This window comes from Heptranchias perlo, chromosome 35, assembly GCF_035084215.1.
Source record: "Heptranchias perlo isolate sHepPer1 chromosome 35, sHepPer1.hap1, whole genome shotgun sequence".
Lineage (NCBI taxonomy): Eukaryota > Metazoa > Chordata > Chondrichthyes > Hexanchiformes > Hexanchidae > Heptranchias > Heptranchias perlo.
The window spans coordinates 29,557,407-29,629,268 of record NC_090359.1 but is presented as its reverse complement, the minus strand read 5'-3'; the positions used below and the strand labels follow the sequence as shown (position 1 = coordinate 29,629,268).

Sequence of the window (71,862 nt, the reverse complement as noted above, 5' to 3'; positions counted from 1 at the left end):
CTGCCAAAGCAATCTCATGTCCCCTTTTGCCCTCCATTATCCATGCTAATATGTAACCCCCTACACCATGAGCTCTTATTTTGTGTAGTAGCCTTTGATGTGGCACCTTGTCAAAAGCCTTCTGGAAATCCAAGTACACCACATCCTCAGGATCCCCTTTATCCACGTTGCTTGTCACTTCCTCAAAGAACTCTAATAAATTAGTGAAACACAATTTCCCTTTCACAAAGCCGTGTTGACTCTGCCTGATTGCATTGAGATTTTCTAAGTGCCCTGCTATAAACTCCTTAATGATAGATTCTGTCATTTTCCCTATGACAGATGTTAAGCTAACTGGCCTGAGGTTTCCTGCTTTCTGTCTCCCTCCTTTCTTGAATAGAGGAGTTACATTCACTATTTTCCAATCTGATGGGACCCTTCCAGAATCTAGGGAATTTTGGAAAATTAATACAATGCATCTACTATTAGTGCAGCCACTTCTTTTAAGACCCTAGGATGAAGTCTGTCAGGACCTGGGGACTTGTCAGCTTTTAGTTCTAATATGTTTTTCAGAACCCTTTCCCTGGTGATTGTAAATGTTTTAAGTTCCTCCCTCACTGTCACCTCTTGATTCACAATTATTTCTGGCATGTTTATTTGTATCCTCTACAGTGAAGACGGACGCAAAATATCTGTTCAATTCATCCGCCATTTCCTTATTCTCTATTATTAATTCCCCAGACACTCTCTCTAGAGGACCAACGCTCACTTTACTTACTCTTTTCCTTTTTAAATACCTGTAGAAACTCTTACCATCTGTTTTTGTATTTCTAGCTAGCTTTCTGTCCTACTCCAATGTCCCCATCATTATCATGCTGTACAGATACCCCGCACAGAGAGATTTACTGTACAGATACCGCGCACAGTAAGAATTACTGTACGGATATTCCACAGAGAGAGACTCACTGTACAGAGAATCCGCACAGAGGGACTCACTGTACAGACTCCGCACAGAGAGACTCACTGTGCAGAGACTCCGCACGGAGAGACTCACTGTACAGAGACCCCGCACAGAGAGACTCACTGTACAGACTCCGCACAGAGAGACTCAATGTACAGAGACTCCGCACAGAGAGACTCACTGTACAGACTCCGCACAGAGAGACTCACTGTACAGAGACTCCGCACAGAGAGACTCACTGTACAGAGACCCCGCACAGAGAGACTCACTGTACAGAGACCCCGCACAGAGAGACTCACTGTACAGAGACCCCGCACAGAGAGACTCACTGTACAGAGACCCCGCACAGAGAGACTCACTGTACAGAGACTCCGCACAGAGAGACTCACTGTACAGAGACCCCGCACAGAGAGACTCACTGTACAGACACCCCACACAGAGAGACTCACTGTACAGAGACCCCGCACAGAGAGACTCACTGTACAGAGACCCCGCACAGAGAGACTCACTGTACAGAGACCCCGCACAGAGAGACTCACTGTACAGAGACCCCGCACAGAGAGACTTACTGTACAGAGACCCCGCACAGAGAGATTTATTCTACAGCGTTGGGGCCGAAAGCATCTAGAACTGAACCTTAGTGAAATGAGCAAAGAACATTACAGAGTCAGACCGACCTCATAAATAACACAATTATGTTATCTGACATCCCGAGTTGCGGCCGTTTCAAACGGTCGCGTGTAAGACACCAGTTGTCACCTTGCTGTCACTTTCAGCTTCGGAACCACTCAGCGGGTCAGTGACCAGGATCCGTAAACCGACTATCCCGTGGGCTGGTTTTAAGCATCACAGACCCAATATTAAAAGTTTCTCGAACAGTTTCGTCATTGCTGCATTAGAGAGAATGTTCTTAATCAGAACGGGCAGGATAGATTTTATACACAAGTACATCACTTTACCTGTCTGTATTTAATTATTTCAGGTATTGCTCAATCCTGACTGTTATTGATCTAAACCAATAGAACTTTCCTCTTTAAATCTGTGAATGAAAACTTCTCATCCATGTTCACGTTGTAGCCGGGCAAACCATCTCTCCTGTTAAATACTGCGTCTTGATATAAAACCAATTTCACCCAGGCTACCGAGATAGATAGATAATAGAAAGATACATAGATAGATAGATAATAGAAAGATACATAGATAGATAATAGATAGATAGATAGATAGATAGATAGATAATAGATAGATAGATAATAGATAGATAGATAATAGATAGATAGATAGATAGATAGATCTGAGCTATACACAGAGCCTGTGAGAAGCTCCCTTTTAACTTTAAACTCTTTGATCTGCCGACACCTCCCACACACCATTAAACAAGAGCTGAGAAAGGAAAGTGAGGCAGAGGGGGGAATATTAATGTTTAAAGGTTTCCCATCCTGACACCTCCGTCTGGAAGTGTGCTGGGAACGAGGGATCAGTTACTGGGGGATTTCAAACCTTGTATAATGGTCGATTTAATTAAATCACCGATGGACACTATTGTATCATCATTATACTGCAAGAGAATAGCTCATTTTTATGATACATTCCTAACGGCATATTTCATGCTGCGAGGGAAACAAAAATGTTTCAAAATCATCCATAAATCGCATTGGTTAATCATTTCCCAGAAATCACTTTGAAAGTTAACTTCCAGTGAACTGATTAACCTATGGACTGACCGCCCTCCCGCTAAAATGTGTTTCTTTTACAGAATTGCACCGTTTACTGTTACTGTAACATTAACCATTAAATCGCCAAGCTGTAAGGTGTGGAGAGTGTTCAATGATTACACATCATGCGCTCAGACCCAGTTTAATGTAATTCGGGTTATTCTGGTAATGGTGATGGTGGCGAGACGGAGCCGGGGACTCGTCCACTCACGAACGTAATTGTGTTATTTATGAGGTCGGTCTGACTCTGTAATGTTCTTTGCTCATTTCACTAAGGTTCAGTTGTAGCTGATTTCTCCTCTAACGCTGTATAATAAATCTCTCTGTGCGGGGTCTCCGTACAGCAAGTCTCTCTGTGCGGGGTCTCTGTACAGTGAGTCTCTCTGTGCGGGGTCTCTGTACAGTGAGTCTCTCTGTGCGGGGTCTCTGTACAGTGAGTCTCTCTGTGCGGGGTCTCCGTACAGTGAGTCTCTCTGTGTGGGGTCTATGTACAGTGAGTCTCTCAGTGCGGGGTCTCTGTACAGTGAGTCTCTCTGTGCGGGGTCTCTGTACAGTGAGTCTCTCTGTGCGGGGTCTCTGTACAGTGAGTCTCTCTGTGCGGGGTCTCCGTACAGTGAGTCTCTCTGTGTGGGGTCTATGTACAGTGAGTCTCTCAGTGCGGGGTCTCTGTACAGTGAGTCTCTCTGTGTGGGGTCTCTGTACAGTGAGTCTCTCTGTGCGGGGTCTCTGTACAGTGAGTCTCTCTGTGCGGGGTCTCCGTACAGTGAGTCTCTCTGTGCGGGGTCTCTGTACAGTGAGTCTCTCTGTGTGGGGTCTATGTACAGTGAGTCTCTCAGTGCGGGGTCTCTGTACAGTGAGTCTCTCAGTGCGGGGTCTCTGTACAGTGAGTCTCTCTGTGTGGGGTCTCTGTACAGTGAGTCTCTCTGTGTTGGATCTCTGTACAGTGAGTCTCTCTGTGTGGGATCTCTGTACAGTGAGTCTCTCTGTGGGAGGTCTCTGTACAGTAAGTCTCTCAGTGCGGGGTATCTGTCCCGAGACGATAAGATGATAATATCTGAACAAACTGTGTGAAACACCAGATGAGGAGGTGCTCAGAAGATAAACACCAGCCCTTTTGTTCTGACATCCCGAGTTGCGGCCGTTTCAAACGGTCGCGTGTAAGACACCAGTTGTCACCTTGCTGTCACTTTCAGCTTCGGAACCACTCAGCGGGTCAGTGACCAGGATCCGTAAACCGACTATCCCGTGGGCTGGTTTTAAGCATCACAGACCCAATATTAAAAGTTTCTCGAACAGTTTCGTCATTGCTGCATTAGAGAGAATGTTCTTAATCAGAACGGGCAGGATAGATTTTATACACAAGTACATCACTTTACCTGTCTGTATTTAATTATTTCAGGTATTGCTCAATCCTGACTGTTATTGATCTAAACCAATAGAACTTTCCTCTTTAAATCTGTGAATGAAAACTTCTCATCCATGTTCACGTTGTAGCCGGGCAAACCATCTCTCCTGTTAAATACTGCGTCTTGATATAAAACCAATTTCACCCAGGCTGCCGAGATAGATAGATAATAGAAAGATACATAGATAGATAGATAATAGAAAGATACATAGATAGATAATAGATAGATAGATAGATAGATAATAGATAGATAGATATTGGATAGATAGATAATAGATAGATAGATAGATAGATAGATAGATAGATCTGAGCTATACACAGAGCCTGTGAGAAGCTCCCTTTTAACTTTAAACTCTTTGATCTGCCGACACCTCCCACACACCATTAAACAAGAGCTGAGAAAGGAAAGTGAGGCAGAGGGGGGAATATTAATGTTTAAAGGTTTCCCATCCTGACACCTCCGTCTGGAAGTGTGCTGGGAACGAGGGATCAGTTACTGGGGGATTTCAAACCTTGTATAATGGTCGATTTAATTAAATCACCGATGGACACTATTGTATCATCATTATACTGTAAGAGAATAGCTCATTTTTATGTTACATTTGTTGACACATTCCTAACGGCATATTTCATGCTGCGAGGTAAAAAATCTTATTAAAATCATCCATAAATCGCATTAATCATTTCCCAGAAATCACTTTCTAAATTAACTTCCGGTGAACTGATTAACCTATGGACTGACCGCCCTCCCGCTAAAATGTGTTTCTTTTACAGAATTGCACCGTTTACTGTTACTGTAACATTAACCATTAAATCGCCAAACTGTAAGGTGTGGAGAGTGTTCAATGATTGCACATCATGCGCTCAGACCCAGTTTAATGTAATTCGGGTTATTCATAGAATCATAGAATCATAGAAGTTACAACGTGGAAACAGGCCCTTCGGCCCAACATGTCCATGTCGCCCAGTTTATACCACTAAGCTAGTCCCAATTGCCTGCACTTGGCCCATATCCCTCTGCACCCATCTTACCCATGTAACTGTCCAAATGCTTTTTAAAAGACAAAATTGTACCCGCCTCTACTACTGCCTCTGGCAGCTCGTTCCAGACACTCACCACCCTTTGAGTGAAAAAATTGCCCCTCTGGATACTTTTGTATCTCTCCCCTCTCACCTTAAATCTATGCCCCCTCGTTATAGACTCCCCTACCTTTGGGAAAAGATTTTGACTATCGACCTTATCTATGCCCCTCATTATTTTATAGACTTCTATAAGATCACCCCTTAACCTCCTACTCTCCAGGGAAAAAAGTCCCAGTCTGTCTAACCTCTCCCTATAAGTCAAACCATCAAGTCCCGGTAGCATCCTAGTAAATCTTTTCTGCACTCTTTCTAGTTTAATAATATCCTTTCTATAATAGGGTGACCAGAACTGTACACAGTATTCCAAGTGTGGCCTCACCAATGCCCTGTACAACTTCAACATGACATCCCAACTCCTGCATTCAATGTTCTGACCAATGAAACCAAGCATGCCGAATGCCTTCTTCACCACCCTATCCACCTGTGACTCCACTTTCAAGGAGCTATGAACCTAGCTCTCTTTGTTCTATAACTCTCTTTGTTCTATAACTCTCCCCAACGCCCTACCATTAACGGAGTAGGTCCTGGCCCGATTCGATCTACCAAAATGCATCACCTCACATTTATCTAAATTAAACTCCATCTGCCATTCATCGGCCCACTGGCCCAATTTATCAAGATCCCGTTGCAATCCTAGATAACCTTCTTCACTGTCCACAATGCCACCAATCTTGGTGTCATCTGCAAACTTACTAACCATGCCTCCTAATTTCTCATCCAAATCATTAATATAAATAACAAATAACAGCGGACCCAGCACCGATCCCTGAGGCACACCGCTGGACACAGGCCTCCAGTTTGAAAAACAACCCTCTACAACCACCCTCTGTCTTCTGTCGTCAAGCCAATTTTGTATCCAATTGGCTACCTCACCTTGGATCCCATGAGATTTAACCTTATGTAACAACCTACCATGCGGTACCTTGTCAAAGGCTTTGCTGAAGTCCATGTAGACCACGTCTACTGCACAGCCCTCATCTATCTTCTTGGTTACCCCTTCAAAAAACTCAATCAAATTCGTGAGACATGATTTTCCTCTCACAAAACCATGCTGACCGTTCCTAATTAGTCCCTGCCTCTCCAAATGCCTGTAGATCCTGTCCCTCAGAATACCCTCTAACAACTTACCCACTACAGATGTCAGGCTCACCGGTCTGTAGTTCCCAGGCTTTTCCCTGCCGCCCTTCTTAAACAAAGGCACAACATTTGCTACCCTCCAATCTTCAGGCACCTCACCTGTAGCTGTCGATGATTCAAATATCTCTGCTAGGGGACCCGCAATTTCCTCCCTAACCTCCCATAACGTCCTGGGATACATTTCATCAGGTCCCGGAGATTTATCTACCTTGATGCGCGTTAAGACTTCCAGCACCTCCCTCTCTGTAATATGTACACTCCTCAAGACATCACTATTTATTTCCCCAAGTTCCCTAACATCCATGCCTTTCTCAACCGTAAATACCGATGTGAAATATTCATTCAGGATCTCACCCATCTCTTGTGGTTCCGCACATAGATGACCTTGTTGATCCTTAAGAGGCCCTACTCTCTCCCGAGTTACTCTTTTGCCCTTTATGTATTTGTAGAAGCTCTTTGGATTCTCCTTTGCCTTATCTGCCAAAGCAATCTCATGTCCCCTTTTTGCCCTCCTGATTTCTCTCTTAACTCTACTCTGGCAATCTCTATACTCTTCAAGGGATCCACTTGATCCCAGCTGCCTATGCATGTCATATGCCTCCTTCTTCTTTTTGACGAGGGCCTCAATCTCCCGAGTCATCCAAGGTTCCCTACTTCTACCAGCCTTGCCCTTCACTTTATAAGGAATGTGCTTACCCTGAACCCTGGTTAACACACTTTTGAAAGCCTCCCACTTACCAGACGTCCCTTTGCCTGCCAACAGACTCTCCCAATCAACTTCTGAAAGTTCCTGTCTAATACCATCAAAATTGGCCTTTCCCCAATTTAGAATTTTAACTTTTGGGCCAGACCTATCCTTCTCCATAGCTATCTTAAAACTAATGGAATTATGATCACTTGTCCCAAAGTGATCCCTCACTAACACTTCTGTCACCTGCCCTTCCTTATTTCCCAAGAGGAGGTCAAGTTTTGTCCCCTCTCTAGTCGGGCCATCCACATACTGAATGAGAAATTCCTCCTGAATACACTCAACAAATTTCTCTCCATCCAAGCCCCTAATGCTATGGCTGTCCCAGTCAATGTTGGGAAAGTTAAAGTCCCCTACTATTACCACCCTATTTTTCTTGCAGCTGTCTGTAATCTCCTTACATATTTGCTCCTCAATTTCCCGTTGACTATTTGGGGGTCTGTAGTACAATCCTATCAAAGTGATCTCTCCCTTCTGATTCTTCAGTTCTACCCATATAGACTCAGTGGGCGAACCCTCGGATATATCCCCTCTCACTACTGCCGTGATGTTCTCCCTAATCAAGAACGCAACTCCCCCTCCTCTCTTACCTCCTGCTCTATCTTTCCTATAGCATCTGTACCCTGGAACATTGAGCTGCCAGTCCTGCCCCTTCCTTAGCCATGTTTCAGTAATAGCTATAACATCCCAGTCCCATGTACCCATCCATGCCCTGAGTTCATCTGCCTTGCCCATCAGATTTCTTGCATTGAAATAAATGCAGTTTAACCTAGACTTCCTTTGGTCTTTGCCCTGCTTTCTCAGACCATCTGTCCGGTCATGTTCTGTACACTCTCCCTTACTGCCTTTTGTTTCTGTCACCACTTTATTTCCCACTGACTTCCTGCATCGGTTCCCATCCCCCTGCCGTATTAGTTTAAACCCTCCCCAACAGCACTAGCAAACACTTACCATTCTGGTAATGGTGATGGTGGCGAGACGGAGCCGGGGACTCGTCCACTCACGAACGTAATTGTGTTATTTATGAGGTCGGTCTGACTCTGTAATGTTCTTTGCTCATTTCACTGAGGTTCAGTTGTAGCTGATTTCTCCTCTAACGCTGTTTAATAAATCTCTCTGTGCGGGGTCTCCGTACAGTGAGTCTCTCTGTGCGGGGTCTCTGTACAGTGAGTCTCTCTGTGCGGGGTCTCCGTACAGTGAGTCTCTCTGTGCGGAGTCTCCGTACAGTGAGTCTCTCTGTGCGGGGTCTCTGTACAGTGAGTCTCTCTGTGCGGAGTCTCTGTACAGTGAGTCTCTCTGTGCGGGGTCTCTGTACAGTGAGTCTCTCTGTGCGGGGTCTCCGTACAGTGAGTCTCTCTGTGCGGGGTCTCTGTACAGTGAGTCTCTCTGTGCGGGGTCTCTGTACAGTGAGTCTCTCTGTGCGGGGTCTCTGTACAGTGAGTCTCTCTGTGCGGGGTCTCTGTACAGCGAGTCTCTCTGTGCGGGGTCTCTGTACAGTGAGTCTCTCTGTGCGGAGTCTCTGTACAGTGAGTCTCTCTGTGCGGGGTCTCTGTACAGTGAGTCTCTGTGCGAGGTCTCTGTACAGTGAGTCTCTCTGTGCGGTGTCTCTGTACAGTGAGTCTCTGTGCGAGGTCCCTGTACAGTAAGTCTCTCCGTGCGGGGTCTCTGTACAGTGAGTCTCTCTGTGCGGGGTCTATGTACAGTGAGTCTCTCTGTGTGGGGTCTCCGTACAGTAAATCTCTCTGTGCGGGGTCTCTGTACAGTAAGTCTCTCTGTGTGGGATCTATGTACAGTGAGTCTCTCAGTGCGGGGTCTCTGTACAGTGAGTCTCGCTGTGTGGGGTCTATGTACAGTGAGTCTCTCAGTGCGGGGTCTCTGTACAGTGAGTCTCTCAGTGTGGGGTCTCTGTACAGTGAGTCTCTCTGTGCGGGGTCTCTGTACAGTGAGTCTCTCTGTGCGGGGTCTCCGTACAGTGAGTCTCTCTGTGCGGGGTCTCTGTATAGTGAGTCTCTCTGTGTGGGGTCTATGTACAGTGAGTCTCTCTGTGTGGGGTCTCTGTACAGTGAGTCTCTCTGTGCGGGGTCTCTGTACAGTGTGTCTCACTGTGCGGTGTCTCTGTACAGTGAGTCTCTCTGTGGGAGGTCTCTGTACAGTGAGTCTCTCTGTGTGGGGTCTCTGTACAGTGAGTCTCTCTGTGTTGGATCTCTGTACAGTGAGTCTCTCTGTGTGGGATCTCTGTACAGTGAGTCTCTCTGTGGGAGGTCTCTGTACAGTAAGTCTCTCAGTGCGGGGTATCTGTCCCGAGACGATAAGATGATAATATCTGAACAAACTGTGTGAAACACCAGATGAGGAGGTGCTCAGAAGATAAACACCAGCCCTTTTGTTCTGACATCCCGAGTTGCGGCCGTTTCAAACGGTCGCGTGTAAGACACCAGTTGTCACCTTGCTGTCACTTTCAGCTTCGGAACCACTCAGCGGGTCAGTGACCAGGATCCGTAAACCGACTATCCCGTGGGCTGGTTTTAAGCATCACAGACCCAATATTAAAAGTTTCTCGAACAGTTTCGTCATTGCTGCATTAGAGAGAATGTTCTTAATCAGAACGGGCAGGATAGATTTTATACACAAGTACATCACTTTACCTGTCTGTATTTAATTATTTCAGGTATTGCTCAATCCTGACTGTTATTGATCTAAACCAATAGAACTTTCCTCTTTAAATCTGTGAATGAAAACTTCTCATCCATGTTCACGTTGTAGCCGGGCAAACCATCTCTCCTGTTAAATACTGCGTCTTGATATAAAACCAATTTCACCCAGGCTGCCGAGATAGATAGATAATAGAAAGATACATAGATAGATAGATAATAGAAAGATACATAGATAGATAATAGATAGATAGATAGATAGATAATAGATAGATAGATATTGGATAGATAGATAATAGATAGATAGATAGATAGATAGATAGATAGATCTGAGCTATACACAGAGCCTGTGAGAAGCTCCCTTTTAACTTTAAACTCTTTGATCTGCCGACACCTCCCACACACCATTAAACAAGAGCTGAGAAAGGAAAGTGAGGCAGAGGGGGGAATATTAATGTTTAAAGGTTTCCCATCCTGACACCTCCGTCTGGAAGTGTGCTGGGAACGAGGGATCAGTTACTGGGGGATTTCAAACCTTGTATAATGGTCGATTTAATTAAATCACCGATGGACACTATTGTATCATCATTATACTGTAAGAGAATAGCTCATTTTTATGTTACATTTGTTGACACATTCCTAACGGCATATTTCATGCTGCGAGGTAAAAAATCTTATTAAAATCATCCATAAATCGCATTAATCATTTCCCAGAAATCACTTTCTAAATTAACTTCCGGTGAACTGATTAACCTATGGACTGACCGCCCTCCCGCTAAAATGTGTTTCTTTTACAGAATTGCACCGTTTACTGTTACTGTAACATTAACCATTAAATCGCCAAGCTGTAAGGTGTGGAGAGTGTTCAATGATTACACATCATGCGCTCAGACCCAGTTTAATGTAATTCGGGTTATTCTGGTAATGGTGATGGTGGCGAGACGGAGTCGGGGACTCGTCCACTCACGAACGTAATTGTGTTATTTATGAGGTCGGTCTGACTCTGTAATGTTCTTTGCTCATTTCACTAAGGTTCAGTTGTAGCTGATTTCTCCTCTAACGCTGTAGAATAAATCTCTCTGTGCGGGGTCTCCGTACAGCAAGTCTCTCTGTGCGGGGTCTCTGTACAGTGAGTCTCTCAGTGCGGGGTCTCTGTACAGTGAGTCTCTCAGTGCGGGGTCTCTGTACAGTGAGTCTCTCAGTGCGGGGTCTCCGTACAGTGAGTCTCTCTGTGCGGGGTCTCTGTACAGTGAGTCTCTCTGTGCGGGGTCTCTGTACAGTGAGTCTCTCAGTGCGGGGTCTCTGTACAGTGAGTCTCTCAGTGCGGGGTCTCTGTACAGTGAGTCTCTCTGTGCGGGGTCTCTGTACAGTGAGTCTCTCAGTGCGGGGTCTCTGTACAGTGAGTCTCTCTGTGCGGGGTCTCTGTACAGTGAGTCTCTCTGTGTGGGGTCTATGTACAGTGAGTCTCTCTGTGCGGGGTCTCTGTACAGTGAGTCTCTCTGTGCGGGGTCTCTGTACAGTGAGTCTCTCTGTGCGGGGTCTCCGTACAGTGAGTCTCTCTGTGCGGGGTCTCTGTATAGTGAGTCTCTCTGTGCGGGGTCTCCGTACAGTGAGTCTCTCTGTGCGGGGTCTCTGTACAGTGAGTCTCTCTGTGCGGGGTCTCTGTACAGTGAGTCTCTCAGTGCGGGGTCTCTGTACAGTGAGTCTCTCTGTGCGGGGTCTCTGTCCCGGGATGATCGGATAATAATATCTGAACAAACTGTGTGAAACACCAGATGAAGAGAATACTTAGCAGATCAACACTAGCCATATCGATGGATAGATAGATAGATAGATAGATAGATAATAGATAGATAGATAGACCTGAGCTATACACAGAGCCTGTGAGAAGCTCCCTTTTAACTTTAAACTCTTTGATCTGCCGACACCTCCCACACACCATTAAACAAGAGCTGAGAAAGGAAAGTGAGGCAGAGGGGGGAATATTAATGTTTAAAGGTTTCCCATCCTGACACCTCCGTCTGGAAGTGTGCTGGGAACGAGGGATCAGTTACTGGGGGATTTCAAACCTTGTATAATGGTCGAATTAATTAAATCACCGGTGGACATTATGGAGTAGTTAGATATTCTGTAAAATAATAGGGTCGTTTCACGTGTACAATTACAGCCTTTAATTAGTGGTTATTTCATATTTGTGTAGAAAATAATATTTGGAATTTAAAACGGGAAATTAAAAATCTTTCTTCAGCGGTAATAATGTTTTAAATTCATTTACTTATTAAAATATAACCGATGTTTTATAAAATCCAAATATATCTAAAATTCCTTCGTAAATGCAACACTCTGGGATCGGAAAGTGGCTGAAATTCATAATCCTTTTAAAAAGTCTGAATTTGAAAGCAGAGCGGGTTTGGTGCAGTCCCCGCAGTTTGAAGTTAGGTGTGAGGTACTTTGTGTCTTCACAACTCAGCGGGAGCTCAGTGGGGGCTGAGAGCAAATGTGAAGAGAAAAGGGAAAACACCTTTACAGGGAAGATCATCAAACGCAGCCCCAAACCAACCGCGCCGCTCACGTGTCTCTCGGTTTCCCTATAAATAAGTCGGTCCGCCTTGTCATTTTATTTTTAACCCTGGCGACCACTGAACTCCGCTCTGGGACCACTGACCTCGGTTCTGGGACCACGGAACTCCGCTCTGGGACCACTGACCTCGGTTCTGGGACCACGGAACTCCGCTCTGGGACCATTGCCCAGCGATGAAGATGGCGGCAGAATCGTCTGATTTAAAAGAGGTTAAAAAGGTAAAGTGATTTGACATTAGATCAGCAGGCGGACTTATTGGAGCTAAACTTTTCTCAAGACTGGTGTGTTGCCTGAAGCAATTATTTTTATCTTTAATAAATATATACATTAAGGCGGAGCCAGTTACGCACTGATGCTGATGCTCTATCTAATTTAGTCAGAAAGGTATTTTGGGAGAGCAGTGAAGTGGGGAATTTCTGTCCGGTGTTTGTCCGCTTTGTTTCTGTCGGATTAAAAGTGTGAAATTGGCTCCGTCCTCCCCGGGACACTCAGTATAAAGTGTGCGCTTTATTTCTGAGTGACGCAAAGAACCTTCTTTCATTCATTCTCCGCAGTTACTTAAACCTTTGGTGGAAAAACGGAGACGAGATCGAATGAACCGGAGTTTAGATCAACTCAAATCCTTCCTGTTGGAACATACCCAGAGCGAGGTGAGAGAAACTTTTCCCGGACAGCTCCCGATTTCAACCCCGCTTTCTGTTCCGGAATAATACCATTGTTTGTTATATATTTACTTTTCAATGTGGCACTGTGCTGAAATTGTTCAGTGTGTGGTAATTTCTTGCAAATGGCTCCAGTCGCGCTTTCATTATTATTCACTTTTGACCAGGTTTCGTCTTTTTTTTACCGCTGTATTTCTGTTCTGTTTAGAGTTTCCGGAATGGTAAAATGGAGAAAGCCGAAATCTTAGAAATGACCGTCCAGTATCTGAAAAACGCGGCGCTTGCAAATGGGCAGGGTGGGTATCAGCGATCTGTGCTCCGAGCTGCAAGGATTATCCTATCCTGTGTCCCTAGAAGTTTTTATTAATGCTGTTGCGGCGTTCTGATTTGCTGCATTGTTAATTTCCGGCCGAGGTCCGGATTTCGGTTTCCTCAGGGTGATGGTCACATTCCGTAAAGAGGATTATTTAAAGTTAATGTGAAGATTGATTGTCGATAACTGTTACACCTGAACCCTGAACCCTTGTAATTCTATTTGCCTTTATTCTGTCAGTTTCTATTTTCATTAATTTCTATCATTTGCAACAAAGCTGGAAAATCAGGATATTTTAACTTTTAGAAAAAGCCCAACCTCATATCTCACGGGGAGAAACGGGGAAACTTTAAACGCGAGTTTATGGTTAGAGTTCGAGATTGATTCTTTACCACTCCCATTCCTTTGAGTGTAAAAGGAATCGATTACCGGTTAGTCAGTTGCATTGGTCTAAAGTAGAATAATGATATTAAGAAGGAACCGTCCATAATTGTTAGTGTATTTCCCTTTCCAAAAACGTAAAAAATGTACATTTTGAGTATGTGTACAGTAAACTCCTCAGTTCTGACCATTATGGGGTGTTCATGCAGGAATACCATAGAATTTTAAACCATTGCTGTAAAGTGCGGGTTGCGTATATCACTGACCACTAATGTTTAAACAGAACATGAGGGCACAGAAGTCACGCGGCAAAACTACGAAGCTGGTTTTAAGGAGTGCCTCCTGCAGGTGAATAGCTTCGTAAGAAGCTGCGCCAGGTTCAACGCGCAGACAAAGAGCAGCCTGATGGAGCGGCTGGCTGTCTTCGTGGACGAATCAACTGATGAGAACCACGGCCGCAGACTCCCGGAAAGTTCGACCTCCACCGCCCCCAACCTGCCGCCTCTCAGACCGGGACAGCGGGGATCCGAGTGCCGGGAGAGCGCAGTCCCTTCGGCCGCTAACGCCATGAGGCCGATGGCAGTTGTGCCCGCGGTCACCAGTCACCCTGCCACACACAAGGTATCGAATGTCCTCGCCGCCCGGCCGCCTCCCTCGTACCAGACACGGAATCACTTCAACGTTTTAGTGAAAACTCACGAACTTGACGGCCCCGGATCTGCACATTTTCGGGATTTCCCTCAGAAAGTAATTGTGTCACCAAAACCCGTCTTTGCACAGCAGGGTTCCGCCACAGTGACTGTTTCACACAATGTGTGGAGGCCCTGGCCATAGGTCTGGCGGAGGGATGAAACTGTACATATTGAATTATTCTATTTGTCTCTTAATCTTCAAGTTGTAAAATCCCCACGATCCCGCCCTGTATCTATAACAAAGGCTATCTATTCTATTTTAAGATTATAGATTTTTGATCAGTTTTAATTTCCTTAATATTTCATACGTCGCGTGTTTCACTTATTTGCAAATTTTGGAATAGAGATTTTAAACAGGATCTTTATTTGCGTAATTCCATGTTTTAATTAATGCAACTTAATAAATTTTAAGATTCTACAAATCTGATTGTAACGTGTTTCATAAAACTTTACTGGTCACACGCAGACACACTCATAAAATTGCAGGGCTACAGGGTTAGGGCAGGGGAGAAGGACTAGCTGGATTGCTCGTGCATAGAGCCGGCATGGACTCGATGGGCCGAATGGCCTCCTTCCGTGCTGTAACCTTTCTATGATTCTACACGCTCAGACGAACTCACACGCACACACAGGCTCACACTCACACCTGCATAGAGTCACATAGACTCACACTCACACATACTCGCACACGCGGACTCAGACAGACAAACATTCACACACAGTGTGACTTTGTGACTTTATATCAGTCATAGAATCATAGAATGAAACAGCACAGCAGGAGGCCATTCGACCCACCGTGCCTGTGCCGGCTCTTTGAAAGAGCTTCCAATTAGTCCTACTCCCCCACTCTTTCCCTGCATCCCTGCAAAATTTTCCCCTTCCAGGTAATGCATTCCAGATCATAACAATTCGCTACACAAGAAAATTTCTCCTTCTCTCCTCCCTGGTTCTTTGCCAGTTACCTTAAATCTGTGTCCTCTCGCTCCCGACCCTCCTGCCACTCGAAACAGCTCCTTATTTACTCTATCAAACCCCATCATAATTAATCTCCCCTTAACCTTCTCTGCTCTAAGGAGAACAATCCCAGCTTCTCCAGTCTCTCCACATAACTGAAGTCCCTCATCCCTGGGACCATTCCAGTAAATCTCCTCCGCACCCTCTCCAAGGCCTTGACATCTTTCCCGAAGTGTGGTGCCCAGAATTGGACACAATACTCCAGCTGAGGCCTAACCAGTGACCAGTCTGTTCTGCCCACAACATATTGGGGAAAAAATTAAATCAATGTAGGCTGTGGACAAGCTGGGTACAGTCCTGCGCTGTGAGTCTATCCGTGCAGGAAGAGCGATCCCCGTGTAGCGAAGGTGCAAGCGTGACGCGGTGCCCATTTCAAAGTATCTTGTGAATGTGGCGGTGTCATTTGTTGAGCTTTCCCATTCTGTAGATAAAAGATAGAAGGGCCCCTTAGAGCAGAGGTTCGATGTACATCACGATAATAAATTCATCAAAGGAGGTCCGAGAGGTTGAGGAGCGTGTGATGTTTAAATCAGCTTTTTACAGCTGCGCGTGTGACATAAAGTTTTTTTTGCACGAACAGCACATTAATGAGAGTTGGGAATGGAGAAGAAGGACACTAAATCCATAAAACTTCTAATTTCTCACGGTATCGTAAAGTGACCTTGTGAATCCCGATTTCCCCACCGTAAAAATGGTAATAGTTTTATTAACAAACTGATTGGACTGATGAAACATGGAAACTGCCAGCGAGTGAGTCACAAGCTGAAACTTGTGTTCTGGGAATAAAGCAACACGTTTGATGAACGGAAACCAATCGCCATGTTAACATAAGAACATAAGAAATAGGAGCAGGAGTCGGCCAATCGGCCCCTCGAGCCTGCTCCGCCATTCAATAAGATCATGGCTGATCTGATCCTAACCTCAAATCTAAATTCATGTCCAATTTCCTGCCCGCTCACCGTAACCCCTAATTCCCTTTACTTCTAGGAAACTGTCGATTTCTGTTTTAAATTTATTTAATGATGTAGCTTCCACAGCTTCCTGGGGCAGCAAATTCCACAGACCTACTACCCTCTGGGTGAAGAAGTTTCTCCTCATCTCAGTTTTGAAAGAGCAGCCCCTTATTCTAAGATTATGCCCCCTAGTTCTAGTTTCACCCATCCTTGGGAACATCCTTACCGCACCCACCCGATCAAGCCCCTTCACAATCTTGTATGTTTCAATAAGATCGCCTCTCATTCTTCTGAACTCCAATGAGTAGAGTCCCAATCTACTCAACCTCTCCTCATATGCCCGCCCCCTCATCCCCGGGATTAACCGAGTGAACCTTCTTTGTACTGCCTCGAGAGCAAGTATGTCTTTTCTTAAGTATGGAGACCAAAACTGTATGCAGTATTCCAGGTGCGGTCTCACCAATACCTTATATAACTGCAGCAATACCTCCCTGATTTTATATTCTATCCCCCGAGCAATAAAAGCCAACATTCCGTTGGCCTTCTTGATCACCTGCTGCACCTGCATACTAACTTTTTGATCTTCTTGCACTAGGACCCCAAGATCCCTTTGTACTGCAGTACTTTCCAGTTTCTCGCCTTTAAGATAATAACTTGCTCTCTGATTTTTCCTGCCAAAGTGCATAACCTCACATTTTCCAATATTGTATTGCATCTGCCAAATCTCCGCCCACTCACCCAGCCTGTCTATATCCCCCTGTAGGTTTTTTATGTCCTCCTCACTCTCCACTTTCCCTCCCATCTTTGTATCATCTGCAAACTTTGATACGTTACACTCGGTCCCCTCCTCCAAATCGTTAATATAGATTGTAAAGAGTTGGGGACCCAGCACCGACCCCTGCAGAACACCACTGGCCAGTTCGAGAATGAACCATTTATCCCAACTCTCTGCTTCCTGTTAGATAACCAATCCTCCACCCATGCCAGAATATTACCCCCAATCCAGTGATTCTTTATCTTGAGCAATAATCTTTTATGTGGCACCTTGTCGAATGCCTTCTGGAAGTCTAAATACACTATGTCCACTGATTCCCCTTTATCCACCCTGTACGTTATGTCCTCAAAGAACTCAAGCAAATTTGTCAGACATGACTTCCCCTTCGTAAAGCCACGCTGACTTTGTCCTATTAAATTATGTTTAAAGGGCTCTTCTCTCTAGAAAAGTGAAGACTGAGGGGTGACCTGATAGAGGTCTTTAAGATAATGAAAGGGTTTGATAGGGTAAATGTAGAGAAAATGTTTCCACTTGTGGGGAGACCAGAACTAGAGATCATCAAAATAAGATAGTCACTAATAAATCCAATAGGGAATTCAGGAGAAACTTCTTTACCCAGAGAGTGGTGAGAATGTGGAACTCGCTACCACAAGGGATGGTTGAGGCAAATAACATACATGTATTTAAGGGGAAGCTGGATAAACACACGAGGGAGAAAGGAATAAAGGCTAAACTGATAGGGGGTGATGAAGTAGGGAGGGAGGAGGCTCGCATGGAACATAAACGCCAGCATAGACCAGTTGGGCTGAATGGCCTGTTTCTGTGCTGTAGACTCGATGTGAGAGTCTCCAGAGATTGGACCGAATGGCAAAGCAGCAAATACGAATTCACTGACAAATCCACGCAAGTAGAGTTTGACTTTGCCCTTTATGGAGGCCAATTTCTTTCTCCGTGGAGATACACGCCACTTATTGAAGTCGATAATACCAAACGCTTCCGTTTATATTGAGACTTTAAAGTAGGAAATGTCCCAAGGCGCTTCATGGACACCTAAAGATAAACGAGTGCCCAGATAAAGAAGTGTTAGGAGACTAAAAGCTTAGTGCAAGTGGTGAGTTTTAAGGGGGTCTTAAAGGAGCACTGGGAATTAGAGTTGAAAGTTCTTCACTTTGGTAGGAAGAATAGAAAAACAGAATAATTTTAAATGGTGAGAAACTATTAAATGTTGGTGTTCAGAGGGATTTGGGTGTCCATGTTCATGAAACACAGAAAGTTAACATGCAGGTACAGCAAGCAATTAGGAAGGCAAATGGTATGTTGGCCTTTATTGCAAGGGGGTTGGAGTACAAGAATAAGGAAGTCTTGCTGCAATTGTACAGGGCTTTGGTGAGGCCACACCTGGAGTATTGTGTACCGTTTTGGTCTCTGTCCCTAAGGAAAGATATACTTGCCATAGAGGCGTTGCAATGAAGGTTCACTAGATTAATTCCTGGGATGAGAGGATTGTCCTATGAGGAGAGGTTGAGTAGAATGGGCCGATACTCTCTGGGGTTTAAAAGAATGAGAGGTGATCGCATTGAAACATATAAGATTCTGAGAGGGCTTGACAGGGTAGATGCTGAGAAACTGTTTCCCCTGGCTGGAGAGTCTAGAACTAGGGGGCATAGTCTCAGGATAAGGGGTCGGCCATTTAGGACTGAGATGAAGAGAAATTTCTTCACTCAGAGGGTTGTGAATCTTTGGAATTCTTACCCCAGAGGGCTGTGGATGCTCAGTCATTGAGTATATTTAAGGCCAAAATCGATAGATTTTTGGAATCCTGGGGAATCAAGGGATATGGGGATCGGGCAGGAAAGTGGAGTTGAGGTCGAAGATCAGCCATGATCTTATTGAATGGCGGAGCAGGATCGAGGCCATATTGTTTACTCCTGCTCCTATTTCTTTTGTTCTTATGAAAGGGTTTACGGAGGGAATTCCAGAGCACGGGGCACAGGCAGCTAAGGGCATGGTGGTCAATAGTGGGGCAAAAGGAAGGGGATACAAAATGTTCCAGTGAGAAGGATAGTAACAGACTTCAGGAGGACATAGACAGACTGGTGAAATGGGCAGACACATGGCAGAAGAAATTTAATGCAGAGAAGTGTGATGTGATACATTTTGGTAGGAAGAATGAGGAGAGGCAATATACATTAAATGATACATTTTTAAAGGGGTTGCAGGAACAGAGAGACCTGGGGGTGTACGTACAGAAGCCTTTGAAAATGGCAGGACAACAACAATAACAACAATAACAATAACAGCTTGCATTTATATAGCACCTTTAACGTAGTAAAACATCCCAACAGGAGCGATTATCAAACAAAATTTGACACCGAGCCATACAAGGAGATATTAGGACAGGTGACCAAAAGCTTGGTCAAAGATGTAAGGTTAAAGGAGCGTATTAAAGGAGGAGAGAGGTGGAGAGGTGGAGAGGTTTAGGGAGGGAATTCCAGAGCTTACGGCCCAGGCAACTGAAGGCACGGCCACCAATGGTGGAGCGATTAAAATCAGGGATGCGCAAGAGGCCAGAATTGAAGGAGCACAGAGATCTCGGAGGGTTTTCGGGCTGGAGGAGGTTACAGAGGTAGGGAAGGGCGAGGCCATGGAGAGACTTGAAAACAAGGATGAGAATTTTAAAATTGAGGCATCCCTGGACCGGGACCCAGGCTGCTAATGAGGCTGTTATAAAAGCATATGGGATCCTTACCTTTATAAATAAAGGCATGCAATACAAAAGAAAGGAAGTTATGCTAAACCTTTAAAAATCACTGGTTGGGCCTCAGCTGGAGTATTGTGTCCAATGCTGGGCAGCACACTCTAGGAAGGATGTCAAGGCCTTGGGGAGGGTGCAGAGGAGATTTACCAGAATGGTACCAAAGAAACTTCAGTTATGTGGAGAGACTGGAGAAACTGAGATTGTTCTCCTTAGAGCAGAGAAGGTTAAGGGGAGATTCGATAGAAGTGTTCAAAATTATGAGGGGTTTTGATAGAGTAAATAAGGAGAAATTGTTTCCACTGACAGCCTGCACTGCCTGAAGGGATAGTGGAAACAGATTAAATAGTGATTTTCAAAAGGGGATTGAATAAATTGAAAAGGAGAAATGCGCAAGGCTATGGGGAAAGAGCAGGGAAGTGTGACTAATTGGATAGCTGTTTCAAAGAGTCAGCACAAACATGATGGGCCGAATAGCCTCCTTCTGTACTGTATAATTCTATGATTCTAGAGGAAGGGAAAATTGTGGGGCTGAAGGAAGTTCCAAAGATAGGCAGGGGTGAGGTCATGGAGGGTTTCAAACACAAAGATGAGACGTTTACATTTGAGATGTTGGGGGAGTCAATATAGATCAGCAAGGGCTGGATGATGGGCGAGCAGGAGGGCACGGGATAGGATACAGGTGGCCTAATTTTGGATGAGCTGAAGTTTATGGCGGGTGGATGATTAGAGGCTAGCTAGACGGGGGTTGGAGTAATGGAGTCAAGAGGTGAGAAAGGCACGGATGATTGTTTCAGCAACAGATAGGAGGTGAGAGGAGATGTCGAGATGGAAGTAAAGCAAAGGAATTGCGCATATGTGACACCTTTTACGACCAAGTAGGCCAGTTTTGTAATGGAGAAGATATGGAGAGAAGCACAGCTCGGAATAGAACAGGACACCCCGTTACTAACAGAGCCCAGAGCGTTTAGGCGCAGATTGGCAAGAGCCAAGGTTTAGGACCTCCACGAATGCAGGAGGTACTGCCCGAGTTCAACCAACTGTTTTTCGTAAATATGTCCATCCTTGCTGTTTACATTTCGCAAGATAATTACAGATGAAGAAAGTTAATCGGCTCATCAACTACCAGAAAATACTCAAAAAAATTTCATCTGCAGCGTCAATTTTTTTCTTAAACGATTCCAGGATTTTCGCATGTACTAATTTGTGGGGAATCGATTCCTTACAGTGATCATTCTTTTCGTGAAAATGAATTTCCGAATAGTCTTAAATTCGTCCTTTCCGAGTTTGATCCTCTGTTCCCTTTCCCCACTCGAGGCCTTGTCTTTCTCCCTAATCATTCTGAATACCGATGTACAAAGTCATGAATTATTATTAGGAGCTGGATCATCAGCGTCAGTGCAATTTCTTGAAGTCTCAAACAGTCACCAACGTAAAATTGTGCTCGTCATACAATGCCCCCAGTTGCACCCTGCCTTTTACTCATTGTCAGGATGTCAGCTCCATGGCAGAAATCAGCACACCTCGATCGGAGATTAAACGCATTCATAAATTTTTAAAGAATATTTTAAAGAAAAAAATTCAATCTAAAATTTATATATAAATTTACATATTTAATTTATCTTTGCTGGACTAAAATGAACAGAAACAACATTATCAAGTTGAGAGGTTATCTGAAAGGGTAGATAACTGGGTTTTGGTTGCGATCCAAAAGGAATCAGGGATTCCGTCTAAGGTTGTTGCACTCAGTAATTGTGTTAATTTTAATATTTAGATATTGTAGTTTAGGAAATTGAATATTTAAAAAGCACTCAAAAATTACAGACACCTAAGACACCCGACGAGGATGGGATTCGAACCCACGCGTGCAGAGCACAATGGATTAGCAGTCCATCGCCTTAACCACTCGGCCACCTCGTCTCCAAATTATTCCTCTCAATGAAACTATATGTATCTAATCAGTTCCGCGGATTGCTACAATGATAGTTTATTTTTGGTCAATTAATATGTCTGACATGCAATTTTTAGATGTTATTAAGTCATTAAGTCACTAGAGGTCCTCTGAGCAACTAAGACTTATAAGACGTATAATCTGCCTAAAATATTGTTCAAATTATTTAATAATCACAGTGTGATTCAATTCGCAAATTGTCTCATAATCTTGAGCTCGTATCGTTGACTTTTCTAATATTTTCACTAAAGTTTGTGGGTAGGTGCGCATGTGGAATGTAAATGTAAACGCCTTGGGAGGTTTTAGTATGTTAAAGGCGCTGTATAAATGCAAGTTGTTAGATGTAGGAGGAGTGGGAGGGTCGGTCACTTCGCTAGGAACTTTACTGAAATTATTTTTGGATCTTTATTGCTTGGCGAATATGAAACGAGTAACAGAATGTATCAATGAAAAAAATCACTTTGGAAAAAAAATCATTACATCATAGAAATACATTGAATTTTACAGCACGAAAACAGGCCATTCGGCCCAACCGGTCTATGCTGGTGTTTATGCACTTCATTAAACACCTTTTGAAAGTCCATATACACAATATTAACTGCAATACCTTCATCAGCCCTCCAAGTTATTTCATCATAAAACTCAATCAAGTTTGTCATACACAATTTGCCTTTAACAAATCAGTGTTGGCTGGCACATTTATCCCATTGAAGAAAAAAGATAAAAGTGAGCAATTTTCATTGAAACTTAGAAAGAGAGTCAATGGGGCCGCTTTAAAGGGGTACTAATAACAACCGTCTGTGGGTGAGCTCAACACCACCAACCTTTACGGTTAAACAACCAAACGCACTAACCGATTGCGCCACAGAGACCCCCGAATAGAGCACCACGGGAACCCATAAAGTAATAATAACTGAGTAAAGCTGATGGTTTTAGCATAAATTGGGATCATAGAATCTAACAGCACAGATGGAAGCCATTCGGCCCATCGTGCCGGCTCTTTCAACGAAATATCCGAATAGTCCCATTCATATTTTGATAAATATAATTCAGAACTGAAGCGGATCACAAGCTGAATAATATGAACGTCCCGCTTAGAATTGTGTCGGTAGCGTGGCCGAGCGGTCTAAGGCGCTGGATTTAGGCTCCAGTCTCTTCGGAGGCGTGGGTTCGAATCCCACCGCTGCCAATGGGATGTTTTCTGTAGAAAGATATTTAAAAGTCCAACCTGTTTTAATATAAAAGTATTAGTTGTATCGCTTTTTAAAGAAATATTATAATATTTTAAATTCTGAGCATATCTGAAATTAGTTAGCAAAAACGCTTTCTAAGGTGTAAGAGTTACATCTTTACAACGTTCAATTCCGATCTACGCGGAGTAGCTGACGTCAGGCTGGAGTGTTACAATGAACCTTAGCGTCCCGGGGGTGGACCAGCGTTCTTGCTCCTGATGATTATCCAATTACATCTGCTGGAAAGTGAGCACTTGTGGACTCTGCGTGAGTATACGATCTGACTGTACTCCCCCCATGGTAGAACAGCCCACCAACATTCACTGCCTAAAAAAAATGGCGCTTTGGTGACGGATACTGGAGGGCAGCCAACAAAAAATGAATCAAACCCAGCAGGAATCGTCACTTTCAGGACACGAGGAGAGAAATTTGTTTTCTTTCAAGTGAAAAGTGACAACAGCACGACATGATATGGTTACTGTGGCTCAAGAGAGTGAGAAAACTTTTTAATCAAGGCGCTGACACATGCTCCATAGAGAAGCCGACTTTTTAATGAAACAATCAGGATACAGTTAAACACACTGGTACCTATCAGAGGGATTGAAATTAAAGTAAAGAGGGACATAGAATTTAGATTTTCAAAGTTCAGGGTTGGGTTCCTTTGAGTTAACAATGAAATTGGGACAACTGAGGGCTAGGGAAAAATAATACTTAGCAAGAATATGCACAAGATAGATAATGGTAAAAGAAGAGCTGGGGAATCTTTTAAGTCCATGATTTCTTGATAATATATTACACTGTAGTTTTCTGTACAATGTATTATGATTTTCTTTGTCTGTATCATGATGTGTAATATTAACCAAATGAAACTTAGACTAGAAGAGCAAATGGCACGAGATAGGTATGTGATGCTAACAAGATGAGAATCTTAGATAAGGCTATGCGGGGTAACCAGGGGCTATTGGAGATTGAGACTGAGAAGTAGCAAAGGAATCGATTTTCTTGGATTACTTCTGTAGTTTAAAAACCCTAACATTAAAAGATTGGGCTAAATGGCCTGTTTCTATGCTGTAGACTTAATGTAACTTAATGTTGTAGAGAAGGACGATGTAGACATAGAAATACGGCAGGGGGACTGTGATATACTCGAACATATTAACATCGAGCGGGAGGAGGTATTGGCGGTTTTAGCAGGCCTAAAAATGGATAAATCCCCAGGCCCGGACAAAATGTATCCCAGGCTACTGTGTGAGGCAAAGGAGGAGATTGCGGGGGCTCTGACACATATATTCAGAACCTCTCTGGCCACAGGGGATGTGCCAGAGGACTGGAGAACCGCTAATGTAATACCATTATTCAAGAAGGGGAGTAGGGAAAAACCGGGGAACTACAGGCCAGTGAGCCTAACATCAGTGGTAGGAAAATTATTGGAAAAAATTCTGAAGGACAAAATTAGTCTCCATTTGGAGAAGCAAGGATTAATCAGGGATAGTCAACATGGCTTTGTCAAGGGAAGATCATGTCTGACTAATTTGATTGAATTTTTTGAGGGGGTGACTAGGCGTGTGGATGAGGGTAACGCAGTGGATGTGGTATACATGGATTTCAGTAAGGCCTTTGATAAAGTCCCCCACAGGAGACTGGTCAAGAAGGTATGAGCCCATGGAATCCAGGGTGCCTTGGCACTTTGGATACAAAACTGGCTTAGTGGCAGAAGGCAGAGGGTGATGGTCGAAGGTTGTTTTTGTGACTGGAAGCCTGTGGCCAGTGGGGTACCACAGGGATCGGTGCTGGGTCCCTTGCTGTTTGTGGTCTACATTAATGACTTGGATATGAATGTAAAAGGTATGATCAGTAAGTTCGCTGATGATACAAAAATTGGTAGGGTGGTAAATAGCGAGGAGGATAGCCTCAGTCTGCAGGACAATATAGATGGGTTGGTCAGATGGGCGGAACAGTGGCAAATGGAATTTAACCCGGAAAAGTGCGAGGTGATGCACTTTGGAGGGACTAACAAGGCAAGGGAATACACAATGAATGGGAGGACCCTAGGCAAGACAGAGGGTCAGAGGGATCTTGGTGTGCAAGTTCACAGATCCCTGAAGGCGGCGGAACAGGTAGATAAGGTGGTAAAGAAGGCATATGGGATACTTGCCTTTATTAGCCGAGGCATAGAATATAAGAGCAAGGAGGTTATGATGGAGCTGTATAAAACACTGGTTAGGCCACAGCTGGAGTACTGTGTGCAGTTCTGGTTGCCACACTACAGGAAGGATGTGATCGCTTTGGAGAGGGTGCAGAGGAGCAAAGGGATTTCTGTGTCCTTGTACACAAATCTCTAAAAGCCAGTGCACAGGTACAAAAAGTAATCAAAAACGCTAATGGAATGTTGGCCTTTATCTCAACGAGGTTGGAATTCAAAAGTGAGAAAGCTACACTTCAGTAGTATAGATTTCATCTGGAGACTGCGTTCGGTTTTGGGCAACGAACCTCAGGAAGGATCTATTGGCCCTGGAAAGGGTGCAGGGCAGATTCACCAGAATGATACCAGGGTTTAAAGGGTTAAATTAAGACATACAGGGTTACATTAAACTTGGCTTAAGTTTAGAAGATTGAGAGATGAACTAATTGAGGTGTTTAAAGTGATATGGAGATTTGATCGGGGAGATGTGGAGAAACTATTTCCTCTGGTGGAGGAATCCAGAACAAGATGGCACAATCTGGAATGCGCTGCCTGAAAGGTTGGTGGAAGCAGATTCAATAGTAAATTTCAAAAAGGAATTGGATAAATACTCCAAAGTGAAAACTTTGCAGGGCTATAGGGAAAGACCAGGGGGAGTGGGACTAATTGGATAGCTCTTTCAAAGAGCCGGCACATGCACGATGGGCCGAATGTGTATATTAGCATTTCGGGGTTGTGGTGCTTGCAGGAGAGATCCTCCATCACAACACTATGTTGACAGGGTGGTCAGCACCTTTTATTGACTTTCTTTCTTGGGCCTGCTCAGGAGCTACAGGAATCATCTCCACTTCACTGGTTTTTAATGCTCCCATTTCTACCTGTGTCAGTTATCTTGATGTTAGTGATTGAAGCAGAGACCATGTCAACATTTAATAGGTTAGAACATAAGAAATAGGAGCAGGAGTAGGCCAATCGGCCCCTCGAGCCTGCTCCGCCATTCAATAAGATCATGGCTGACCTGATCCTAACCTCAAATCTAAATTCATGTCCAATTTCCTGCCCGCTCCCCGTAACCCCTAATTCCCTTTACTTCTAGGAAACTGTCGATTTCTGTTTTAAATTTATTTAATGATGTAGCTTCCACAGCTTCCTGGGGCAGCAAATTCCACAGACCTACTACCCTCTGGGTGAAGAAGTTTCTCCTCATCTCAGTTTTGAAAGAGCAGCCCCTTATTCTAAGATTATGCCCCCTAGTTCTAGTTTCACCCATCCTTGGGAACATCCTTACCGCATCCACCCAATCAAGCCCCTTCACAATCTTATATGTTTCAATAAGATCGCCTCTCATTCTTCTGAACTCCAATGAGTAGAGTCCCAATCTACTCAACCTCTCCTCATATGTCCACCCCCTCATCCCCGGGATTAACCGAGTGAACCTTCTTTGTACTGCCTCGAGAGCAAGTACAAAACTGACAGGTGGGTGACGGAAAAGGGGGATAAAGGGACATGGGACCTGGGCAGAGACATGGGATTAGGACACTGTTGGTGTGGAGAATAAACATCAACATGGACTGGTTCGGCCGAATGGCCTGTTTCTGTGTTGTAATCTCTATGTCAGCATTTTAGTGCATCACAAGACAAATACTTAGGTTCGGTGGCCATGAGAAAGCTGATTATAATTAATGAGAATTGCAGGAAAGAGAAGTTAGAAAGATATTTTTAAAGCACAAGATAAATCATTACTCGCATAAGCATTGGTGCTATAACTAGAGTTAAGGTTAGGGTTAGGCCCCAGCTGGAATATTGTGGCCAATTCTAGGAACCACACTTTAGGAAGGATTTCAAGGCTTTGGAGACGGTGCAGAAGAGATTTACTGGAATGTTACCAGGGATGAAAGATTTAAGTTACGTGGAGAGACTGGAGAAGCTGGGATTGTTCTCCTTAGAGCAGAGAGGTTAAGGGAAGATTTGATAGAGGTGTTCAAAATCATGAAGGGTGTAGGTAGAGTTAATAAGGAGCTTGATGGCCGGCGCGGACACGATGGGCCGAAGGGCCTCTATCCGTGCTGTATAACTCTATGACTCTATGACTCTAAACTGTTTCCAGTGGCAGAAGGGTCAGTAACCAGGGGACACAGATTTAAGGTAATTAGCAAAAGAATCGGAGGCGACATGAGGAAACAAAAATTTACGCAGGGAGTTATTATGATCTGGAATGCGCTGCCTAAAAGGGCGGTGGAAGCAGATTCAATAATAACTTTCAAAAGGGAATTGGATAAATACTTGAAGGAGAAAAAATTGCTGGGTTGTGGGGAAAGAGTAGGGGGAGTGGGATTAATTGGATAGCCCTTTCAAAGAACCAGCACAGATATGGTGGGCCGACTGGCCTCCTTCTGTGCTGTATCATTCTATGATCCTATGATGATAACTTAAAATATAAGGCATAGAATGATGCAGCACAGACGGAGGCCGTTCGGCCCATCGTGCCTGTGACATGGCATTATTTTAGAAATAGATAGTGAGCAGAGTTTAGCGTTAGCCGTCAATAAAGAATACTGTCCGAAAGATCCAAATCTTTTAAATACAGTCACATCCCCGCATAACGCCCATAAGACCAACATTCAAGGCCATTATTATTTTCTCTATTGTAGTGATACTGCCGTGTTCTCCTTCTCGAACCTATCCTCACTTCGTCTTACGCTGTTCCTCTCCCTGGATCATCACTGTGCCCAGACCAAAGCTCAATAGGCCCCTGCTCTCCTCTCCCTCCTGCAGCCTACAAACTTAAAAAAAATCTAGCTAGATCGTCTAACCATTTTCTCTTGGTTTATCTGACATTGTGCCTCCACTTCGGTTTCTCAATTTGGAACATTCAAAGTGAGAAGAAGAAAACCCTGAGAGAGGAGCCCAGATCATTCTGCACGGGTGATGATTTAATGCCGCAGTTTTGGGATGTGACTGCACCGTGTTCTGAATGTTGCTGCTATTTTTGACTCTATCCCCTTCCTCCTATTAAACCTTGATGCCCTCTGTTTAAACGGAAGTGCCGTCAAAGCTTAAATCTTACAAAAAACTGGTTTAATTTGCTCTCTAATCTTTTAAAACTCTTACATGGTTGGGGGAATGGGGTCTAAATCGGTTGTAAGCGGTTTCAATTTATAACTAATCTCCTTTCCCTCTTTCTAAAAGAGGTCTTGACGGGGACCGGGATCAGGGAACCCCTTGAAGCAGCTCATGATTGTAAAATGAAAAGCTCATCGTGCCCTTGTGACAAGTGATTAATGCCTGCCAGAAAATGTGCAGCAACAAATCTCATTACTTGGCTATTCATCGGGATCCAAAGTGTTTAATGTCAGACCCAGAGCAAGTCTCACCCACGCGCCTTCCCGTTGCTATGGGTACCTCATGATGGGTACGTGAGTGACATGGATAGTAACAGGGGGCGGGAAATGAACTATAAAAAGATGTGAAATAAAGATGGGAGATCAAGAAAATCAATGATGGGAGAGAAAAGAGGAGATTTCAAGAAAAGGGAAAGACGGGAAAAGAGAAAATGGAAAAATATGAGGATAAAAGTTAAAAACACGGGGAAGACAGACAGAAAGCAAGAGACGAAAAGACACAGAGGAAGAAATACAATGTGGTAGACAAAATCACAGACAAACAAACAAGACAGTCAGAGAGAGGGAGAGAGAAGCAGAAAAAGAGAACGAAGCAGAGAGGGAGAAGCAGAAAGAGAGAGAGGCGGAGAGAGAGAGAAGCGGAGAGAGGCAGAAGCAGAGAGAGGCAGAGAGAGTGAGAGAGAAGCAGAGAGAAGCAGAGAGAGAGATAAGCAGAGAAAGAGAAACAGGGAGAGCGAGACAGAGAGCAAGGGAGAAGCAGAGAAAGAGGCAGAGAGAGATAGAAGCAGAGCAAGAGATGGAGAGAGAGGCAGAGAGAAGCAGGGAGAGAGGTGGAGAGAGAGAGTAGCAGAGAGAGAGAACATAAGAAATAGGAGCAGGAGTAGGTCATTCGGTCCCTCGAGCCTGTGCTGGCTCGTTGAAAGAGCTATCCAATTAGTCCCATTCCCCTGCCCTTTCCCCATAGGCCTGCAAATTTTTCCTTTTCAAACATTTATCCAATTCCCATTTTGAAAGTTATTATTGAATCTGCTTCCACCGCCCTTTCAGGCAGTGAATTGCAGATCAGAACAACTCGCTGCCTAAAAGAAATTCTCATCTCCCCTCTGGCTCTTTTGCCAATTCCCTTAAATCTGTGTCCTCTGGTTACCGACCCTCCTGCCACTGGAAACAGTTTCTCATTATTTACTCTCTCAAAACCCTCATAATTTTGAAATTCATGTGCATTTCGATTATATTTTAAATTGGGATTTTAGAATCAGTATAATTATGATCAAACCAGTTTAACTTTTGCCCAGAGACTGGGTGGGGAGAGGATTGGAACACAAACAAGCATCAAAATAGATCTGGAATCATTTAAACAGGAACATTTAAACGAACGAAGCAATTTCGGATCTGACGAAAGCAGATTCGGGTATTTTTTAAACTTAATTTGATCGATATTAAGGATCTAAAAGTCTTCGATCTACGTATTATTTTAAACTTGGAAAATTCACACTTTAAAGTAACATATTTGCGCAAGTTGTAATATATTCTTTTGAAAAATAAAAGCTCTTGTTTAAACTGAAATGCTTCTCTGAACAGCTGAGGTCAAATCGGTTGTAAACTGAGATTAAACGCTTTCAATTAAAATCTAATCCCTTTGAAATAAGAGGTTTCCGATGGGCCCTGGCGGCCAGAGACGAGAAAAGTGAGCTCCGCTGCTCCTTTTGTGAGAACTCGGGAAAGCAATAAAGTTAAAGGAACATTCTTAATCCGATTCTGGGTATTTGCCGACTCATCCGTTGCGGTTAATCCCTGACTAAAGGCAAAGTCTCGGACTCCGCCTTAGCCCCAACACAGAACCCCGTGTTAGGCTTTGTAACCAGGATACAGGCACTATCGAGGGTGGGGGGTGGTAGCGAGACCCTCTCTGGGTCCAATAGGACAGATTTATAATGTTTGGATTTAATTAAATCGAAAAGCAAAACGTGTGTGTGCATCCTGGACAAGAATAATAAAATTATGATTTGAACTTGTTTTGGTTTTTCTTTGGGATTTTTGCACATAAACACACCCTAACCCCCCTCCCCTTATAAAAGGGGGGCCTAACATCACAAAATTAAAAAAAACCGCGTGTGTGCGAGAAAGTGAGGAGCAGGCAGCGAAGGGCGAGAGGCTGACCCACAGGCTCACAGGATTCGCGGCACCCGAGCTCACTCGGCCCGGTGGGCCAGTATCGCTTTCAGAAGAAACACTCGGCTCAGTGACGATGCATAGTCCTTTCCCCATAACTCAGAGAGAGGGAGTGTGTGAGAGAGAGGGGGGGGTAGACAGGGAGAGAGAGTGGGAAATAGACTGAGAGTGGGAGTCAGAGAGAGGGAGTGTGTGAGAGAGAGACACACACACTCAGGGAGATAGACAGTGAGAGAGAGACACACTCAGGGAGATAGACAGGGAGAGAGAGTGGGAAATAGACTGAGAGTGGGAGTCAGATAGAGGGGGAGACAGTGAGAGAGAGAGGGAGATAGACAGTGAGAGAGAGGAGGAGATAGACAGTGAGAGAGAGGAGGAGATAGACTGAGAGTGGGAGTCAGATAGAGGGGGAGATAGACAGGGAGGGAGAGGGGGAGATAGACAGTGAGAGAGAGGGGGAGATAGACAGGGAGAGAGAGTGGGAAATAGACTGAGAGTGGGAGTCAGAGAGAGGGAGTGTGTGAGAGAGAGACACACACACACTCAGGGAGATAGACAGTGAGAGAGAGACACACTCAGGGAGATAGACAGGGAGAGAGAGTGGGAAATAGACTGAGAGTGGGAGTCAGAGAGAGGGAGTGTGTGAGAGAGAGACACACACACACTCAGGGAGATAGACAGTGAGAGAGAGACACACTCAGGGAGATAGACAGGGAGAGAGAGTGGGAAATAGACTGAGAGTGGGAGTCAGATAGAGGGGGAGACAGTGATAGAGAGAGACACACTCAGGGAGATAGACAGTGAGAGAGAGGGGGAGATAGACAGTGAGAGAGAGGAGGAGATAGACTGAGAGTGGGAGTCAGATAGAGGGGGAGATAGACAGGGAGGGAGAGGGGGAGATAGACAGTGAGAGAGAGGGGGAGATAGACAGGGAGGGAGAGGGGGAGATAGACAGTGAGAGAGAGGGGGAGATAGACTGAGAGTGGGAGTCAGAGAGAGGGGGAGACAGGGAGAGAGAGAGAGACACACACACTCAGGGAGATAGACAGTGAGAGAGAGGGGGAGATAGACAGTCAGAGAGAGGGGGAGATAGACAGTGGGAGAGAGGGGGAGATAGACTGAGAGTGGGAGTCAGAGAGAGGGGGAGACAGGGAGAGAGAGAGACACACACACACTCAGGGAGATAGACAGTCAGAGAGAGGGGGAGATAGACAGTCAGAGAGAGGGGGAGATAGACAGTGGGAGAGAGGGGGAGATAGACAGTCAGAGAGAGGGGGAGATAGACAGTGAGAGAGAGGGGGAGATAGACAGTGAGAGAGAGGGGGAGTCAGAGAGAGGGGGAGACAGTGTGAGAGAGAAGGAGACACACTCAGGGAGATAGACAGTGAGAGAGTGCGAGATAGACAGTCAGAGAGAGGGGGAGACAGACAGTGAGAGAGTGCGAGATAGACAGTCAGAGAGAGGGGGAGATAGACAGTGAGAGAGAGGGGGAGATAGACAGTGAGAGAGAGGGGGAGTCAGAGAGAGGGGGAGACAGTGTGTGAGAGAGGGAGACACACTCAGGGAGATAGACAGTGAGAGAGTGCGAGATAGACAGTCAGAGAGAGGGGGAGACAGACAGTGAGAGAGTGCGAGATAGACAGTCAGAGAGAGGGGGAGATAGACAGTGAGATGGAGGGGGAGATAGACAGTGAGAGAGAGGGGGAGTCAGAGAGAGGGGGAGACAGTGAGAGAGAGAGAGACACACACTCAGGGAGATAGACAGTGAGAGAGAGGGGGAGATAGACAGTGAGAGAGAGGGGGAGTCAGAGAGAGGGGGAGACAGTGAGAGAGAGACACACACACACTCAGGGAGATAGACAGTCAGAGAGAGGGGGAGATAGACAGGGAGAGAGAGGGGGAGATAGACAGGGAGAGAGAGGGGGCGATAGACAGTGAGAGAGAGTGGGAAATAGACTGAGAGTCGGAGTCAGATAGAGGGGGAGACAGTGAGAGAGAGACACACACTCAGGGAGATAGACAGTCAGAGAGAGGGGGAGATAGACTGTCAGAGAGAGGGGGAGATAGACAGTGAGAGAGAGGCAGAGATAGACAGTGAGAGAGGGGGAGATAGACAGTGAGAGAGGGGGAGATAGACAGTCAGAGAGAGGGGGAGATAGACAGTGAGAGAGAGGGGGAGATAGACAGTGAGAGAGAGTGGGAAATAGACTGAGAGTGGGAGTCAGAGAGAGGGGGAGACAGTGAGAGAGACACACACACACACACACTCAGGGAGATAGACAATGAGAGAGAGGGGGAGATAGACAGTCAGAGAGAGGGGGAGATAGACAGGGAGAGAGAGGGGGAGATAGACTGAGAGTGGGAGTCAGATAGAGGGGGAGACAGTGAGAGAGAGACACACACACACTCAGGGAGATAGACAGTCAGAGAGAGTGCGAGATAGACAGTGAGAGAGAGGGGAGATAGACAGTGACGGAGAGGGGGAGATAGACAGTGAGAGAGAGTGGGAAATAGACTGAGAGTGGGAGTCAGAGAGAGGGGGAGACAGTGAGAGAGAGAGGGAGCGGGAGACAGTGAGAGAGCGAGGGAGGGGCGGAGAGATACAGAGAGGGAGTGGGAGATAGTTAGTGAGAGAAAGTGTGTGGGAGAGAGAAGGGGAGACAACGAGAGAGGTTGGGAGAGAGATAGATAGAGAGAGGCAGTGAGAGATGGAGATAGAGAGTGGGAGATAGACTGAGAGAGTGGGAGATGGACAGAGAGAGAAAGTGTGTGGGAGAGAGAAGGGGAGACAATGAGAGAGGGTGGGAGAGAGACAGACAAGCAGAGAGAGAGAGTGGGGGTGATAGACAATGAGAGAGAGGGGAGAAACATTGAAAGAGTGGGAAAGCGAAAGGGGAGACGGTGAGAGAGAGGCAGTGAGAGAGATGAAAAGAGACAGACAGTGATAATGACAGAGATTTATCTTCAAAAAGAGAAAAGCAAACATTTGTTATATTTACAGAAAGACAAATCAGTCACATTAATTCCGATTGGTTTTAACATTTATAAGTGAATTCCGATGCTCCTTTTGTGAGAAGCGCAGACGCAATGTGGTGTTTTGACTCATTTTAACGTCAACGTAAAATCGTGGAGGGATTTTATTTTTTCTTAATGTTTCTGGGAAAATGTTAAATATAACTTTTTAATAGAGGCTGACGGAAAATAGCTTTTCAATTGATTTCCGCCCTAATGGATATTAAACGCCAGACACGTCCAGTGAGTAACCGTGAACCAAATGTGAGCTCATTTCACTCTTTTTCACCTAACTGAAGCGTTATTATCGAGCACATGGACAGAGTGCGGGTGATATCGTAACTTCGGCGGAAACCGTGCAGGAACGGCGTTTCGCCAATGTCCCACTGCAGTTACGACGGGAGAAGGAAGAATCGCCGCGGAAATTCCAGGCGATCATGTTCCCACTGGGATCAGAACATTTTCCCAATGACATGTTTCCGTCGGCCAAAACCGCACTTTTTCCATCATTTGTGGCGACGGGACCGACATAGTTTCTCACATCTCCTGCCGCGGGGTTGTCATAAAATCGGAACTAGGATTATTCTTAACTCTGTAAAGACACAACTTTTACAAACTGTGGGGATGTGAATGCGGTTAACCCGCGAGTCCTTCATTTACATCAACCGCCAGTCTGGTCACATTTTGCACCTAAACAGATTGTGAATTTTCTCTCGATCGTTCGCCTTCATTCAGGCGGAAAAGGTACGGAGACCCCGGGAAAAAAGTAGTTTGTTCCGTTTTCCCGAAGTTTCCTCTGCTCTTCCGCCGAAGTTGCGCTATTCGATCTGGCGAATCCCCCCCCCCCCCCCAATACTATCACTGTGGGTAAAACGTCACCTGTTCATTTGTAAGGAATCTTACAACACCAGGTTATAGTCCAACAGTTTTATTTGAAAATCACAAGCTTTCGGAGATTATCTCCTTCACTCACTCACCTGATGAAGGAGGAAAGCTTCGAAAGCTTGTGATTTTAAATAAAATCGTTGGACTATAACTTGTTGTTGTAAAATTGTTTACAATTGTCCACCCCAGTCCATCACCGGCATCTCCACTATAATATTTGGGCAGCGAGACCATTGGCTGGTATGGTGGCCATCCTGTTGCTATTGGTTACCTTCCTCGAATGGTAAAGTGGTCTTTGGTATTTCAGTTCCGAGTTGAAGCTGCGCTGAGTCTCTGGTATCAGAAGGCGGGATTTCTAACTCAACCACTGCTAATAACGCGGAATACCAGCGCTGGTTCAGCATCTAATCATTCCCAAGTATCGCAGAAAAATCCAACTACTGCAGGAGGGCTCGGATCAACGCAAGTCTGGTGCAACTTAAGGCGATACTACTGGACCAGTCTAAACAAGAGGCAAGAAAATAATTGTATCGGGCAAATATCCTCGTACTCCCAAATCTGATTTAATGTCAGTGACTTCATTAAATAATATTCTCCCTGATTACAACAAAACGCTGTGGATCCATTGAAATACTTTGAGCGGCATTGGGTCAATAACAGGGGATGCGATGGCGGACAATCCCTCATCCTGATTCTTCACTCCACTCTCATTATAGATTGCTGAGGTATTTTTAAATATTATTATATTGACATTGATCTGGTTCCCAGCCTTGAACAGATTTCCCACAGAATCTGTTTGGTTTCCTGCAGAAACTGACCTTGCCCCAGATATCTCGCACGGCTACCTATAGGTGGTGACATCACAAGTAGGAGCCAGTTCCGCTTTAAACCACTGAAATAAATAAATAATGATTTCTCTAATGACTGCAAAGTACCTCCAATGTTAACACCACCTCACGCCTTTCCCCCGTTTTCAACATCCCTTCCTGCTCAATCTACAGGGTTTTAAAACCAGAACTTCTGATGTAGCGCGGTTTCCTTAATATTCTTTTCAACACTGATCGTGTGTTCCTCTCTGGGCGTCAGTCCTTCGCTGGATATCTCAATATGAAAAGGGTCAGAACTGCGCACAGTTAAGAACATAGGAACAGGAGAAGGACATTTAGCCCCTCGAGCCTGTTCCGCCATTCAATGAGCTCATGGCTGATCTGTGCCCTACCTCCATAAACCCGCCTTAGCCCCATATCCCTTAATACCTTTGGTTAACAAAAATCTATCAATCTCAGATTTAAAGTTAACAATTGAGCTAGCATGAAGTGCCATTTGCGGAAGAGAGTTCCAAACTTCTCCCACCCTTTGTCGAAGTGTTTCCTAACTTCACTCCTGAAAGTCCTGGCTCTAATTTTTAGGCTATGACCCCTAGTCCTAGACTCTCCAACCAGCAGAAATAGTTTCTCTCTATCCACCCTAGCCGTTCCCCTTAATATCTCAAAAACTACGATCAAATCACCCTTTAATCTTCTAAATTCCAGGAAATACAACCCTAGTTTGTGAAATCTCTCCTTGTAATTTAACCCTTGGAGTCCAGGTATCATTCTGGTAAAGCTACGCTGCACTCCCTCCAAGGCCAGTATATCCTTCCTAAGGTGCGGTGCCCAGAACTGAACACAGTACTCGTGGTGTGGTCCAACCAGGGCTTTGTATAGTTGCAGTTGGAAATATCTGCACCTGATCTCCGGGAACCAAATTTGCACACGGTTACTGTGACCAAATTTTTATAGCATGAATTGTTATCATTTTTCATTTTTCCACCAGAACGCAAAATATTCTTGAATGGAGAAAGCGGACATCCTCAAAATGACAGTAAAATATCTTCAGCGAACCCAACTGTTTTAATATTGTAAGTTGTGTGCAGTAAAGTGAAAGTGTTTCCCCTTAACTTGAGGCAGCTTCCAGGCATTTTCATCTTGTTCAAAATCGCTAAACCGGCACTGCTCTTCCTCTCCCCATCTATTCAATTCAATACTAGACATGCCCATGACTGTTAGTGATTCTCAGGAGCTAAATTTCAGCAAGGGTTCTCCCACTCGTTTGCCGTTACTTCGATAGAAGTTTGGTGGAAATCCCCTCTGTTGGGGCCGCTCTATGTTCTGTGTACAGAAATGACTTGGGAATTGACAAACAATTTGGAAATGTGTTGATAACATCAAATTGCGGTTATGTAAGATTGTGGCAAGGATTGTGAAAGATTACAGGAGAACATAGATATGGGATGGGCTGATGTGGTTTCAATGTAGAACAATATACAGGAGTACATTTTAAAGGAAGAATAGCAGAAGGAAATATAACATAAGTGGTGAGATTTTAAATGGAATTGAGCAAAGGGTCCTTGGTTTGCAGACACACAACTCATTAAAAGTGGCAGTGCAGTGAGATAAGGCCAGAATAATCCTTGGGGGCATAGGATACAAAAACAAGGAGGTGATGTTGAACTTGTACAGAAGCTTAGATAGGCCATAGCTGGAGTATTGTGTGCAGTTGTGGGCATCCTATTACAGGAAGGATATTAAAGTGATGGGATGGGATAGTGTACATTCACTGGGATGTTACCAAAAGTGAGGGGTTACTGTTATAAGCAGACTTCAGAAATAGTTTTTTTTCTAAACCTGAGAAGATTAAGGGATGACCTGATAGAGGTGTTCAAAATAATAAAGGGTTAACAAGGTAAATAATGACAGATTGTTTTCACTGGTTGGCGAGATTCAAATGAAAGGGAATTAATCAAATCATTAAAAAGAATTACAAGGTGTTTAGGGAAACACTTTATGCAGTGGTTGGTTAGACTGTGGGTTTCTGAAGTGGGTCCATAAATTATTTTTTAAAAAATTAGATGGCTGCTTGAAAGAGGAACGTTAGAGAATGAAAAACGAGGAGGAGAGTGGGACTAGAGTGTTTGGCTGATAGAGGGAAACACTAGCACAGATTCGATGGACCAAATGGCCTCTTACTGTGCTGTAACATTCTATCATTTGACAGTCTGCTGAATCACGCCATATTCCAACTGGAAGATATCTGCACCTTTCCTGGGGCCTCTCGATTACCTCTTGTTACTATTTTATGCTTTAAGCCCTGCATGAGGCAGGCTGGGAGCTAATATTCTGCAGGGGAATCTTCTCTCACAATATTGGCACCATTTATAATCCAACATTCCTATTTGTGACTTAACGGGAGAGGAACTACATGATGAGTCGAAGAGGGGATTTGGTATAATACTTCAGTTCCCAGTCTGCTTTCAACCGCAGGTTTTAATGTACAAGCGATGGTCATTGGACGAGGCTAAGGTGTTGGGTGGTGCCCTGGGACGAGGCTAAGGTGTTGGGTGGTGCCCTGGGACGAGGCTAAGGTGTTGGGTGGTGGCCTGGGACGAGGCTAAGGTGTTGGGTGGTGGCCTGGGACGAGGCTAAGGTGTTGAGTGGTGGCCTGGGACGAGGCTAAGGTGTTGGGTGGTGGCCTGGGACGAGGCTAAGGTGTTGGATGGTGCCTTGGGGCGAGGCTAAAGTACTGGGTGGTGGCCTGGGACTAGGCTATAAAAATTTGGTCACAGTAACCGTGTGCAAATAACGGTATACGTATTTGGCTCCTGGAGATCAGGTGCTGATATTTCCAACTACAACTATACAAAGCCCTGGTTTGACCACACCTCGAGTACTGTGTTCAGTTCTGGGCACTGCACCTTAGGGAGGATATACTCCCTTGGAGGGAGTGCCCTGGGACGAGACTAAGGTACTGGGTGGTGCCCTGGGACTAGATTAAGGTACTGGGTGGTGCCCTGGGACTAGATTAAGGTACTGGGTGGTGCCCTGGGACTAACACATGGGGCTCAATTTTCAAATGGTGGCAGGATGGCAGCCAGGGGTGGGGTGGAGTGGGGGGTCAATGGGTGCGCGGCAAACCCGGATAATAAAATCTTACCTTTCCCCATGTAATCGCGAGGTAATTGATGTCCATTGTTTCCGGGTTTTGCGCCTGGGAACCGCAACACGAGGGGAGGGAGAAAGAAAGAAAGAAAGGGAGAGAGACGTCATCTGGGGCTGGAAAGGGGGGGAGGGGTGTCACAAAGATTGGAGGGGGGGACAAAAATGGGGGGGAACATCAGACATCATCGGGGTGGGGGAGACGTCGGAGAGGGACACATCGGGGGGTGAGACATCCGATGTCAGGTCAGGGGGGCGCAGGTGAGATCGTTTGAAAGGTGGTTTATTTATTTTTTAACTTTGTGAAATGTTATTTTATTTAATTTATTTAGTTTATTTTTGCCTGATCCAGCCCTGGTTTCACCAGGCCTGAATTGGAAGCCGTGGGAAAGCCGCCCAGGTAAGTTGAAAATCATTTTAACTACCTAATATGTAAGAAATAAAATATCTTAAGTACCTCAAGGAGGTACATTTGCTTCTTTAAATATCATCCTGCCAGCTTTAATTGCCGGCGGGATTTCTGGATTCCAGAACCCTGCGTACGGACAGATGTGTTTGTGTGAGACGTGGAAGTGGGCAGGTTGGAGCCAGGTTCCTTACCCGTTCCGGATTTTACCGATTTTCGCTGGCCCGGCCCCCAATGCACCCGGACTTTCATTTGAAAACCGAGCCCGTTGTCTCTGGACCTGGACTTGAATCTAGGGCTGGAAAGTGGATGGAAGGCTCCTCTCTATTAGCGCTGAGGCTTCCACGGGAAATGAATCTAAGGAAGCATCAGCCCAGCTCCCGGAGGATGTAAATCTTTGGCTCTTATCATGGAATAATAGACATTTATGGCACAGAATAAGGCCATTTGGCCCATCGTGTCTGTGCCAGCCAAGAAAGAGCTACCTTCCCTAATCCCACTTTCCAGCTCTTGGTCCATAGCCCTGTAGATTAGGTCATTTCAGGTGCTCATCCAAGTACTTTTTAAATGAGTTGAGGGTTTCTGCCTCTACCACCCTTTCAGGCAGCGAGTTCCAGACCCCCACCACCCTCTGGGTGAAAAAAAATCTCCTCAGCTCCCCTCTAATCCTTCTACCAATTACCTTAAATCTATGCCCCCTGATCACTGACCCCCCTGCTAAGGAAAATAGGTCCTCCCTATCCACTCGATCTGGGCCCCTCATAGTTTTATACACCTCAATTAAATCACCCCTCAGTCTCCTCTGTTCCAAAGAAAGCAACCCCAGCCTATCCAATCTTTCCTCATAGCTTAAAATTCTCCAGTCCTGGCAACATCCTCGTAAATCTCCTCTGTATCCGCTCTAGTGCAATCACATCTTTCCTGTAATGTGGTGACCAGAACATTTCGCAGTAGTCTAGCTGTGGCCTAACTAGTGTTTTATACAGTTCCAGCATAACCTCCCTGCTCTTATATTCTACGCCTCGGCTAATAAAAGAAAGTATCTCATATGCCTTTTTAACCACCTTATCTACCTGTCCTGCTACTTTCAGGGATCTGTGGACATGCACTCGAAGGTCCCTCTGTTCCTCTACACCTCTCAGTATCCTCCTATTTATTGTGTACTCCCTTGCCTTGTTTGCCCTCCCCAAATGCATTACCTCACACTTTGCCAGATTGAATTCCATTTGCCACTTTTCTGCCCACCTGACCAGTCCATTGATATCTTCCTGCAGTCTACAGCTTTCCTCCTCTCTATCAACCACACGGACAATTTTAGTATCATCTGCAAACTTCTTAATCATACCCCCTACATTTAAGTCCAAATCATTGATATATATACTCCAAAAAGCAAGGGACCGAGTACTGAGCTCTGCGGGACCCCACTGGAAACAGCCACCCAGTCATAAAAACACACGTCAACCATTACCTTTGCTTCCTGCCACTGAGCCAATTTCGGATCCAATTTGCCTCTTTTCCTTGGATCCCATGGGCTTTTACTTTTCTGACCAGTCTGCCACGTGGGACCTTGTCAAAAGCCTTGCTAAAATCCATGTAGACTACATCAAACGAGCTACCCTCAACGACCCTCCTTGTTGTCTCCTCAAAAAATTCAATCAAGTTAGTCAGACACGACCTTCCCTTAACAAATCAATGCTGACTGTCTTTGATTAATCCGTGCCTTTCTAAATGACTATTAATACTGTCCCTCAGAATTTTTTCCAATAATTTGCCCACCACCGAGGTTAGGCTGACTGGCCTGTATTACTTGGTCTATCTCTTTCTCCCTTTTTAAATAATGATACAATGTTAGCAATCCTCCATTCCTCCAATGCTTTGGCACCATGGCTGTATCCAGGGAGGATTGGAAAATGTTGGTCAGAGCCTCCGCTATTTCCTCCCTTGCTTCTTTTAACAGCCTGGGATACATTTCATCCGGACCTGGGGATTTATCTACTTTCAAAGATGCTAAACCCCTTAATACTTCCTCCTTCACTGTTTATCCCATCCAATATTTCACATTCATCCTTAACCACAATCTCTGCATCGCCCCCCTCCTTTTGTGAAGACCGAGGCAAAGTATTCATTAAGAACCAGACCCACATCTTTCACCTCCACACATAGGTTACTTCTTTGGTCTCTAATAGGCCCTACTCTTTCCTTAGTTATCATCGTGCTCTTTATGTATTTATAAAACATTTTTGAGTTTTCTTGATTTTACATTGCCAGTATTTTTTCATGCCCTCTCTTTGCTTTCCTAACCTCTTTTTGTAATTTCACCCCTGCACTTTCTATACTCCTCTCGGCTTTCTGCAGTATGGAGCTCTTGGCACGTGACATAAGCTTCCCTTTTTTGCCTTATCCTACCCTGTATGCTCCTTGACATCTGGGGGCTCTAGATTTGACAGTCCCACCCTTTTTCTTTGTGGGAACATATTTGCTCTGAACCCTCACTGTCTCCTCATTGAATGCCTCCCACTGCTCTGACACTGATTTGCCTTCAATTAGCTGCTTCCAGTCCATTTTTGCAAATCACATCGCAACTTAGTAAAATTGGCCTTTCTCCAGTTGAGAACTATTACTCCTTGTCTATCTTTGTCCTTTTCCATAACTATGCTAAATCTAACTGAATTATGATCACTATCACCAAACTGCTCTTTCACTGATACTCCTCCCACCTGCCCAGCTTCATTCCCTAAAACCAAATCCAGAACTGCCCCCTCTCTTGTTGGGCTCGCTGCTTACTGGCTAAAAAAGTTCTCCTGAATGCATTTTAAGAATTCTGCTCCCTCTATACCCTTTACACTGATTTTATCCCAGTTAATATTCGGGTAGTTGAAATCCCCGACTATTACTGCTCTATTGTTTTTGCACTTCTCAGAAATTTGCCTCCATATTTGCTCCTCTATCTCCCTCTGACTGGGGGTCTATAGAACATTCCCAGCAATGTGATTGCCCCTTTTTTGTTCCCATATGGCCTCATTTGATGAGCCTTCTAACATATCATCCCTCCTCACAGCTGTAATTGTTTCTTTAACCAATATTGACACCCCCTCCTTTTTTTTATCACCCTCTCTATCTCGTCTGAAAACTCTGTAACCAGGAATGTTGAGCTGCCATTCCTGCCCCTCTTTAAGCCATGTTTCTGTAATAGTTATGATATCAATACTTCCACATGTCTGTCTGTGCCCTCAGCTCATCTGCCTTATTCATTTATACTCCTTGCATTGAGGTATATATCATTAAGCACTGCCAAACTCCTTTGTTTCCTCTGTCTTCCAAACTCGCTTACTAATTCTCTGCCTTCCATTTCCTTCTGAATCTGCACTCATGTTCCCATCCCCCTGCCAAGCTATTTTAAACCCTTCCCAGAAGCACTAGCTAAACTCCCCGTGAGGATATTGGTCCCGGCCCTGTTGAGGTGCAACCCGTCCGGCCTGTGCAGGTCCCACCTCCCCTGGAACCGGTCCTAATGCCCCAGGAATCTAAATCCCTCCCTCCTTCAACATCTCTCCAGCCACACATTCATCTGCTCTATCCTCCTAGTCCTATAGGATATAGTCCTATATCCGGAGATTACTACCTTTTGAGGTCCTGCTTCTTTATCTCTTTCCTAGCTCCCTTAAAATCTGCCTGCAGGACCTCATCACCCTTTCTACCCATGTCATTGGTACCGTTTTGGGGATCACAACCTCTGGCTGTTCACCCTCCCCCCTCAGAATATTCTGCAGCCACTCAGTGACATCCTTGACCCTGGCACCAGGGAGGCATTCTGGAATCATGCCTCTGATCGTCACACTAACTGACACCGAAGTTGGCAACTTCACTCAGAAGGGTCACTCGGAAAGGCCACAAAGATTGGTTGTGGCAAATAAAAATGCCCCACTCATGCATTAGAGTTTCTGCATTTGAGGTTTACATAGAATTACATAGAATGTGCAGCACAGAAACAGGCCATTCGGCCCAACTGGTCTATGCCAGTGTTTATGCTCCACATAGTAGGAAGAACGAGGCTAGGCGATATAAACTAGAGGGTACAACTCTAAAAGCGGTAGAGGAACAAAGAGATCTGGGGGTATATGTGCACAAATCATTGAAAGTGGCAGGGCAGGTTGCGAAAGTGGTTAAAAAAGCATACGGGATCCTGGGCTTTATAAAAGGCATAGAGTACAAAAGCAAGGAAGTCATGATGAACCTTTATAAAACACTGGTTCGACCACAACTGGAGTGTTGTGTCCAGTTCTGGGCACCGCAATTCAGGAAAGATGTGAAGGCCTTAGAAAGGGTGCAGAAGAGATTTACTAGAATGATTCCAGGGATGAGGGACTTTAGTTACCTGGATAGACTGGAGAAGCTGGGGTTGTTATCCTTGGAACAGAGATGGTTGCGAGGAGATTTGATGGAGGTATTCAAAATCATGAGGGGAGTAGACAGAGAGAAACTGTTCCCATTGGCAGAAGGGTCAAGGACTAGAGGACACAGATTTAAGGTGATTGGCAAAAGAACCAAAGGTGACATGAGGAAAAACTTTTTTACACAGTGAATGGTTAGGATCTGGAATGCACTGCCTGAGGGGGTGGTGGAGGCAGATTCAATCATGACCTTCAAAAGGGAACTGGATAAGTACTTGAAAGGAAAAAAACTTGCAGGGCTACAGGGAAGGTGGGGTGGTGAGTAGGACTAGCTGGATTGCTCTTGCATAGAGCCGGCGTGGACTCGAAGGGCTGAATGGCCTCCTTCCGTGCTGTAACCTTTCTATGATTCTATGAGCCTCCTCCCTCCCTACTTCATCTCACCCTATCAGCATATCCTCTATTCCTTTCTCCCTCATCTGTTAATCTCGCTTCCCCTTTAATGCATCTATGCTATAAGACTTATTATAGCAGCAGCAGTATACAGTGTAGAGGGAGCTTTACTCCATATCTAACCCGTGCTGTACCTGCCCTGGGAGTGTTTGACGGGACAGTGTAGAGGGAGCTTTACTCTGTATCTAACCCTGTACCTGCCCTGGGAGTGTTTGACGGGACAGTGCACAGGGAGCTTTACTCTGTATCTAACCCATGCTGTACCTGCCCTGCGAGTGTTTGATGGGACAGTGTAGTGGGAGCTTTACTCTGTATCTAACCCGTGCTGTACCTGCCCTGGGAGTGTTTGATGGGACAGTGTAGAGGGAGCTTTACTCTGTATCTAACCCGTGCTGTACCTGCCCTGCGAGTGTTTGATGGGACAGTGTATCATAGAATCATAGAAGTTACAACATGGAAACAGGCCCTTCGGCCCAACATGTCCATGTCGCCCAGTTTATACCACTAAGCTAGTCCCAATTGCCTGCACTTGGCCCATATCCCTCTATACCCATCTTACCCATGTAACTGTCCAAATGCTTTTTAAAAGACAAAATTGTACCCGCCTCTACTACTGCCTCTGGCAGCTCGTTCCAGACACTCACCACCCTTTGAGTGAAAAAATTGCCCCTCTGGACCCTTTTGTATCTCTCCCCTCTCACCTTAAATCTATGCCCCCTCGTTATAGACTCCCCTACCTTTGGGAAAAGATTTTGAATATCGACCTTATCTATGCCCCTCATTATTTTATAGACTTCGATAAGATCACCCCTTAACCTCCTGCTCTCCAGGGAAAAAAGTCCCAGTCTGTCTAACCTCTCCCTGTAAGTCAAACCATCAAGTCCCGGTAGCATCCTAGTAAATCTTTTCTGCACTCTTTCTAGTTTAATAATATCCTTTCTATAATAGGGTGACCAGAACTGTACACAGTAGTGGGAGCTTTACTCTGTATCTAACCCGTGCTGTACCTGCCCTGGGAGTGTTTGATGGGACAGTGTAGAGGGAGCTTTACTCTGTATCTAACCCGTGCTGTACCTGCCCTCTGACAGCGTGATATTGACACTGGGTAATCCTGTGGTCGGGAAGTATTTCTTCAACACTGATATCCCTCAATTTGATGAGCTGCAAGATTTTTTAAATCTCTCTTTTATAATATTAAATATATTCGTGAAGCAACAGAAGTGGGACTCTTATCTCTTTCGTTAGTTTCGTGCAAATTGTGACTCTTGTAGGCCATTACGATTTGTCTTGTTTAAATCCCCAGGACCTGATAGTTTTCACACCAGGATTTTAAAGGAATTAGGTGAGGACAATGCTGATGCTTTAGTCATAATTTTCCAAAGTGCTCTTGATTCAGGAATTGTCCCTTTTTAGATTGGAAAATTGCAAATGTAACTCCATTATTTAAGAAAGGTGAGAGAGAAACCAGGATATTATAAACCTGTTAGTTGTGGGGAAGTTATTGGAATCTATAATTATGGACAGTGTGACTGAGCACTTAGAGAAATTTGAGCTGATTGGAGAGAGCCAACATGGACTTGTAAAGGGTAGGTCATGTCTAACAAACCTAATAGAATTTTTTGAGGAAGTAACTAAACTGGGGAATGTCAATGGATGTTTATATGGACTTCCCGAAGGCATTTGATAAGGTTCCACATAAGAGACTGTTAGCTAAAATTAAAGCTTATTGAATTGAAGGCAAATTATTGACCTGGTTAGGAGATTGGTTAGGTGGCAGAAATCAGAGAGTGGGGATAATGGGTATGTACTCGAATTGGAAGGAAGTGACTAGTGGTGTTCCACAAGGATCTGTGCTGGGGCCTCAACTATTCATCATATTTATTAATGACTTAGATAACACAATAGAGAGCCATATATCCAAGCTTGCCAATGACACAAAGATTGTTGGCGTAGTAAGTAGTGTAGACAGGAGCATAAAATGACAAAGAGACATTAATAGATTAGAGTGGGCAAACTGTGGCAGATGGATTTTGACACAGATAAATGTGAGGTCATCCGTTTTGGACCAAAAAAGGATCAATCCGAGTATTTTTTAAATGGTGAAAAGCTAGGAACAGTGGTGGTCCAAAAAGATTTAGTGGTCCATATACACAAATCACTAAAATGTAGTAGTCAGGCACAAAAAATAATCTAAAAAGATAATAGAATGTTAGCCTTTATAACTGGAGAGTTAGAATATCATAGTATCATAGTAGGTGCAGCACAGGAGGAGGCCATTCAGCCCATCATGCCTGTGCTGGCTCTTTCAAAGAGTTATCCAATTAGTCCTACTCCCCTGCTCTTTCCCCATAGCCCTGTAATTTTTTTCCCTTCAAGTATTTATCTAATTCACTTTTGAAAGTTACTATTGAATCTGCTTCCACCGCCCTTTCAGGCAGCGCATTCCAGATCAGAACAACTCAATGTGTAAGAAAAAATGTTTCCTCATGTCGCCTCTGGCTCTTTTGCCGATCACCTTAAATCTGTGTCCTGTGGTTACTACCACTGGAAACAGTTTCTGATTTTGAACACCTCGATCAACTCTCCCCTTAACCTTCTCTGTTCTAAGGTGAACAAACCCAGCTTCTCCAATTTTTCAACATAACTGAAGTCCCTCATCCCTGGTAAATCTCCTCTGCACCCTCTCTACGGCCTTGACATCCTTCCTAAAGTGTGGTGCCCAGAATTGAACACAATACTCCAGCTGAGGCCTAACCAGTGTTTTATAAAGATTCAACATAACATTCTTGCTTTTGTGCTGTATGCATTCTCAACTTGTCCTGCCACCTTCAAAGATTTGTGTATGTGCACCCCCAGATCTCTCTGTTCCTGCACCCCCTTTAAAATTGTACCATTTAGTTTATATTGTCTCTCCTCATTCTTCCTACCAAAATGAATCACTTCACATTTCTCTGTTAAATTCCATCCCCCATGTGTCTGCCCATTTCACCAGTCTGTCTCTGTCCTCCTGAAGTCTGTTACTATCCTCCACATTGTTTACTACATTTCTGAGTTTCGTGTCATCTGCAAACTTTGAAATTATACCCTCTATACCCAAGTCCAGGTCATTAATATATATCAAAGAGCAGTGGTCCTAATACTGACCCCTGGGCAACACCACTGTAAACTTCCCTCCAGTCTGAAAAACAACCGTTCACCACTACTCTCTGCTTTCTGTTCTTTAGCTAATTTTCTATCCACGCTGCCACTGACCCTTTAATCCCATGGGCTTTAATTTTGCTAACAAGTCTATTATGTGACACTTTATCAAATGCCTTTTGAAAGTCCATATACACAACATCAACCACACTACCCTCATCAACCCTCTCCGTTACTTCATCAAAGAACTCAATCAAGTTCGTCAAACACAATTTTCCTTTAATAAATCCATGCTGACATTCATTTATTAGCCTATACTTTTACAAGTGCCAATTAATATTGTCCCAGATTATTGTCTCTAGAAGTTTCCCCACCATCAACAGTAGGCTGACTGGCCTGTAATTGCTGGGTTTATCCCTCTCCCCTTTTTGAACAGGGATGTAACATTTTCAATCCTCCAGTCTTCCGGCACCGTCCCCATATCTAAGGAGGATTGGAAGATTGTGGCCAGAGCCTCCGCAATTTCCACCCTTACTTCCCTCAGTAACCTAGAATGCATCCCATCTGGACCGGGTGACTTTTCTACTTTGAGTACTGACAATCTTTTAAGTACCTCCTCTTTAACTATTTTTATCCTCTCCAATATCGCTGCTACCTCCTCCTTTACCGTTACAATGACAGCATCCTCTTCTCTAGTGAAGACCGATGTGAAATATTCATTTAGTGCCTCAGCCATGGCCTCTGCCTCCTCAAGAAGATCTCCTTTTTTGTCTCTAATCGTTCTCACCCTTCCATGGACTACCCTTTTACTATTTATATGTTTATAAAATACATCTGGGTTCCCTTTTATGTTAGCCGCTAATTTATTCTCATACTCTCTCTTTGCCCTACTTATTCCCTTTTTTTAGATCTCCACTGTACTTTCTGTATTCAGCCTGATTCTCTACTATATTATGAACCTTACATTCATCATAAGCCTCCTTTATCTGTTTCATTTTAATCTCTATATCTTTACTCATCCAGGGAGCTCCAGTTTTGGATGCCCTTCCTTTCTCCCTTGTGGGAATGTGTCTACTCTGCACCCAAACCATTTCCTCCTTGAAGGCCTCCCATTGTTCGATTACTGTTTTGCCTGCCAATTTTTGATTCCAATCCACCTGGGCAAGATCCCTTTTTAACTCACTGAAATTAGCCCTCCTCCAGTTAAGCATTTTCACATTTGATTGTTCCTTGTCCTTTTCCATAACTAGTCTAAACCTAATGATGATATTATGATCACTGTTCCCCAAATGCTCCCCCACTGAAACATGCTCCACCTGCCCCACTTCATTCCCCAGAACTAGATCCAGCACTGTTTCCTTCCTCGGGCTGGAAACATTGTTCCAGAAAGTTCTCTTGTACACATTTCAGGAATTCCTCCCCTCTTTGCTACAGCTATACAAAGTCCTGGGGAGGAAGTTTTGCTGCTGCTCGGCAAAGCCCTGGTTAGTCCATATCTGGAGTATTGTGTACGGTTCTGGGCACCGCACCTCAGGAAGGATAGACCGGCCTTGGAAGGAGAGCAGCACAGATTCCCCAGAATGTTACCTGGGCTCCAAGGGTTAGATTATGAGGAGCGATTACATAAACTAGGCCTGTATTCCCTGCAATATAGAAGGTTAAGGGGAGATTCGATTGAGGTTTTTAGGAGTTTGAAAGGAATTGATAGGGTGGATGGAGAGAAACTTTTACCACTGGTGAGGGAGTCTAGGACAAGGGGAGATAACCTTAAAATCAGAGCCAGGCCATTCAGGAGAGAAATCAGGAAACATTTCTTCACACAAAGGGCGGTGGAAGTGTGGAAATCTCTCCCACAAAAAGCAGGAGATGCTCAATTAATAATTTTAAATCTGAGATTGATAAACTTTTGCTAGCCAGGGGTATTAATGGATATGGAGCCAAGGTGGGTGGATGGAGTTGGGATACAGATCAGCCATGATCTCACTGAATGGGGGAACAGGCTCGAGGGGCTGAATGGCCTCCTCCTGCTCCTATTTTCCTTTGTACAGTTTGCTTTGTGTAAATAATATGTATTACCAACTATTAAAAGTTCTTTTTCTTTAGACGGAGGGCTGCCTGATCCCGGATTTGTGAATAAGGCACCAGTTTCAGTGACTGTATGAGAATGGCATTACGTTTCTTCTCCAAAGCAGAGGCAGACGAGAACTTGTGCCTGGATTTGCTGGATTACACGACGCACTGCAAGATGCGGCACACGGAGACAGTTTAATGACCGCCTGTATGATCTGGAGTCAGAGTCGGGGATCTCCCGAGATCACGGTGCATCAAATCCCAGCCCCATGAACAGTCTCCCCAGGAGATAGCGGCAGTGTTTAGCACCCATGGAATACAGTCCTGGGAACAAGTTCGTACCCGTGGGGACCCGTCCGCAAACTGCGAGGGACATTTGGAGGCCGTGGTGACCTCGACCTTTGTTTCTATTTAGCTGCGATGGTGATTATTATGGAATAGGGTTGATGTGTCCAAGATCACCAGTTCTCGCTGATTTTTGATGAGTGCAACAACAACAACTTGCACTTATTTAGCGACTTTAACGCAGAGAAATGTCCCAAGGACATGGTCACTCCTGGACTATTCTCGGGGTCACTCCTGGACTATTCTCGGGGTCACTCCTGGACTATTCTCGGGGTCACTCCTGGACTATTCTCGGGGTCACTCCTGGACTATTCTTGGGGTCACTCCTGGACTATTCTCGGGGTCACTCCTGGACTATTCTCGGGGTCACTCTCAATATTCCTAAACTCTATATTTCTCCCCAGTTCCATACCTCTCATAGTCCCGGGATCGTCTGCACCTCACACCCCCGGACACAGTCCCGGGACCCCCCCCCGTACCTCATACACCTGGACACAGTCCCGGGACCCCCCCTCCCCCTGCACCTCACACCCCCGGACACAGTCCCGAGACCCCCCCTCCCCCTGCACCTCACACCCCCGGACACAGTCCCGGGACCCCCGCCCCCCCGTACCTCACACCCCTGGACACAGTCCCGGGACCCCCCGCCCCACCGTACCTCACACCCCTGGACACAGTCTCAGGACCCCCCCCCCACCGTACCTCACACCCCTGGACACAGTCTCAGGACCCCCCCCCACCGTACCTCACACCCCCGGACACAGTCCCGGGACCCCCCCCCGTACCTCATACACCTGGACACAGTCCCGGGACCCCCCGCCCCCCCGTACCTCACACCCCCGGACACAGTCCCGGGACCCCCCCCCCACCGTACCTCACACAACTAGGAAAAGGATGAATCATAGAATCTTACAGTATAGAAGTAGGCTATTCGGCCCATCATGGCTCTGCCAGCTCTTTGAAATGTGGGAATTTCACGGTCAATTGCGCTTTCACACAGGGAACACTGTAGATGCAGAGGTCACTGAGTAAAGTGCTGAAACACTGAGGTTAATGCCTCAGGTCTGTATTTCATTTTGGGCAAGGACTGAGGGGAGTTCAATGACTTTACAGTCAATTTTTGGATTAGTGTCATATTCTGATCCAATAGGAAAAGTCTGGATCGCATTACATCCGGGCTCGCGAGATTAATCAGTGTCTCACTGCTGTCCAGGCTTTAAAGTCTATCAATTCCCTATAAAATGTTTACAGTGTTAATAATTTTAATATACTTTGCTGTAAGAGTTTTAAAGTGTCCACAGCACTCACTTCTGTCTTACTTTGGACAGTTTGTGTTGGTTTCAGGTTAAAGTGATTACATTACATTCTTTTGGGCACCTGTTTGTCAAAAGTCCAGGGACCAATAAAAAGAAAAGGCAAATGTGGAAATCTGAAATCGTAACAGATCCTGGGAATACGCGGTGGGTTGTTCTGATGGGTCTGAACCACTCGTTAACACGTGTTTACCCTCACCTGCTGTCTGTTTCCAAATGTTCTGTCTGGGTTGGAGCACCCGGAGTGTTCGTCCGTCGACCGAGCTTCAGTCCGTGTTTCTAGGTCGCTGTTGTGAAGTGGCTGCTGGATAACTGGAAGTTTTAGGAACAGGAGTAGGCCATTCAGCCCTTTGAGCTTGTGCTGGCTTATACCATGATGTGGAGATGCCGGTGATGGACTGGGGTTGACAATTGTAAACAATTTTACAACACCAAGTTATAGTCCAGCAATTTTATTTTAAATTCACAAGCTTTCGGAGGCTTCCTCCTTCCTCAGGTGAACGTTGTTGGAAATGAAATCCTCGAAATGAAATCGCATTTATAAATCACAGAACAATGCTTGGTGATTACAGACAGTTTTTTCAACTGCCCGTTGCCAAGGCAATCAGTGTGCAGACAGACAGGTGTTACCTGCAAGGTCTCCGAATATACAAATCACCAAAAAAAAAAGCGATAGAGAGGTAGAAACATAGAAACGCAAAATCGTCTAGTCTGTCCAGACCTGAGAAGAATGAGAGGTGATCTCATCGAAACATATAAAATTCTAACAGGACTAGACAGACTAGATGCAGGGAGGATGTTCCCGATGGCTGGGGAGTCCAGAACCAGGGGTCACAGTCTCAGGATACGGGTTTTGCCATTTAGAACCGAGATGAGGAGAAATTTCTTCACTCAGAGGGTGGTGAACCTATGGAATTTTCTACCACAGAAGGCAGTGGAGGCCAAGTCATTAGATGTATTCAAGAAGGAGATAGATATATTTCTTAATGCTAAAGGAATCAAGAGATATGGGGAAAAAGTGGGAACAGGGTACTGAGTTAGACGATCAGCCATGATCATTTTGAATAGCGGAGCAGGCCCGAAGGGCCGAATGGCCTACTCTTGCTCCTATTTTCTATGTTTCTACATCCTTCTAGGTGGTAGAGGTCAGGGGTTTGGGAGGAGTTATTCCAGAAGCCATGGCGAGTTGCTGCAGTGCATCCTGTCGACAATGCACACGTGCACTGATGGTGGAGGGAGTGGGTGTTTAGGGTGGTGGATGGGCTGCCAATTGAGCCGACTGCTTTGTCCTGAATAGCATCGAGCTTTTTGAGTGTTGTTGGATCTGCTCCCATGCAGGCAAGTGGAGAGTATTCCATCACACTCCTGACTGTTCCCTTGTAAATGGTGGAAAGGCTTTGGGGGGTCAGGAGGTGAGTGACTCGCTGCAGAATACCCAGCCTCTGACCTGCTCTCGTAGCCACAGCGTTTATGTGGTTGGTCCAGTTGAGTTTCTGGTCAATGGTGACCCCCAGAATGTGGACGGTGGGGGTTCAGTAATGGTAATGTTTTCACCCACTGAGCCATCAGGACTGTTTAGGTTCATTTTTTCAAGAAATGTGGCAAAATATTTTTCTAATATAAGATGTGATGGGGACAGGGAGCAGGGAGCAGCCTCGTTAAACTGAAACTAAAACAAAATACTGCAGATACTGGAAATCTGAAATAAAAGTGCTGGAGAAACAGAGTCAACGTTTCAAATCGATGACCTTTCATCAGAACATGTCGAACTGCCCCATGCACTAGCGTCATGGTCACACTGTTCTACCTGGTGCCTACCGCCAGGGTGTAACACTTGTTCAGATGGTAATGTGTGTTACTCAATGCGGACTGTTGGCAGACAGTCCCATACTCCACTGGTGGCTGTATACAGTCTCGAACTGTGTATTGGGATTAAAATCAAGGGATCACATTCTGTAGGAAGATACCCCAAGACATTGTTATAAATATTACTAAAATACTCAATTTTCCCATGGGAGTATTTACTCCCCTCCCACACTTGTCCACATCACTTTTTGTCCTGTGCCTGTTTCTCCCTATTTACTCTATTGAGTTATATCGAAACTACAGCACAGAAACAGATCATTCGGCCCAACTGGTCCATGCCGGCATTTATGCTCCACACAAGCCTCCTCCCTCCCTACTTAATCTCACCCTATCACGAGATCCTTCTATTCCTTTCTCCGTCATTTACTTATCTAGCTTCCCCTTAAGAGCATCTATGCTATTCGCCTCAATTACTCCTTGTGGTAGTGAGTTCCGCATTCTAACCACTCTCTGGGTAAAGAAGTTTCTCTTGAATTCCCTATTGGATTTATTAGCAACTATTTTATATTTATGACCTCTAGTTTTGGACTCCCCCACAAGTGGAAACATTTTCTCCACATCTACCCTATCAAACCCTTTCATTATCTTAAAGACCTCTAATCAGGTCACCCCTCACTCTTCTCTTTTCTAGAAGAGCCCCAGCCTTTCCCGATAAGGATATCTTCTCAGTTCTGGTATCATCCTTGTGAATCAAAAACCCTTCATGATTCTGTACACCTCTATTAAATCTCCCCTTAACCTTCTCTGCTCTAAGGAGAACAACCCCAGATTCTCCAGTCTCTCCACATAACTCAGTCCCTCATCCCTGACACCATTCTGGTAAATCTCCTCTGCACCCTCTCCAAGGCCTTGACATCCTTCCTAAAGTGTGGTGTCCAGAATTGAACACAATACTCCAGCTGAGGCCTAACCAGTGATTTATAAAGGTTTAGCATAATTTTTTTTGCTTTTGTACTCTATGCCTCTATTTATAAAACCAAGGATTCCATGCTTTTTTAAACAGCCTTCTCAATTTGTCCTGCCACCTTCAAAGATTTGTGTATGTGATCCTCCAGGTCTCTGTTCCTGCACCCCTTTAGAATTGTATCATTTAGTTCACATTGTCTCTCCTCATTCTTCCTACCAAAATGGATCACTTCACACTTCTCTGCATTAAATTTAAATCTGCCCATTTCACCAGTCTGTCTATGACCTCCTGAAGTCTATTACTATCCTTCACATGGTTTACTAAATTCAGACAATCGATGACAGGAGTCCCTTCTGATCCTCTCGGTCCACAAGAAAATCAAAAATAAATAAATCTACTCACTTCACTGGGCCTCTTCCGACTCTGGATCCCCACCGTCAGATTGACTTGATGGGGAACTCATGATGGATTCCCCCCTCCAGCCTGGAGTTAAAATTGTAATCTGGCCCCAATGATGTTTGATCTGCACATTTAAAGCAGGAACCCTCTGCCTTCTGATGGGTTAAACCCTCACTTGTTAACAGCAGGTTAACATTACATCCCACTGGGAGGAGGAGGCAAGTTGGCCCCAATTTTAACTGCCCGCCTGCCCAATTTCAGCCAAGTGGCCAGGGTTAAAATTGAGGCTAATGGATGAGATTACTTGTGTGTTTTTAAACTGGTGGAAGTCTCCAGGATCTGATCTGTTTTCTGTTATTGCTCATGACATTCTGTATAAAAAGTCACATCAATTGTAGACTAAAATTCTTCTCCCAACCGATCGATGAAATCACAGATATAATTACGATGTGGAGATGCCGGTGATGGACTGGGGTTGACAATTGTAAACAATTTTACAACACCAAGTTATAGTCCAGCAATTTTATCCTGAACATTTACCTGACGAAGGAGGAAGCCTCCGAAAGCTTGTGAATTTAAAATAAAATTGCTGGACTATAACTTGGTGTTGTAAAATTGTTTACAGATATAATTACAGAAGAGAAAAGGCAACTTGGCTCACCTTCCATTATCTAGAATGACCCAAATGTCTCCCAGTCCCATTTCAGCATCCAACCATTTCTTAATTGTGTGAAAAACTTCCTGATATCAGTCCGAAACGATATTGAAAAGTTCTTATTCCCACAGAGAGATCAGTATAGCCTCGGTGGAACTCCAGTGACTGTCAATAGCCTCAAAGAGACAGGTTATTCCCAACTCCAACAAAATCCTTTTCACATTTTTACCCCCGACCAGCATGGATTAAAGCCTCTTTCTTCCTTCACAACAGCAACTTGAATTTTTATAGCACTAACTCGTTAACATAGTAAAACGTCCCAAGACACTTCACAGGAGCGATTATCAAACAAAATTTGACACCGAGTCACATAAGGAGATATTAGGACAGGTGACCAAAAACTTGGCCAAAGAGGTAGGTTTTAAAGAGCATCTTAAAAGGAGGAGAGAGAGGTAGAGGTGGGGGAAGGGAATTCCAAGCTTAGGGCCTAGGCAGCTGAAGGCACGGCCGCCAATGGTGGAGGGATTAAAATCGGGGATGTGCAAGAGGCCAGAATTGGAGGAGCACAGAGATCTCGGAGGGTTGTAGGGCTGGAGGAGGTTACAGAGATAGGGAGGGGCAAAGGCCATGGAGGGATTTGAAAACGGATGAGAATTTTTTTTAAAAACGAAGCATTACCGGACCAGGAGCCAGTGTAGGTCAGTGAGCACAGGGGGTGACGGGAGAACAGGACTTGGTGCGAGTTAGGATACGGGCAGCAAAGTTTTGGATGAGCTCAAGTTTATGGAGGGTGCGAGATGGGAGCCCAGCCAGGAGAACATTGGAATTGTCGCATCTATAGGTAACAAAGGCATGGATGAGGGTTTCAGCGGCAGATGAGCTGAGGCAGGGGTGGAGAAGGACGATGTTATGGAGGTGGAAGTAGGCGGTCTTGGTAATGGAGCGGGTATGTGGTTGGAAGCCTATTGTGGCCAGTATGTCCTAACTGATAGAGAAATTAATTTCCCTTCCTGAAATATCTCCTCAAACCATTGATTAACCTTTGACTGTAGAATATTCATCAGTCTTTGAGTGAAATCCAGGCGGGGTCTTGGCTGTGGGCCGGGGTGGGGTCCCCGGATGGAGTTGTTCACATTTAACTCCTTTGCCTCATCTCCACTGGCATTCGACCCTGTAAAGAAGAAATGAATGATTAATTTGAGTTCACTTGTTCTGAAACACTATCAGCTCTGGAGGGGCACTTCACTGAAAAGCAAAATACTGCAGATACTGGAAATCTGAAAATGCTGGAAACACTCAACAGGTCCGGCAGCATCTGTGGAGAAAGAAACAGAGTTAATGGGCCAGAATTTGTATCCCTGACCCCAGCTACAATAACTAGCCACAAATTTTGTAAAACTTTTATTTCAAACAATACTAATACAGGTAACAACAACAGAAAACAGATTGCATCACTGCATCTATAAATGTGCAAGAACTTGTGCAAAAGGCTCACTGCTCACAATCCACTGTCCCTCACCATTCACTGCATATTTTGCAGTGAATCCCAGCAGATACATCTTATCAACTTTACTTACTGAACATGACAGTCTCGAACAATTCTAGAACATTCTGTACAAGCTCTCTCCAGTGGAAACTATACTCATCAACCCAAAATGAAATGTTAAAAGGGGTACATTAAAAGATGTTTGTTAAAACTCACTATTGGTTGAGGAGAGAGAGAAGGTTTGAGGGTCACTGCTCTCGGTCAATCGATAGATTGAGGACGTTGCCTCGCTCAACAACTTTGTCCCTTTAGCCACTTTTCCATTAATTTTAAATTGGTGCAGAATTCCCTTTTCTGATTGTAATAAGTTTGACTGCTCTATCCGATGCAATCACTGACCCCACCAAACTGCAAGTGTTGGGACTGGAGATGAAACTCTGAACCTGTACATTTGTCACATTCATACAAACGGACACTCCAGATGTGGAAAGCATCTGGTGCTCCACATTTAAACAGCGAGGCACCATTTGGACCAACACGGTACACACCAGGTAAATGGAATTCTGAATACCTAACATGTTCCTTAATCCAGCCCGATATTTATCAATTAAGACATTTCCATTTACTCCTCACCAGCTTAACAAATATATAAAGATTTGCTTGTAAATTTAATTTGGATTCAGCAATGGTTTAATTACAAAGATTTCTTAGAATGAGAAAGTTACTCCTCTAAACAGTCACTCCGGCCAAGGCACCCTTAGAGCAACATCTCCATACATTTCTGCTCCAAATTCACACATTACATTAAGTTACAGAGTGCCACTCAGTGCAGCAATGTAATTTTCACTGAACGGATCTGCCGATCCAGACTGTTGCACTCCATATGCATCAAACACTGGCGCCTGTGTTATATACCCAGGTGGGGGGCCAGCACCTTGCACTGGGCACCAGTTATTTGGATGTATTTGGAGGTCCTGAACGGAAGCAGCCAGCTCTCTCCCGGCTGTCTCCACGTTAAACTGAGGTCCCATGTGGTCAATGTACTGCATATCCTCCTGGATCGATGGAGACTGGAAAATTCCCACAGCTGGGTGTCCCATTCCTGGAATCTGATTTCTGAAGCCCAAGGACTGTGCACCGGGGATTACAATGCATTCCTGGGGACAGTCGCCAAACTGTGGATCTGGCCGATTTGTCGGTTGTCCCTTTGGCTCCGAGCTCTGGAAATATGAAGAAACAGCCGGATATTGAGGATCACCATGGATGGGAGCAGACTGAAGAACTTCCACAATCGGACACTGCAGGGCGGGTCTCTGCTTTCTGAAGGGCAGGACGTGGCCACTGGAAAACATGGACTGCTGCTTGTAGCTGATAAAATGGGGCTTCATCAGGACTGGTGTCAGTCCATGACCCAGGGGCAGGGTCTGGAACGAGAAACAAGCAGTTAGTGGAATGTCTGAGAAGCTGGTTAAATACCATAGGCAGGGGGTGGCCAGCTCTGCGTCTCATTCCTGTGGGCAAAATGAAAACTCGACATGGCCATTAAACACGGGGGAAAAGGAGATGGGGAGGAGGGGTAGGGGCTGGCCATGGAGCGGGGAGGGAGAGGAGAAATTGTCACAGGACTGTAGAGGAACAGTGGCATGTTTTTTTTTTAAAAATTGCAAAGGTACAGAATGAAAATATTCCATTAAGAAAGAAGGAAACTACAAATAGTTTGAGGGAGAGACAAAGAAGGAAATCAGAAACCAATTAAAATTGAAGAAAAGGGTCTATGAGAATGATAATCATAGAATGCTAATTATGTAAAAACTAAAGGCGAATATGAGAGAATAAGAAAAATGGTTAAGAGCAGGATAAGGAAAACTAGGAGGGAGTGCGAAGCAAAAAAAAAATCAAAAAGAACAGTAAAGTATCTTACAAATATATTAGTAAAAAGAGAATGGTTAAAAGTTAGGTGGGACCCGTGAGGAGAGGGTCGTCTATTTGTAGACGATGATCAATAAAAGTCGGATGCATTTAATAAGTACTTACATTGGTCTTTAGAGAAGACCGAGAAGGATATCGGTGAATCCTGAAGTGGTTGAGAGTGAGATGAGCGATATTATGATAGATAAAGAGAACATTTTAGATAAGTTAGTTAGGCTAAAGGAAGGTAAAACTGCAGGGCCCAACTGGATACATCCTGCAATCCCGAGGGAGATGAGGGAGAAAACTGTCACGGGCCCAGAAATTAGATTTCAGGTTGGGAGTGTGGATATACCAGAGGATGGAGAGTGGCCAGTTTAGGACCCATTTTTAAAAAGGGGAGACGGAGCTAATTACAGGTCAGTTAGTTTAACATCTGTGAGAGGGAAACTTTTAGAGTCTCTAATTAAGGATGAAATTACCACATATCTAGTTAAAGAGCAAATAGTTAGAAGTAACCAGCACGGATTTCGATAGGGATGATAGTGCTCGACAAACCTCAAAATCCTTAGAGGAGGTAACAGACATAGGGAATGGGGGAAGTGCAGTGGATGTGGTGTACATGGACTCTAGGGAAGCCTTTGACAAAGGTGCCAGACGGGAGATTACTAGAAAGGAATAGGGGACATGATGGGGGGGGCAGCAAACTGGATTAAAAATATTTGAATGAAGAAGAGAGAGAGTAGGAGTTAGAGACAGTTTTTCAGAGTGGTTGAAAGTGGGTAGTGGTGTCCCACAGGGTTCAGTTCTGTTCACTGTGTACATCAATGATTTGGATATAGGCCTGGAGAGAGTGGTGTCAATTTGAAGATGATATCAAAATAGGAGGTATAGATAGACCAAAGGAAGCTGAAAAGTGATAATAGACAAAATGGAAGTAAAAAGTGGCAGGTGCAAATCAGTGTCAGTAAGTGTGAAGTGATACGTTGTCATATAATCAAATAACAGCAGTAATCTGTGAATCGAATTGGGTGCGGGGCTCAGGAAGAACAGAGGGGTTTGGGGGCCAGGATTACAGAACATTAAAGGCAGCACCTCAGGTTAATAATGGAATTCTACAGTTTGTCACAAGGTGTATAGAATATAAAAGCCAAGAGATAATTATGAGTGGATATAAAATCCCAGTAAGACCTCAGTTGGAGTATTGTATGTAATTTAAGAAGAACATTGAGGCTTTAAAGAGTGTACAGCCCAGATTCACCAGGATGCTTCCTGTTACGAGAAAATACAAATACAAAGAAAGATTTGAAAAATTAGGGCTTCTTTTTTAAAACAATGCAGATTATGGGGTGATATGATAGAAGTGTTTACAATTATGAAAGAATGGGACAAGGTGGATAGAAGCATTCAGATTCCAGTAGTCAAGAGGTCTAGAATGATACAAAAATTCAATGTAGAAGAGTTTAGGACATGATGGCAGAGCCAAGGCTAATTAATCCCACATGTATGCAGAGATACTGATGGATTTTAATGAGTCCAGCAGAGTGGCTCTCCATTGCTTATCCAATGAAAACCATCCTACCCACTGGGAGTATTGGGTGCCCAGTTACCTGGAGCTGAGCTCCCAGTAATGGGTCTTCCCCTCTAGCTTCCATTACTGAGCCAGGCCCATTGGTCAATCATTGGACTGGTCCTAGAGTACAGCAGATCTGCCTGTTTTGAGCATCAGATTACCCAATGTGCCAGAGGGGTCGACTTGGTTCTGTGCTTCAGTCACCAGGCGTGTTATGTTGGAGCCACCTGGATCCTAGGAGCAGTCACTAAACTTTCCATCAGATAACTGACAAGTTCAAATGGCAGTGAGTTCCAGGAATCCCTCACTAGCAGCATGGTGAGCAGCACAACTCGCCTTGAGATACATCCGTGCATTGTAACCACCAACACCCCCCACCCCAATACACACCATTTTCCATGTGGGTATCTTAAATGGTTGTATAGCAGTTCCAATCTGAGGCAAGGAAAGACTTATCTATATCTTAGTATGAACAATTGTGACATAAATCACAGCAACATAGGTGACAGATTAGGGTAGTGATGTGGGGTTCTACATTGTATTACTGGGGCTAGTCAAAGTATTTCATGGATCAGCTTCTTACCGGTGGTGAAACCGGGTTGAAACTTGATTGATTCCAAGAGGTTGCTAGGGGTTGGATATATTGACTGCGTTTAAGCTTCATTCTTCTATTCTGATACCATGTCTTGACCTGAAATGAATGGGAGCGAGGAATTAATGGATTTGTTAAATAATTTCACAACAGATTTGTCACTTAACTTCTCCAAACGCTTTTGCGGGCTCTGAAAGAGCTATCCAATTAGTCCCGCTCCCCTGTTCTTTCTCCATAGCCCTGTAAATGTTTTCTCTTCAAGTATTTATCCAATTCCCTTTTGAAAGTTATTATTGAATCTGCTTCCACCGCCCTTTCAGGCAGCGCATTCCAGATCAGAACTACTCACTATGTAAAATCTGTGTTGTCTGGTTATCAGCCCTACTTAATCTTCTCTGCTCAAAAGAACAATCCTAGCTTCTCCAGTCTCTCCACACAAGTCCCTCATAGAAACATAGAAAATAGGAGCAGGAGTAGGCCATTCGGCCCTTCGAGCCTGCTCCGCCATTCAATATGATCATGACTGATCCTCTATCTCAATACCATATTCCCGCTCTCTCCCCATACCCCTTGATGCCTTTTGTGTCTAGAAATCTATCTAGCTCCTTCTTAAATATATTCAGTGACTTGGCCTCCACAGCCTTCTGTGGTAGAGAATTCCACAGGTTCACCACCCTCTGAGTGAAGACATTTCTCCTCATCTCAGTCCTAAATGTCCTATCATGTATCCTGAGACTGTGACCCCTCGTTCTGGACCCCTCAGCCAGGGGAAATATCCTCCCTACATCCAGTCTGTCTAGCCCTGTCAGAATTTTATATGTTTCAATGAGATCCCCTCTCATTCTTCTAAACTCTAGTGAATACAGGCCGAGTCAACCCAATCTCTCCTCATACAACAGTCCTGCCATCCCAGGGATCAGTCTGGTGAACCTTCGCTGCACTCCCTCTATGGCAAGTACATCCTTTCTTAGGTAAGGAGACCAAAACTGCACACAATACTCCAGGTGTGGTCTCAGCAAGGCCCTGTATAACTGCAGTAAGACATCCTTGCTCCTGTACTCAAATCCTCTTGCAATGAAGGCCAACATACCATTCGCCTTCCTAACTGCTTGCTGCACCTGCATGTTTACTTTCAGTGACTGGTGTACAAGGACACCCAGGTCCCTTTGTACATCAACATTTCCCAATCTATCACCATTTAAATAATACTCTGCCTTTCTGTTTTTCCTTCTGAAGTGGATAATTTCACATTTATCCACATTATACTGCAACTGCCATGTATTTGCCCACTCACTCAACTTGTCTAAATCACCTTGAAGCCTCTTTGCATCCTCCTCACAGCTCACAATCCCATCTAGTTTTGTGTTGTCAGCAAACTTGAAAATTTTACATTTGGTTCCCTCATCCACATCATTGATATATATTGTGAATAGCTGGGGCCCAAGCACTGATCCCTGCGGTACCCCACTAGTCACTGCCTGACACCCGGAAAATGACCCATTTATTCCTACTCTCTGTTCCGCCATCCCTCCTATCATATTCTCATTTAGCTGGGTGGGACAGTAGAGCATCTATGGGACAGTACAGTCTATGGGACAGATTGTCATTTACCTGGATGGGATAGTACAAGAGTCTATGGGACAGATTGTCATTTACCACGATGGGATAGTACAGAGTCTATGGGACAGATTGTCATTTACCACGATGGGATAGTACAGAGTCTATGGGACAGATTGTACCTGTTTACCTGTTTACAGTTCAGTCCTAATGCTTTGGCCAGCTCTGACCGTTCCTGGGGAGAAATGTACTTTTGTCTGTGAAACTGTTGCATCAATCTCCTTTTCTGCTCATCGCTGAATACTGTCCGGACTCGGCTTTTTGGGGGCCGGAGGTTCTTTGAGTCAGTTTCTTGATCGGTGTCTGTGGTGCTGGTGACGGGGCTGGGGACCGAGTGGGGGTAATCGGCGCTGGGCCGCCTTAAACCTGAATCATGGAAATCAGGACAGTGGGAAATTAAATCATAAAATTAGGAATTCTCGGCCCCGGGACCTGGTCTATTTTAACTTCACTCACTAACCGGCCGGGTTTTGGCGCCAAAATTACTATGAAAATAAATTAAACTTTAGCCACAAAAAGAAAACATTTTCCCGGATAAATGATTCCGAGTAAAACCTCCTCCCAATTCAACATTAAAAAGAAATGACCAAACTTGGAATCTCAGTCTGTTGGGGATTAAATCTGGATTGAGCTGTTGTCGCTTTGGGTCTTGTTCATTCTCTCCTCTCACCTGGCGGCTCACAGAGAGCGGGTCCGGGATCGGTCACTTCACCCGCTCGGCTGCCGCTGCCTCCGGGACCTGAGAAAACACATCAACTGGTCAGAGACAGAAAACCCGCAAATCAACTGGTCAGAGACAGAATCCCACAAATCAACTGGTCAGAGACAGAAAACCCGCAAATCAACTGGTCAGAGACAGAATCCCGCAAATCAACTGGTCAGAGACAGAATCCCGCAAATCAACTGGTCAGAGACAGAAAACCCACAAATCAACTGGTCAGAGACAGAAAACCCACAAATCAACTGGTCAGAGACAGAAAACCCGCAAATCAACTGGTCAGAGACAGAAAACCCACAAATCAACTGGTCAGAGACAGAAAACCCGCAAATCAACTGGTCAGAGACAGAAAACCCACAAATCAACTGGTCAGAGACAGAAAACCCGCAAATCAACTGGTCAGAGACAGAAAACCCGCAAATCAACTGGTCAGAGACAGAAAACCCGCAAATCAACTGGTCAGAGACAGAAAACCCGCAAATCAACTGGTCAGAGACAGAATCCCGCAAATCAACTGGTCAGAGACAGAATCCCGCAAATCAACTGGTCAGAGACAGAATCCCGCAAATCAACTGGTCAGAGACAGAATCCCGCAAATCAACTGGTCAGAGACAGAATCCCGCAAATCAACTGGTCAGAGACAGAATCCCGCAAATCAACTGGTCAGAGACAGAAAACCCGCACATCAACTGGTCAGAGACAGAATCCCGCAAATCAACTGGTCAGAGACAGAATCCCGCAAATCAACTGGTCAGAGACAGAAAACCCGCACATCAACTGGTCAGAGAGCAAACACCAGGGACTGGGGATTAACGGGTTAAACAGAGATCGCAATTCACCCCGGGAGGGGTGAGTGACCCAGGCCGGGAGGGGTGAGTGACCCACCCCGGGAGCGGTCAGTGACCCAGGCCGGGAGGGGTGAGTGACCCACCCCGGGAGCGGTCAGTGACCCAGGCCGGGAGCGGTCAGTGACCCAGGCCGGGAGCGGTCAGTGACCCAGGCCGGGAGCGGTCAGTGACCCAGGCCGGGAGCGGTCAGTGACCCAGGCCGGGAGGGGTCAGTGACCCAGGCCGGGAGGGGTCAGTGACCCAGGCCGGGAGGGGTCAGTGACCCAGGCCGGGAGGGGTCAGTGACCCAGGCCGGGAGCGGTCAGTGACCCAGGCCGGGAGCGGTCAGTGACCCAGGCCGGGAGGGGTCAGTGACCCAGGCCGGGAGGGGTCAGTGACCCAGGCCGGGAGGGGTCAGTGACCCAGGCCGGGAGGGGTGAGTGACCCACACATTGACCATCTCACTCACATTGTGTCCCGACGCTTTGATGATCAGACGGTCGGTTGTCGATGGGAAACTGGTTACAGGGAAAAGGAATTGGCTCCGAATCGATCCGATTATAGTCGAGGAATTCCCTGCTGTAACCGTCCTCTTGCAAATCCTGAGCGCCGATTTCTGGCAGGTAGTCGGGATATTGATGCTCCATATCGGAGTTGCTGGGTGAGTGAAGTCCTGGACCGCCCAGTGAGCCATTTATATGCCCCCGGGGGCCAGTGTGGAGCAGGCGGGCCAATTCTATTCTAATGCAAACGAGCTGTGATGAGAGCGGCGAGGAAGGTGCGAGAATCAGGTATCGGCATCTTCTGAACAAGCACAGATAATCTCTCACTGTGTCGGCAAATTCACATTCCTTTACATGTCTTTTAATTTTGGGAACGAAATCCCAGAGAGAAGAAACAAATAATCTGGGAAACTAGGAGAAAGGAAATCCAGGCAGGTGAATTTGGTCGGTTCTGTGGTCATGTCATAGAGTCATAGAGTTATACAGCACGGATAGAGGCCCTTCGGCCCATCGTGTCCGCGCCGGCCATCAAGCCCAGTCTAATCTAATCCCATATTCCAGCATTTGGTCCGTAGCCTTGTATGCTATGGCATTTCAAGTGCTCATCCAAATGCTTCTTGAATGTTGTGAGGGTTCCTGCCTCCACAACCCTCTCAGGCAGTGAGTTCCAGACTCCAACCACCCTCTGGGTGAAAAAGTTCTTTCTCAAATCCCCTCTAAACCTCCCGCCTTTTACCTTGAATCTATGCCCCCTTGTTATAGAACCCTCAACGAAGGGAAAAAGCTCCTGAGTATCCATCCTATCTATGCCCCTCATAATTTTGTACACCTCAATCATGTCCCCCCTCAGCCTCCTCTGCTCCAAGGAAAACAAACCCAATCTTCCCAGTCTCTCTTCATAGCTGAAGCGCTCCAGCCCTGGTAACATCCTGGTGAATCTCCTCTGCACCCTCTCCAAAGCGATCACATCCTTCCTGTAGTGTGGCGACCAGAACTGCACACAGTACTCCAGCTGTGGCCTAACCAGTGTTTTATACAGCTCCATCATAACCTCCTTGCTCTTATATTCTATGCCTCGGCTAATAAAGGCAAGTATCCCATATGCCTTCTTTACCACCTTATCTACCTGTTCCGCCGCCTTCAGGGATCTGTGAACTTGCACACCAAGATCCCTCTGACCCTCTGTCTTGCCTAGGGTCCTCCCATTCATTGTGTATTCCCTTGCCTTGTTAGTCCCTCCAAAGTGCATCACCTCGCACTTTTCCGGGTTAAATTCCATTTGCCACTGTTCCGCCCATCTGACCAACCCATCTATATCGTCCTGCAGACTGAGGCTATCCTCCTCGCTATTTACCACCCTACCAATTTTTGTATCATCAGCGAACTTACTGATCATACCTTTTACATTCATATCCAAGTCGTTAATGTAGACCACAAACAGCAAGGGCCCCAGCACCGATCCCTGTGGTACCCCACTGGCCACAGGCTTCCAGTCACAAAAACAACCTTCGACCATCACCCTCTGCCTTCTGCCACTAAGCCAGTTTTGTATCCAAAGTGCCAAGGCACCCTGGACTCCATGGGCTCGTACCTTCTTGACCAGTCTCCTGTGCGGGACTTTATCGAAGGCCTTACTGAAATCCATGTATACCACATCCACTGCGTTACCCTCATCCACACGCCTAGTCACCCCCTCAAAAAATTCAATCAATGTCTTTGAAGGTGGCAGGACAAGTTGAGAAGGTTGTTAAAAAAAGCAAATCCTTGGCCTTCTAAACTGAGGCTTAGAGTTCACAAGCAAGAAAGTTATGCTAAATCTTTATAAATCACCGGTTAGACCCCAGCTGGAGTATTGGGTCCAATTCTGGGCACTGCACTTTAGGAAGGATGTGAAGGCCTTGGAGAGGGTGCAGAGGAGATTTACCAGAATGGTCCCAGGGATGAGGGACTTCAGTTATGTGGGGAGACTGGAGAAGCTGGGATTGTTCTCCTCAGAGCAGAGAAGGTTAAGGGGAGATTTGATCGAGGTGTTCAAAATCATGAGGGGTTTTGATAGAGTAAATAAGGAGAAACTGTTTCCAGTGGCAGGAGGGTCGGTAACCAGAGGACACAGATTTAAGGTAATTGGCAAAAGAGCCAGAGGGGAGATGAGGGACATTTTTTTACGCAGCGAGTTGTTATGATCTGGAATGCGTTGCCTGAAAGGGCGGTGGAAGCAGATTCAATAATAACTTTCAAAAGGGAATTGGATAAATACATGACGGCAGAAAAGTCGCAGGGGCTGTGGGGAAAGAGCAGGGGAGTGGGACTAATTGGACAGCTTTCAAAGAGCTGGCACAGGCACGATGGGCTGAATGGCCTCCTTCTGTGCAGAGAGGTCAATAACCAGGGGGCATAGATTTAAAGTAATTGGTAGAAGGATTAGAGGGGAGTTGAGATTTTTTTCCCCCAGAGGGTGGTGGGGGTCTGGAACTCACTGCCTGAGAGGGTGGGAGAGGCAGAAACCCTCAACTCATTTAAAAACTACCTGGATGTGCACCTGAAGAGCCGTGACCCACAGGGTACGGACCAAGTGCTGGAAAGTGGGATTAGGCTGGGTGGCTCTTTTTCGGCCGGCGCAGACACGATGGGCCGCGTTGCCTCCTTCTCTGCCGTAAATTTCTATGATTCTGAAGATTCTATGTTGCCAGGTCAGTCCCTCCCGATGCTTATCATAGAATCATAGAAACTTTATGGCACAGAAGGAAAGCATTTGGCCCATCGTGTCTGTGCCGGTCGAAAATGAACCACTCAGCCTAATCCCACTTTCCAGCACTTGTAGGTCACGGCTCTTCAGGTGCTCATCCAGGTACTTTTCAAATGAGTTGAGGGTTTCTGCCTCTCCCACCCTCTCAGGCAGTGAGTTCCAGACCCCCCACCACCCTCTCCTTTTCTTTTCCTTTCAATTTCTTTTTGGCCTTGTCTTACCCTGTATGCTCCTTGACTTTTTTCCCTGGAGAGTAGGAGGTTTAGGGGTGATCTTATAGAAGTCTATAAAATAATGAAGGGCATAGATAAGGTAGATAGTCAAAATCTTTTCCCAAAGGTAGGGGAGTCTATAACGAGGGGGCATAGATTTAAGGTGAGAGGGGAGAGATACAAAAGGGTCCAGAGGGGCAATTTTTTCACTCAAAGGGTGGTGAGTGTCTGGAACGAGCTGCCAGAGGCAGTAGTAGAGGCGGGTACAATTTTGTCTTTTAAAAAGCATTTGGACAGTTACATGGGTAAGAGGGGTGTAGAGGGATATGGGCCAAGTGCAGGCAATTGGGACTAGCGTAGTGGTATAAACTGGGCGACATGGACATGTTGGGCCGAAGGGCCTGTTTCCATGTTGTAAACTTCTATGATTCTATTCTATGATTCTACATTCAGGGGGCTCTAGATTTGACAGACCCTCCCTTTTTCTTTGTGGGAACATGTTTACTCCGAACCCCTTGAATCTCCCCCTTGAATGCCTCCCACTGCTCTGACACTGATTTACCTTCAAGTAGCTGTTTCCAGTCCACTTTTGCTAAATCACTTCTCAGCTTAGTAAAATTGTCTTTTCCCCAATTTAGAACCTTTACTCCTGTTCTATCTTTGTCCTTTTCCATAACTTTGCTAAATCTAACTGAATTATGATCACTACCACCAAAATGCTCCCCCACTGTTACTCCTTCCACCTGCCCAGCTTCATTTCCTAAAACTAAATCCAGAACTGTCCTTTGACTTTTTGGGCTTGCTACATACTGGCTAAAAAATTTCTCCTGCATGCAATTTAAGAATTTTGTGCCCTCTATACCATTCACACGGTTTGTATCCCAGTTAATATTCGGGTAGTTGAAATCCCCTACCATTATTGCCCTAATGTTTTTGCACTTCTCAGAAATTTGCCTACATATTTGCTCTTCTATCTCCCTGTGACTGTTTGGGGGTCTATAGTACACTCTCAGCAGTGTGACTGCCCCTTTTTTGTTCCTTAGCCCAACCCATATGACCTCATTTAATGATTATTCCAGCATTTTTTTTATTCGTTCATGGGATGTGGGCATCGCTGGCAAGGGCAGCATTTATTGCCCATCCCTAATTGCCCTTGAGAAGGTGGTGGTGAGCTGCCTTCTTGAACCACTGCAGTCTGTGTGGTGACGGTTCTCCCACAGTCCTGTTAGGTAGGAAGTTCCAGGATTTTGACCCAGCAACGATGAAGGAACGGCGATATATTTCCAAGTCGGGATGGTGTGTGACTTGAGGTGAACATGCAGGTGGTGTTGTTCCCATGTGCCTGCTGCTCTTGTCCTTCTAGGTGGTAGAGGTCGCGGGTTTGGGAGGTGCTGTCGAAGAAGCCTTGGCGAGTTGCTGCAATGCATCCTGTGGATGGTACACTCTGCAGCCACAGTGCGCCGGTGGTGAAGGGAGTGAATGTTTAGGATGGTGGATGGGGTGCCAATCAAGCGGGCTGCTTTGTCCTGGATGGTGTCGAGCTTCTTGAGTGTTGTTGGAGCTGCACTCATCCAGGCAAGTGGAGAGTATTCCATCACACTCCTGACTTGTGCCTTGTAGATGGTGGAAAGGCTTTGGGGAGTCAGGAGGTGAGTCACTCGTCGCAGAATACCCAGCCTCTGAGCGACTCTTGTAGCCACAGTATTTATGTGGCTGGTCCAGTTAAGTTTCTGGTCAATGGTAACCCCCAGGATGTTGATGGTGGGGGATTCAGCGATGGTAATGCCGTTGAATGTCAAGGGGAGGTGGTTAGATTGTCTCTTGTTGGAGATAGTCATTGCCTGGCACTTGTCTGGCGCGAATGTTACTTGCCACTTATGAGCCCAAGCCTGGATGTTGTCCAGGTCTTGCTGCATGCGGGCTCGGACTGCTTCATTATCTGAGGGGTTGTGAATGGAACTGAACACTGTGCAATCATCAGCGAACATCCCCATTTCTGACCTTATGATGGGGGGAAGGTCATTGATGAAGCAGCAGAAGATGGTTGGGCCTAGGACACTGCCCTGAGGAACTCCTGCAGCAATGTCCTGGGGCTGATATGATTGGCCTCCAACAACCACTACTGTCTTCCTTTGTGCTAGGTATGACTCCAGCCACTGGAGAGCTTTCCCCCTGATTCCCATTGATTTCAATTTTACTCGGGCTCCTTGGTGCCACACTCGGTCAAATGCTGCGTTGATGTCAAGGGCAGTCACTCTCACCTCACCTCTGGAATTCAGCTCTTTTGTCCATGTTTGGACCAAGGCTGTAATGAGGTCTGGAGCCGAGTGGTCCTGGTGGAATCCAAACTGAGCATCGGTGAGCAGGTTATTGGTGAGTAAGTGCCGCTTGATAGCACTGTCGACGACACCTTCCATCACTTTGCTGATGATTGAGAGTAGACTGATGGGGCGGTAATTGGCCGGATTGGATTTGTCCTGCTTTTGTGGACAGGACATACCTGGGCAATTTTCCACATTGTCTGTTAAATGCCAGTGTTGTAGCTGTACTGGAACAGTACGTACAGCATATCATCCAGCATATCATCCCTCCTCACAACTGTAATTGTTTCTTTAACCAAAATTGCCACCCCCACTCCTTTTTTATCCCCCTCTCTATCTTGTCTGAAAATCCTGTAACTAGGAACGTTGAGCTGCCATTCCTGCCCCTCTTTAAGCCATGTTTCTGTAATAGCTAAAATATCATATTCCATGTGTCTGTCTGTGCCCTCAGCTCATCTGCCTTATTCACTATACTCCTTGCATTGAGGTATATACCTTTAAGTACTGCCAAACTCCTTTGTTGTCCAGTTTGTAACCTTTCTTTTCTCTGCCTTCCAAACTCACTTACTAAATTTCAAGCTTCCATTTCCAGTTCTGATTCTGTCCCATCTGAATCTCCTCTCAGGTTCCCATCCCCCTACCAAGTTAGTTTAAACCCTCCCCAACAGCACTAGCAAACCTCCCCGCGAGGACATTGGTCCCGACCCTGTTGAGGTGCAACCCATCTGGCTTGTACAGGTCCCACCTGCCCCAGAACCTGTCCCAATGCCCCAGGAATCTAAAGCCCTCCCTCCTGCACCATCTCTCCAGCCACACATTCATCTGCTCTATCCTCCTATTTCTATACTCACTAGCGCGTGGCACTGGGAGTAATCTGGAGATTACTACCTTTGAGGTCCTGCTTATTAATTCTTTTCCTAGCTCCTTAAAATCTGCCTGCAGGACCTCATCCCTCTTTCTACTTGTCGTTGGTACCAATATGGACCACGACATCTGGCTGTTCACCCTCCCCCTCAATGATCTGCAGCCGCTCAGTGACATCGTTGACCCTGGCACCAGGGAGGCAGTCCATTTTTGCTAAATCACTTCTCAGCTTAGTAAAATTGGCCTTTCCCCAATTGAGAACTTATCCGGTCTAATTAATCTTACCCAGCGAGATTGGCAATTAATATCGATTCAGGGGAAGGCAGGTTTCTGTTCATCTCTCCACAGATGGTGCCTGACCCCATAGAATCATAGAAAATTTACGGCACAGAAGGAGGCCATTCGGCCCATCGTGTCCGCGCCGGCTGAGAAACGAGCCACCCAGCCTAATCCTACTTTCCCACATTTGGTCCGTAGCCCTGCGGGTCACGGCTCTGCAGGTGCACATCCAGGGATTTTTTTAATGAGTTGAGGGTTTCTGCCTCTCCCACCCTCTCAGGCAGTGAGTTCCAGACTCCCACCACCCTCTGGGTGAAAATTTTTTTCATTTTCACTCTAATCCTTCTACCAATTACTTTAAATCTATGCCCCCTGGTTATTGACCCCTCCGCTAAGGGAAATAGGTCTTTCCTATCCACTCTATCTAGGCCCCTCATACTTTTATACATCTCAGTTAAATCTCCCCTCAGCCTCCTCTGTTCCAAGGAAAACAACCCCAGCCTATCCAATCTGTCATCATAGCTAAAATTCTCCAGTCCTGGCAACATCCTCGTAAATCTCCCCTGTACCCTCTCTAGTGCAATTACATCTTTCCTGTAATGTGGTGACCAGAACTGTACACAGTACTCAAGCTGTGGCCTAACTAATGTTTTATACAGTTCCAGCATAACCTCCCTGCTTTTATATTTTATGCCTTGGCTAATAAAGGAAAGCATTCCATATGCCTTCTTAACTACCTTATCTACCTGTCCTGCTACCTTCAGGGATCTGTGGACATGCACTCCAAGGTCCCTCATTTCGTCTACACCTTGCAGTATCCTCCCATTTATTGTGTACTCCCTTGCCTTGTTTGCTCTCCCCAAATGCATTACCTCACACTTCTCTGGATTGGACTCCATTTGCCACTTTTCTGCCCATGTGACCAGTCCATTGATATCTTCCTGCAGTCTACAGTTTTCCTCCTCACTATCAACCACACAGCCTATAGATAGAAGATAGATGAGGGCTGTGCAGTAGACGTGGTCTACATGGACTTCAGCAAAGCATTTGACAAGGTACCGCATGGTAGGTTGTTACATAAGGTTAAATCTCACGGGATCCAAGGTGAGGTAGCCAATTGGATACAAAATTAGATTGACGACAGGAGACAGAGGGTGGTTGTAGAGGGTTGTTTTTCAAACTGGAGGCCTGTGACCAGCGGTGTGCCTCAGGGATCGGTGCTGGGTCCGCTGTTATTTGTTATTTATATTAATGATTTGGATGAGAATTTAGGAGGCATGGTTAGTAAGTTTGCAGATGACACCAAGATTGGTGGCATTGTGGACAGTGAAGAAGGTTATCTAGGATTGCAACGGGATCTTGATAAACTGGGCCAGTGGGCCGATGAATGGCAGATGGAGTTTAATTATGATAAATGTGAGGTGATGCATTTTGGTAGATCGAATCGGGCCAGGACCTACTCCGTTAATAGTAGGGCGTTGGGGAGAGTTATAGAACAAAGAGATCTAGGAGTACAGGTTCATAGCTCCCTGAAAGTGGAGTCACAGGTGGATAGGGTGGTGAAGAAGGCATTCAGCATGCTTGGTTTCATTGGTCAGAACATTGAATACAGGAGTTGGGATGTCTTGTTGAAGTTGTACAAGACATTAGTAAGGCCACACTTGGAATACTGTGTACAGTTCTGGTCACCCTATTATAGAAAGGATATTATTAAACTAGAAAGAGTGCAGAAAAGATTTACTAGGATGCTACCGGGACTTGATGGTTTGACTTATAGGGAGAGGTGAGATAGAATGAGACTTTTTTCCCTGGAGAGTAGGAGATTAAGGGGTGATCTTATAGAAGTCTATAAAATAATGAGGGGCATAGATAAGGTAG

At 45.3% G+C, this 71,862-nt stretch overlaps 2 protein-coding genes and 2 non-coding genes across 4 annotated transcripts; 2 read left to right on the top strand and 2 right to left on the bottom strand.

The window, feature by feature from the left end:
* The first annotated feature begins 12,913 nt into the window (after positions 1-12,913).
* On the top strand, positions 12,914-14,590 carry LOC137302202 (transcription factor HES-7.1-A-like). Its single transcript, XM_067971863.1, has 3 exons — positions 12,914-12,970; positions 13,191-13,278; positions 13,960-14,590. Exons 1-3 carry the CDS (start codon positions 12,914-12,916, stop codon positions 14,508-14,510), a joined length of 696 nt encoding a protein of 231 aa, XP_067827964.1. The 3' UTR covers positions 14,511-14,590.
* Positions 14,591-21,703: 7,113 nt separating this feature from the next.
* Positions 21,704-21,785, bottom strand: trnas-gcu (transfer RNA serine (anticodon GCU)). Its single transcript has one exon. It is a non-coding gene; the product is annotated as a tRNA-Ser (tRNA).
* A 1,138-nt stretch (positions 21,786-22,923) lies between these two features.
* trnal-uag (transfer RNA leucine (anticodon UAG)) lies at positions 22,924-23,005 on the top strand. Its single transcript has one exon. It is a non-coding gene; the product is annotated as a tRNA-Leu (tRNA).
* A 32,751-nt stretch (positions 23,006-55,756) lies between these two features.
* On the bottom strand, positions 55,757-63,706 carry LOC137302332 (homeobox protein bagpipe-like). The gene is made up of 5 exons (XM_067971967.1): positions 63,529-63,706; positions 62,185-62,253; positions 61,645-61,880; positions 59,889-59,996; positions 55,757-57,248 (listed from the first exon to the last, which is right to left on the bottom strand). The coding sequence occupies exons 1-5, from the start codon at positions 63,704-63,706 to the stop codon at positions 56,634-56,636; spliced, it is 1,206 nt and encodes a 401-aa protein (XP_067828068.1). The 3' UTR covers positions 55,757-56,633.
* Between the last annotated feature and the right edge of the window lie 8,156 nt (positions 63,707-71,862).

Coding starts and splice junctions, on each gene's coding strand:
- LOC137302202 (XM_067971863.1), top strand. CDS start 12,914: ATGAACCGGAGTTTAGATCAACTCAAATCCTTCCTGTTGGAACATACC. Junction 12,971..13,190: donor TGGAACATACCCAGAGCGAG/GTGAGAGAAACT, acceptor TGTTCTGTTTAG/AGTTTCCGGAATGGTAAAAT. Junction 13,279..13,959: donor GGCGCTTGCAAATGGGCAGG/GTGGGTATCAGC, acceptor ATGTTTAAACAG/AACATGAGGGCACAGAAGTC.
- LOC137302332 (XM_067971967.1), bottom strand. CDS start 63,706: ATGGAGCATCAATATCCCGACTACCTGCCAGAAATCGGCGCTCAGGAT. Junction 61,881..62,184: donor CGCTCTCTGTGAGCCGCCAG/GTGAGAGGAGAG, acceptor TCCATGATTCAG/GTTTAAGGCGGCCCAGCGCC. Junction 59,997..61,644: donor TAGGACTGAACTGTAAACAG/GTAAACAGGTAC, acceptor CATTCATTTCAG/GTCAAGACATGGTATCAGAA.